This window comes from Tamandua tetradactyla, chromosome 14 (genome assembly GCF_023851605.1).
Source record: "Tamandua tetradactyla isolate mTamTet1 chromosome 14, mTamTet1.pri, whole genome shotgun sequence".
NCBI lineage: Eukaryota > Metazoa > Chordata > Mammalia > Pilosa > Myrmecophagidae > Tamandua > Tamandua tetradactyla.
Genome location: NC_135340.1, coordinates 40,280,958 through 40,353,046, shown reverse-complemented (window position 1 = coordinate 40,353,046; position 72,089 = coordinate 40,280,958). Strand labels below are relative to the sequence as shown.

Genomic DNA, 72,089 nt, shown 5'->3' with positions numbered 1-72,089 from the left:
GTTTGTTGAGATCATCTGTTTCTTCTCAATTCAATACTAGTTGCTCATGCCTTTCTGGGAAGCTGTCCATTTCATCTACATCATGTAGTTTATTCACATATACTTGCTCATAGCATCCTCTCATTCCTTCCTTTATTTCTGTGGGGTCAGTAGTTAGATCCACTTTTGCATTTCAGACTTTATTTATTTGAATCCTCTCTCTCTCTCTCTCTTTGTTTTTCTTTTTTTTTTGGTCAGCCTAGCTAAGAGTACATAAATTTCATTGATTTTGTGAAAAAAAAACAACTCTCTGGTTTCTGTTGATTTTGTGTATTGTTTTCATATTCTCAATTTCATTTATTTCTGCTCTGATTTTTGTAATTTCTTTCCTTTTGTTTGATTTGAGGCTAGTTTGCAGTTCTTTTTCTAATTCCTCCATATAAACTAATGCCTTGATTTTTGTAATTTCTTGTTTTTTTTAATATAGGCATTTAAACCCATAAATTTCCCTCTCATCACTGCCTTTCTCCATACCCTGAATTTTAATATGTTGTGTTTTCATTTTCATTTTCATTTTCCTTGAGATATTTACTGATTTCTCTTGAAATTTCTTCATTGACCCACTGATTGTTTATGAGTGTGTTGTTTAGCCTCCCTATATTTGTGGATGTTCTGGCCCTCTTTCTGTTACCAATTTCCAACTTCATTTCACTATGAACTGAGAAAGTGTTATTCATGTGGAATTCTTGGAATAAAAACAGCAGACAAATTGTGCTTCCTTAAGTTATTCTATATGGCATCCCAGCAATGACTCATGTAAGTTTTAATACTGGTGCCACTTCAGAGAGTTTTCTGTAAATAAACTATACTGATTCAATGTCCTATTACTCCAATTAAGTGAATGAGGTAGAACTAATCTCAGGGCGTTTGAATTCCTGTTTCAGTTCTGAAAAGAGGTATTTTATTTTCCATATGCCACTAAACTTCAAGCCTGCAAAAGTGCATTTCTCTCATGCAGCTTCAGTCACTTGATGTTTAAGTTTACATTTCCAGTTATGCAGCACTTGAATGACTGACATATTTGCTTGAACTATTTGCTTCTTTAGAAATGTATACATGCATGTTTTTTTTAGTTGTTGCACATTGACCTCCAAGTTCCAACATGGTATTTTAGAATGCTTAGCATATGGGTTCTATGAGGAAAGTATAGTTTTGTCACTTACTTGCCATATGGCTTGGGCCGATTATTTAACTTCACTGAGATACTATAATATAAGGTTAATCCTATACTTTAAGGTCACCAATGACATTCTAGATTACACACACACACACACACATTCGGAAGATCACTTCTAAGTAACTGAATGAAGCCAAAGTAGATTTCCAAGTGGGTGAATTAGTGAATATAAAAAATTATCCTATTAAGTTATTTTAGTTGTTTTAATGATCATTCAGATTATTCAAATAAAAATATTTGATGGGCAATTTACCAACAGTTAAGATCCACTATCTCATTTTTAGTTTATACTGATTTGGAGACATAATTTTTGGTTTCATACTTTGAGATTCTCCATGCCATTTTTCTATGGGCTTCACAAATGCCTAGCTCCCATTATTTTGTGGCTGATATGTCCATAATTTAGTGTCAGTTAGGGTCACAGATGGAAAAATCTCAACCTTCCTTCATCTTTATCAGGATAAATTTAAGAGTCCATCTTCAATTTTGTCATGGCTTTCAACTTACCTCTTGTGAAGTTTTTTTCCACTTCATGTTTCATTTATTAATTTTATTCCTTGTATCATTAATGTACCTCCATAGATTTTGGAACAGAATAATATATTTATTTGGTTTTCCATAATTCATATTAAGTTTATAGGGTTCAGAGTGTATGGAATAATTCAAAATTTAATATTCAGTGACAGAGATGTGGGTTAAAAAAATAAAAAAATTTTTGATTACTTTTACAAATTTTACCTTAAACTTTGTGTGTCTCCCTTAGTAATTATAGAGCTAGATGATCCAAAAATAGTTTTTATTAAAATATTCTCTTTTTTCACATTATTTATACAAATTCACCCAAATTAATAGACAATTTTGTCATATTTTTGATAAATTTAAGTGAATTCTTAAGTAAACAGTTCTAGATCTTGATTTTCAATATCTCCTTTCTGATTTTTAGTATGTTTCTATTTTATATTTAATGTTACACTTGTTTCTTAGATGCAAAACTGGAAAAATAAGCTAATGAATGTTAAAGAAGCAGATCATTGGAGAGTTTTATGTTAAAGTATGGAGGCCTTCACCAATTTCTCAGTAAATTAGTAGAAATATGAATAAATAATATAATCAGTCTGAAGATGCTCATTTTAGAAAATTAATGTAAGGGATAAAATGTTCCAATTTCAAGGGTTATGCAAGAGATGTTAGCCTAGTTATCAGATTCCTTCTCATGGTATTAGGCAAAATGAACAGCTAAAAGGATGGAATTTTGTGGTGTAGTTTCAGAAGACAGGGGTGTGCTGTGAAACCTCTTCATTAGTCTTTTTCAACCCTAAGGTGGTAGTTTCAATATATGTGAGATAATTTCTTCTGCTTTAGCATCAACTTTTGACTTCCAAAGAAATGCCATCTTTAAAAATCACCACCTCCCCAACATCCTCATTTTCCAATAGAGTTACATTTGGAGGTGAAATTTCTCAAATTATCACTCCTAAGAATTCACCAAATATATTTTTTCATAGATATCATTGCTTAAAACTTTAGTCTACTTAATTTATTAATTAACAAACCTTTCACTACATTCTTTTGAAAAACATGTAAACATATTGCTTGTACAGAAGACTTTTAATGTAGGACAACAAAAGCAGAAACCACTTGGGAAAATTATAGATCTAAATTCATTAAAACATTTTAAGCTATTTCATAGAAAATGTAAATAAAATTAAGAAAAAAACAGCAAAGTACAAAATGATAATACCTTATATGTACAGTATACTTACAGCAAATAAAAAATGGTAAAAAGCCTAATAAAAACTGGGCAAAGCTCATGGGAAGGCAATTGCAGAGGGGAAAAATACAAATGGCCATCTCATATATGAGTAAACAAATAGTCAACCCCATTAATCTTTATGGAACTCATTAAAAGATCAGTTACATGTATTTTCACATAGCAAAGAAGCAAAAGATAAAAAAATGTAACATATTGTCAAGCAAGGCTGAGGTGAAAAATGGGCAGACTAATGCCTCATTTCAGTGTGATGAGCTTCGGTGTAATGAACCAAACATTTCTGAAGTGCAAAATTATAATGCTGTATCTTAAATAAATAATTTTATATATGCATAATATTTTAGCTAAAAGTGAATTTGTCATTTAACTATTATTATTAGGGAAAATTTAAATCACCCTATAATAAAAAATAAAATATTTTTGAGATATTGTTGCATAAATTATAAACAGTTTGTGCTGCATGTGCTCTTTTAAGTAGAGTAAGTACAGACTTTGATATATTGTAAACCATGCTAATTTAAATATGCAAATATGCAATGTAGGAGGGAACAAAGGCATAATACTTAGCATTCTAACATAATCAGACACCAACTGAGGGCCAAGATTTCACATTTCATAATTCTTTAAATACTTACAAGAATCCTATTAGGTACATACTGTTATTTTCCCCAATTTAAAGATGCAAAAACTGAAGCACAGAAATTTAATTAACTTACCTAAGGTCATCCCTTCAGGATTTAAAACATAGAATTTGGAACTTGTCAGTCTGACTCTAGAATTAAATTGTTTTTCTTACTAAAACTTTTATGTTTTAGAGGTGAAATGTAAAATTATAATTTTAGAAAATAGCTGTAGTGCTTTGATTCAGATATGAAGGTCAAGGATACACAGTAACTACAAAAATTATTGCATGCAATGTGTTTTTGTGGGCTTAAAAATATGAAGGATATAAGTATATTGAGTGGAATTTGATGAGTCGCTAGCTGGCTTGGCTCATTTATTCACACAGTCTATGAGCTCATTTCCATTTCCATTTCGCTTTACAGGAAAATTTCTGAACCAGGAACAGAAATTGGAAATCATGGAACAAGGAAATAACTCAGGAGTGACTGAATTTGAGTTACATTGTCTTTCAGGTCTTTGAGACCTTCAACTTTTCTATTTTGCTTTTTTCACACTTTTCTATTTATCCATTGTGCTGGGGAACCTCCTCATTGTGCTCACAATCATCTCTGACTCTGTGCTACACACACCCATGTACTTCCTCCTCAGTAACCTCTCCCTCATTGACGTGTGTCTGTCAACCTTTGCCACCCCAAAATGATTGTTGATTTCCTCATGGAGCACAAGACCATCTCCTTTGAGGGCTGCATGACCCAAATATTCTTTCTGCATGTTTTTGGTGGTGGAGAAATGATGCTGCTGGTGGCCATGGCATATGACAGATATGTAGCCATATGTTGACCCAGGCACTATGTGACCACCATGAGTATTCACAAGTGCACAGGTCTCATGCTGGGCTCCTGGGTCATTGGGGTTCTGCACTCAGGAAGTCAGTTGGTCTTCACAGTAAACCTTCCATTCTGTGGCCCCAATAAAGTGGACAGGTTTTTCTGTGACCTTCCCCTAATTGTCAATCTTGCCTGCACTGATACATATGTCCTCCAGAATCTGATGCTTGCAGACAGTGGTCTAATGGCTGTGAGTTCCTTTGTAATCTTGCTGATCTCCTATTTGGTCATCCTGGTTACCCTGCGATGTCATTCCTCATCTGGCATGGCCAAGGCACGGGCCACCCTGAGTGCCCATGTCACAGTGGTGATTCTCTTCTTCGGGCCCTGCATTTTCATTTATGCCTGGCCATTCAGGAACTTCCCAGCAGATAAGGTGCTCTCAGTATTCTATACTGTTTTCACCTCTCTCTTAAACTCCTTGATCTATGCTTTAAGGAATAAGAAAGTAATATCAGCAATACTAAAACTGAGGAGTCAACAGATTAGTCCTTGACAGTCTCCCAGCTTTCCCTTGTGTTAAGTAATAGCTCATAATAAAAGCCAGGTTACTGCACCTTTCTGTGAGAATTACTGTTACACTTGAAATATCCTAACAGGAGAATGGGACTCTTTATCTTTTTCTTAAGAAATAATTCTTATTTGATTCAGACTAAAATTATTTGTAATGATCAAAGTCTTTCTTTTCTATGAAATCTATGGTTCTATCAAATTTATGCTACTTCTACCCATGTTGAAAAATGTTAAAATGTAACTAATACTAATATAAGATGTTAAATTATATTAAAAAAATAAGAATAGTGTTTAATTTTCAGATATATCTGCACCTCATCTCATTTAGTGCCAGAAATTAGAGGCAGATACAGTTTTTAATTTTATAGATGAGGATTCTGTTGCACCATTCTCAACTTTTTTAAGTTGGAAAATAAATCTGATTACAGAATCCAACCTTCTGCCATTGCTCCTTTATATTTAGAAGTATATGTATCTGAAATGCTTGTTATTCAAACTGTTTCTGTCTGAACTAAGGAACTATATACATTGAGTTTTTTGTGAGTGTGCATGTACAAATGTCATTTCTTGCAATCCAAACCCTCACTGCAAAGTATCCAAATATAGGGATCAAATACTGAACATATGTATTTGCTGAGTTCATATTCTCAACTCAAAAACAAAATGGATATTTAAACTTTCCATTGACAATGGACAAGCAGCCAACCTGGGGACCCAGGTAATGTTTCTTTGTCAATGTATTAAATCATAGTTAAATACTGTCAGCCAAAGTTAGTGGGTTGATGACTACACATAAAAACAGATATCTCTCATGTATAAATAGATGGTTTCATGAACACTGCTAAATATATGCTTTTGTGCCTATATATTCCTATGCTTAGCTAGGCCATTGTTTCTATTCTACCAAAATGAATAAAGCTTAATTTACAATACATGTTTTTCAATGCTCTCCAAAAGTGTAAGAATATTCTTTTGATTTCTCAAACAAAGTCTATATATTCACATCCAAATTTAAATGTTAATTAGGACATTAGCATTTAATACCAGTTATGTTTTTTCCTTCATAATGTCACCATTCTGCAATATCCTTTGATTTCTCTTTGAAATATAGAATTAAAAATAATCCAATAAATAGCTCTATAATATAATATGATGATAATAAAACCAAACATATTCAAATATCACTAAATAGTTTTAAAATTGTGCCTGCATATATTATTTTATCTGACTCCCATAAGATACCTGTGCATCAGAAAAGAAGATTATACTTCTCTTTATGAAACTATTGAAATACATGTAATCTGAAATTCTAACATAATTTATCTATAAATTCTGCATGCATTTAAAAGAGAAACCAATAGCTTTGTGGGATATTATGGGAGAAGTAAGGTGTTGGGAAGTGATTTCAGATAATTAAATGATGGACAATGCAGGGCCATTGGGAAAAGTTTGTCTGTGCAAGTGTGTGGATTAGAATTAGATCCTTTGTGCCTGAACCCATAAAGCCTATTTTTCAGTGAAGGTGTGGACGTGAAGAATGTCCTGATAAGTAAAAAGAAAAGGCTAAAAATGTTTCCTCACAGCCCTCATCTATAATTAGAAAAAAAATATTTCCTCATGGAAATTATAATGATGACTTTGCTCACATACAAGTTTGAATTTAAATTTTCATTACTTCTTAGTCAGAAAAGTTTTACCATGAAAAATCAACATGAAAAACGTTCCATCTCAGGAATTGATGAAACTTTAGGGCTTGTGGCAAAAGAAAATAGAAATTTCTCTGAGGGGTCCACATACTTAAAACTTTGCATAATGAAATCCTGCTAAATTTGAATTCACAATTAAATTCACAAAAACACAAAAGCAGCCTAACCACAGGGTACAAGAGCCATAGGACCAAAAAGGCAGGTAGAAAGAAAAAGGATGTTAAAAAACATCTATCACACAGGACCATGGTGGCTCAGTGGCAGAGTCTTCACTTTCCATTGTGGAGAACTGGTTCAATTCCAGGTGCCTGCCCATGTAAAAAAAAAGACATATCAAACAAACATCAATCCAAAAAGGCAAAAAGTACAAATTCAGCAGCATATGAAAAAATGTACTCCATGCTAATGGGGATTTCTGTCAGGAATGCAATATGGTTAAAAACAAAAAGCAATCAATGTAACTCACCACCTTAATTGATTGAAGGAAAAATTACTGATGCTCAAGTGATGCAGTAAAAGCATTTGATGAAATTGGACATTCATTCATAGTAAAATCACTTAACAAAATAGGAATAGAAGGGAATTCCTTCAAAGATAACACCCACAGCTAACATCATACCCAATGGTCAAAGACTGAAAATTTCTCTCTAAGATGAGGATCAAGACAATAATGTGTGCTTTTCCCCTTCTCTTCATATTGCTCTGGAAATTCTAAGCAGAGCAAGTAGGAAAGTAAAAGAAATCTCCTGTACTGGAAATGGAGAATTATCTCTATTCACAGGTGACAAGATCTTATATATAGAAAACTTGAAGGAAACATACCCACATAAACTATTAGAGTTAATACACAAATTCCTCCGAGGTGGAGATTATAAGATCAACATTTAAAAAGCTATTGTAGGAGTTCTGGAGAAGATGGTGGCTTAGTAAGGCACGCAGGTCTTAGTTCCTCCTCCAGAACAACTACTAAAGAAGTAGAGACAGTACAGAACAGCTCCTGGAGCCACCACAGAGACCAGAAACACAGCATACCCCATTCTGGAATGGCTGGGCTGGCTAAGAGACTCCACTGTGGCGAGGTCCCCAAGAGGCGTGCACTTCCCCGGGCTGCGGTGGCTGGCTGCTGGAGCTCCCTCCCTCCATCCTGGGCCGGCTGGGAGGTTTGGATCAGGTTTCCCAAGCCGTGGTGGTCGGCACCCCTCCCCACGTGTGGCTTCCCGGGCCAGCTGGGAGCCTCGGAGCGGCGGTCCCCCAACCCGCGGTGGCTGCCGACCGGAGCCCCTTCCACACACATGAGTTCCCGTGCCGGCTGGGAACCTTGGAGTGGCAGTTCCCCAAGCCATGGTGGCCCTCCCACACGTGGCTTCCTGGGCTGGCTGGGAGATTTGGAACGGTGGTTTCCCAAGCCACGGCAGCCAGCACCCCTTCCCCATGCATGGCTTCCTGGGCCGGCTGGGAGCCTCGGAACAGTAGTCCCCCAAGCCACGGCAGCTGGTGACCCTCTCCCACAGGCAACTTCCCTGAGGGAAAGGAAAGAGTCTTCAACAGTAGTAGAGACTGAGCCCAACCTAACACCAATAGTGGCATTAATGAACAACTTCTGACTACTAAAAGTAGTCCCTCAGCTCAGGTGAAACTGATCAAGGCAGAAATTGCTGATTGGCCTAACTGAAAAAAAAGAAAGGGGCAAAACAGAGCCTTCTGTGGCTGTTTCTATGGAGGCTTCGTTGCCTCTGGGCTCAGCGCTGGGTTTACATAGGTTACAACTGTCCCGAATGCAGAAACAGGCTGCTTTCAGGGCTCTCTACCACCTGAACCTTCCCCACGGGAGGGGTGAAACACAACTCAGGTGGAATCCCTCTCTCAAGGAACTCAGATCCCAGGACTTCACAATTTGAAGTCATTAAAATGAACCTGCAACCTTTCCTCTGTCTCCACCACATACACAGCAGTGAGAGTCTTCCAAAGTTAAAGGAGCCACAACATCTTTTGCTGGTGGGACCCACAGACAGACAAGCACCACATACTGGGCAGGATAAGAAAAACAGAGCCCAGGGACTTCACAGGAAAGTCTTTCAACCTGCTGGGTCCCACACTCAGGGAAATCTGATTAAATGCCCAGATGCCAGCAAAAAATAATGAATCACACAAGGAAAATTGAAGATATGGCCCAGTCAAAGGAGCAAACCTATAGCTCAAATGAGATACAGGAGCTGAGACAACTAATTCTGAATATACGAACAGAAATGGAAAACCTCTTCAAAAACCAAATCAATAAATTGAGGGAGGACATGAAGAAGGCATGGGATCAACAAAAAGAAGAAATGGAATGTCTGAAAAAACAAATCACAGAACTTATGGGATTGAAAGACAAAGTAGAAGAGATGAAAAAAACAATGGAAACCTTCAATGGTAGATTTAAAGAGACAGAGGATAGAATTAGTGAACTGGAGGATGGAACATCTGAAATCCAAAAAGAAACAGAAACTATAGGGAAAAGAATGGAAAAACTTGAGCAGGAGCCCAAGGAATTGAATGATAATATGAAGCACATAAATATACGTGTTATGGGTGTCCCAGAAGGAGAAGAGACGGGAAAAGGATGGGAGAAACTAATGAAAGAAATTATCACTGAAAATTTCCCAACTCCTATGAAAGACCTAAAATTACAGATCCAAGAAGGGCAGTGCACCCCAAAGAGAATAGACCCAAATAGGCATTCTCCAAGACACTTACTAGTTAGAATGTCAGAGGTCAAAGAGAAATAGAGGATCTTGAAAGCAGCAAGAGAAAAACAATCCATCACATACAAGGGAAACCCAATAAGACTATGTGTAGATTTCTCAGCAGAAACCATGGAAGCTATTACTAAAAGAGAAAAACTGCCAACCAAGACTTCTATATCCAGCAAAATTGTCCTTCAAAAATGAGGGAGAAATTAAAACATTTTCAGACAAAAAGTCACTGAAAGAATTTGTGACAAAGAGACCAGTTCTGCAAGAAATACTAAAGGGAGCACTAGAGTTAGATATGAATAGACAGAAGAGAGAGGTATGGAGAAGAGTGTAGAAAGAGGGAAAATCAAATATGATATATATAATACAAAAGGCAAAATGGTCGAGGAAAGTATTACCCAAACAGTAATAACACCAAATGTTAATGGACTGAATTCCCCAATCAAAAGATATCGACTGGAGGTTCCAAGATGGCGGCTTAGTAAGGTACGCGCATCTTAGTTCCTCCTCCTCCAAAGTAACTACTAGGTGAACTGAAACAGTGCAGAACAGCTCCCGGGGCTACGGCAGGGAATGGACACACAGCGTACCCCAGTCTGGACTGGCTAGTCTGACTGCAAGACTCGGCTGCGGTGAGATCCCCAAGTGGAGCGCGATTTCCTGAGCAGCGGCAGCTGCGGAGGTCGGAGCTCCTCCCTCCCTCCTTCCGGGGCCGACTGAGAGTCTCGGAGAGGCAAATTTCCCAAGCCAAGGCAGCCAGCGCCCCTCTTTTGCGGGCGGCTCCCTGGTCTGGCTACGAGTCTCGGAGCAGAGGGCTACCAAACCCGCGGTGGCCCTCCCCCACGGGCGGCTTCCTGGTCCGGTGGGGAATACCCCAGGCCGCGGCGGCTGGTGACCGATGCCCTTCCCCCGTGTGTGACTTCCTGGTCCGGTGGTGAATTCCCCGGGCCTGCTGCGGCGACCAGCCACAGGGTCCCCACAAGCCGCGGTGGCTGATGCCCCCACCGCATGCGGCCCCCTGAACCAACGGAGAGAATTGGATTGGAAATCCCCAGGCAGTGGTGATCGGAGACTGGGGGGATCCCTTCCAAACACGTGAGACAAACATGTGCCACGAGCGCCACCTACTGGGCAGGATAAGAAAAACAGAACCCAGAGATTTCACAGAAAAATCTTACAACCTTGTTGGGTCCGACACCCAGGGAAATCTGACTAAATGCCCAGATGCCAGCAGCAGAAGATAACGGTCCATGCTCAGAAGATTGAGAATATGGCCCAGTCAGAAGAACAAACCAATAGTTCAAATGAGATACAAGAGCTGAGACAACTAATGCTGAATATATGAACAGAAATGGAAAACCTCTTCAAAAATGAAATCGATAAATTGAGGGAGGACATGAAGAAGACATGGGCTGAACATAAAGAAGAAATAGAAAAACTGAAAAAACAAATCACAGAACTTATGGAAGTGAAGGATAAAGTAGAAAAGATGGAAAAAACAATGGATACATACAATGATAGATTTAAAGAGACAGAAGATAGAATTAGTGATTTGGAGGATGGAACATCTGAATTCCAAAAAGAAACAGAAACTATCGGGAAATAAAGGGAAAAATTTGAACAGGGTATCAGGGAACTCAAGGATAATATGAACCACACAAATATATGTGTTGTGGGTGTCCCATAAGGAGAAGAGAAGGGAAAAGGAGGAGAAAAACTAATGGAAGAAATTATCACTGAAAATTTCCCAACTCTTATGAAAGACCTAAAATTACAGATCCAAGAAGTGCAGCACACCCCAAAGAGATTAGACCCAAATAGGCATTCTCCAAGACACTTACTAGTTAGAATGTCAGAGGTCAATGAGAAAGAGAGGATCTTGAAAGCAGCAAGAGAAAACAATCCATCACATACAAGGGAAACCCGATAAGACTATGTGTAGATTTCTCAGCAGAAACCATGGAAGCTAGAAGACAGTGGGATGATATATTTAAATTACTAAAAGAGAAAAACTGCCAACCAAGACTCCTATATCCTGCAAAATTATCCTTCAAAAATAAGGGAGAAATTAAAACATTCTCAGACAAAAAGTCACTGAGAGAATTTGTGACCAAGAGACCAGCTCTGCAAGAAATACTAAAGGGAACACTAGAATCAGATACAAAAAGACAGAAGAGAGAGGTATGGAGAAGAGTGTAGAAAGAAGGAAAATCAGATATGATATATATAATACAAAAGGCAAAATGGTAGAGGAAAATATTATCCAAACAGTAATAACACTAAATGTCAATGGACTGAATTCCCCAATCAAAAGACATAGATTGGCAGAATGGATTAAAAAACAGGATCCTTCTATATGCTGTCTACAGGAAACACATCTTAGACCCAAGATAAACATAGGTTGAAAGTGAAAGGTTGGAAAAAATATTTCATGCAAATAACAACCAGAAAAGAGCAGGAGTGGCTATACTAATATCCAACAAATTAGACTTCAAATGTAAAACAGTTAAAAGAGACAAAGAAGGACACTATATACTAATAAAAGGAACAATTAAACAAGAAGACATAACAATCATAAATATTTATGCACCAAACCAGAATGCCCCAAAATACGTGAGGAATACACTGCAAACACTGAAAAGGGAAATAGACTCATATACCATAATAGTTGGAGACTTCAATTCACCACTCTCATCAATGGACAGAACATCTAGACAGAGGATCAATAAAGAAATAGAGAATCTGAATATTACTATAAATGAGCTAGACTTAACAGACATTTATAGGACATTACATCCCACAACAGCAGGATACACCTTTTTCTCAAGTGCTCATGGATCATTCTCAAAGATAGACCATATGCTGGGTCACAAAGCAATTCTTAACAAATTTAAAACAATTGAAATCATACACAACACTTTCTCGGATCATAAAGGAATGAAGTTGGAAATCAATAATAGGCAGAGTACCAGAAAATTCACAAATACGTGGAGGCTCAAAAACACACTTCTAAACAACGAGAGGGTCAAAGAAGAAATTGGTAGAGAAATTAGCAAATACCTCAAGGCAAATGAAAATGAAAACACAACATATCAAAACTTATGGGATGCAGCAAAGGCAGTGCTAAGAGGGAAATTTATTGCCCTAAATGCCTATATCAGAAAAGAAGAAAAGGCAAAAATGCAGGAATTGACTGTCCACTTGGAAGAACTGGAGAAAGAACAGCAAACTAATCCCAAAGCAAGCAAAAGGAAAGAAATAACAAAGATTAGAGCCAAAATAAATGAAATTGAAAACATGAAAACAATAGAGAAAATCAATAAGGCCAGAAGTTGGTTCTATGAGAAAATCAATAAGATTGATGGGCCCTTAGCAAGATTGACAAAAGGAAGAAGAGAGAGGATGCAAATAAATAAGACCAGAAATGGAAGAGGAGACATAACTACTGACCTCACAGAAATAAAGGAGGTAATAACCGGATACTATGAACAACTTTACGCTAATAAATACAACAATGTAGAGGAAATGGACGGGTTCCTGGAAAGACATGAACAACCAACTTTGACTCAAGAAGACATAGATGACCTCAACAAACAAATCACAAGTAAATAAATTGAATCAGTCATTCAAAAGCTTCCTAAAAAGAAAAGTCCAGGACCAGACGGCTTCACATGTGAATTCTATCAAACATTCCAGAAAGAATTAGTACAAACTCCCCTCAAACTCTTCAAAAAAATCGAAGTGGAGGGAAAACTACCTAATTCATTCTATGAAGCCAACATCACCCTCATACCAAAACCAGGCAAAGATATTACAAGAAAAGAAAACTACAGGCCGATCTCTCTAATGAATATAGATGAAAAATCCTCAGTAAAATTCTAGCAAATCGTATCCAACAACACATTAAAAGAATTATACATCATGACCAAGTAGGATTCATCCCAGGTATGCAAGGATGGTTCAACATAAGAAAATCAATTAATGTAATACACCATATCAACAAATCAAAGCAGAAAAATCACATGATCATCTCAATTGATGCAGAGAAGGCATTTGACAAGATTCAACATCCTTTCCTGTTGAAAACACTTCAAAGGATAGGAATACAAGGGAACTTCCTTATAATGATAGAGGGAATATATGAAAAACCCACAGCTCATATCATCCTCAATGGGGAAAAATTGAAAAGTTTCCCCCTAAGAGCAGGAACAAGACAAGGATTTCCACTATCACCATTATTATTCATCATTGTGTTCGAGGTTCTAGCCAGAGCAATTAGACAAGAAAAAGAAATACAAGGCATCAGAATTGGAAAGGAAGAAGTAAAACTATCACTGTTTGCAGACGATATGATACTATACATCGAAAACCTGGAAAAATCCACAACAAAACTACTAGAGCTAATAAATGAGTACAGCAAAGTAGCAGGTTACAAGATCAACATTCAAAAATCTGTAGCATTTCTATACAATAGCAATGAACAAGCGGAGGGGGAAATGAAGAAACGAATCCCATTTACAATTGCAACTAAAAGAATAAAATACCTAGGAATAAATTTAACTAAAGAGACAAAAAACCTGTATAAAGAAAACTACAAAAAACTGCTAAAGGAAATCACAGAAGACCTAAATAGATGGAAGGGCATACCGTGTTCATGGATTGGAAGACTAAATATAGTTAAGATGTCAATCCTACCTAAATTGATTTACAGATTCAATGCAATACCAATCCAAATCCCAACAACTTATTTTTCAGAAATGGAAAAACCAATAAGCAAATTTATCTGGAAGGGCAGGGTGCCCCGAATTCCTAAAAACATCTGGAGGAAAAAAAACGAAGCTGGAGGTCTTGCACTGACTGACTTTAAGGCATATTATGAAGCCACAGTGGTCAAAACAACATGGTATTGGCATAAAGATAGATATATCGACCAATGGAATCGAATAGAGTGCTCAGATATAGACCCTCTCATCTATGGACATTTGATCTTTGATAAGGCAGTCAAGCCAACTCACCTGGGACAGAACAGTCTCTTCAATAAATGGTGCCTAGAGAACTGGATATCCATATGCAAAAGAATGAAAGAGGACCCGTATCTCACACCCTACACAAAAGTTAACTCAAAATGGATCAAAGATCTAAACATTAGGTCTAAGACCATAAAACAGTTAGAGGAAATGTAGGGAGATATCTTATGAATCTTACAATTGGAGGCAGTTTTATGGACCTTAAACCTAAAGCAAGAGCACTGAAGAAGGAAATAAATAAATGGGAACTCCTCAAAATTAAACACTTTTGTGCATCAAAGAACTTCATCAAGAAAGTAGAAAGACAGCCTACACAATGGGAATCAATATTTGGAAATGACATATCAGATAAAGGTCTAGTATCCAGAAATTATAAAGAGATTGTTCAACTCAACAAAAAAAAAGACAGCCAACCCAATTACAAAATGGGAAAAAGACTTGAATAGACACCTCTCAGAGGAGGAAATACAAATGGCCAAAAGGCACATGAAGAGATGCTCAATGTCCCTGGCCATTAGAGAAATGCAAATCAAAACCACAATGAGATATCATCTCACACCCACCAGAATCACCATTATCAACAAAGCAGAAAATGACAAGTGCTGGAGAGGATGCGGTGAAAGAGGCACACTTATCCACTGTTGGTGGGAATGTCAAATGGTGCAATCACTGTGGAAGGCAGTTTGGCAGTTCCTCAAAAAGCTGAATATAGAATTGCCATACGACCCAGCAATACCATTGCTGGGAATCTACTCAAAGGAATTAAGGGCAAAAACTCAAACAGACATTTGCACACCAATGTTTATAGCAGCGTTATTTACAATTGCATGAGATGGAAACAGCCAAAATGTCCATCAACAGACGAGTGGCTAAACAAACTGTGGTATATACATACGATGGAATATTATGCAGCTTTAAGACAGGATAAACTTATGAAGCATGTAATAACATGGATGGACCTAGTGAACATTATGCTGAGTGAGTCTAGCCAAAAACTAAAAGACAAATACTGTATGGTCCCAATGATGTGAATCGACATTCGAGAATAAACTTGGAATATGTCATTGGTAACAGAGTTCAGCTTGAGTTAGAAACAGGGTAAGATAATGGGTAATTGCAGCTGATGGGATACAGACTGTGCAACAGAACTAGATACAAAAACTCAAAAATGGACAGCACAATAATACCTAATTGTAAAGTAATCATGTTAAAACACTGAATGAAGCTGCATCCGAGCTATAGGTTTTTGTTTTGTTTTGTTTTGTTTTGTTCTTACTATTATTACTGTTATTTTTTTCTCTATATTAACATTCTATATCTTTTTCAGTCGTGTTCCTAGTTCTTCTAAACTGATGCAATTGTACTAAGAAAAGATGATCATGCATCTATGTGATGATGCTAAGAATTACTGATTGCATATGTAGAATGGTATGATTTCTAAATGTTCGGTTAATTTTTTTTTTCTGTTAATTAATAAAGAAAAAAGAGGGAGGCATTATAGCCGAGAAATCAGGATTTAAAAGATGATTTTGGTTACTGAATCATTATATAGATGTTCTTTTTCACTTTGTGGGGTGTTGGAGTAGACAGGGTATACCTGAAAGCCCTAAACTATAATTAAGTTGTCCTGATATCTGAAATGATTGCGAAAGCCCTTATCTTGTGCCTTTGTGACTATTAAAGCTGTTACTTATCTGGTCATTTTCTTATAGGGCAAAGGCCCTAATGCTAATAAAGTCAGCCATAAACTAGCTTCAGTCCCATATGTTTGTAAATTGTAACAGATAGTTTGTGCTATTGAAAGATAATTGTCTTCCTTTCTTTTGGTTTACACCTTTAGTTCTGAAGTGATAGCTTTGTCTCCCCTCCTTTCAACTTCTGTTCTCCCATTGAAATGACAATAACACTTTCTCTTTTTGTGCTTTGCAGTTGGTATTCTAAATGACCTCATCTAACCTTGCTAAAATCCTTAAAAACTTTGAACCCCTTAAACTTGGAGAGACAGATTTTGGGCTCCTAGACCATGTGCTCTCTTACCACTCACATAGTAATAAACTTTTTCTCTCTGAAAAAAAAATCAGCAAACCCTAATATGCTGTACTGATTTTTCATCTATTAATCAATTTAAAATCATCATCAGTGTCATGAAGTGATTCTGCCAGGTATTTAACAGAATTAATTTTAATAAAAATCTTCTGGCACTTTGGAGAAAGTTTAGGAGGAAATATAATTCAATGGCCAGGGATCCCCTTCAGGTATGGGCTATCTAAACCAACTCTTTAATTCAAGTGTTTGGTACACAGAAAACACTAAATGTATTTGCAGAATTAATAAATATTATAGAATCATGAATAGATGATAGAACATTTCTCAATTCATTTTATTAGGCAAGATTACAACACAAAAACAAGACAAGTACATTACAAAAAAAGTAAACCACAGATCGCTAAACCTCATGAACACACAGTGCTACCATCAGAAAACCTGGTCCTAAATAGTTAGGTCCACCTGATTTTGCATCAATTAGAGAAAGAAGTTTCTTAATTTGGTGAGAAGGGGAGTTTATAGAAGATACAGCATTAAGGAACTAGGAGAAAAACTTTTGAAGACTGGTTTTGAGTGGGTAGTTTGGTTTGGGTTTTTATAACTCCAAACAGACAAAGAACTGGCCAGGATCCAGAAGAAAGCAAAAGAGAAAAAAAATAGAAAAGGAAAAACAGCTTGGTTAAATATGCTATTATCCTGTAGGTCCCTCTAGTTACTGGCTATTTGGGTTTTTGATCTTGTCTTTCAACAGGGAAAAAGGTGCTGATAGTAGTTCATATGATGGTTTATTCTTGGAAGCAGAGGTAGGGAAGTTTCTGGTTAGGGGAGTACGTTTTTGAAATAAGACCAACAGCAAACTGTTTCAACAAAGGCTTTTTATACTTAAAATGACTTCAAGGCTGCTTAAGTGAAGTGATCATTAAAAAAAAGGTTTTTTCTAGCTACTGAAGACTATTCTAAGCATTTTTAGCTAAAGGATTATATTGTGTATTTTCTATTTATCCCGCTATCAATATGCAAAAATCCATAACAAAATATTACTAAATATAGTCCAGCAACATATAAACATAATAAAACTTCATGATAAAGTTCCATTTATCTGAAGAAAGCAAGGCTGGTCCACAGCATGATTATCTCAATAGCTGCACAAAAAAGAAGTAAAACACTGGACAAAATTCAACATCTAATCATGATAAAGATTCTCAACAAACTAGGAATAAAAGGGAAATCCCTTAATCTTATAAAAAGGCATCTAAAAAAACCTACACTTCATAATGGTAAAGATTGAATTCTTCTTCTAAGATCAAAAAGAAAACAGCACTTTTATCCAACAGCATACAGAAAGCCCTACCCAATGCAATAAGGCAAAGTAAACAAAGAAAAAGGCATACAGGAAGAAACAAAGACACTGAGCTCTTTCTGTTTAGTGACAAGAAGATTATTTATGTCAGGGGTTGGCAAATTCAGCCCTTGGTGCAAATCTGGCCCTGCACATGGTTTTACAAATAAAATTCTATTGGAGCAAAACCACAACAACTTGTTATATACTGTCTATGGCAGTTTTTGTACAACAACAATAGAGGTAAATAGTACTCACAAACAGAGTATGGCTTTTTTTGTTTTGTTTTAAGATTTCTTAAAACATTTTTTCTTGTTAAATATGATATATATATATCAAAAAGCCATAAATTTCAAAGTACATTGCAAGACATAGTTATACAACACATTTCAAACTTTTGTATGGTTTACAGTTCCACAGTTTCATATGTTTTGCTACCTGCTCCCAGACATTAGAGACTAAAAATATAATGATTCATTTGTCATATTCATTTGTTAAATCTAAACTTCTCTATTATAATTCCTCCTTCCCATTGATCCTTCACCTAATCTTTAGGTATATTTGGGTTATGCCACTGTAACGTCTTTGTTTTTTCCTCAAATATATAACATATATATATATACACACACATACATTATACTGAAGCCATGTAATTCCTCTTCTCTAAGATAAAGTATTTTCTCAATGCGGAACTGTTAATGAGAACAGTGATAATTATCAATGCAAGAAGATAAAAGTGCTGGAAAGAATGGATGCTTTGAAATCAGAAAACTCTAAGTATTCTGGCTCTGCTACTGTTAGCTGGCTGCTTTTTTTAAATTTTGCTATTAATTTTTAATTTAAAAAAATATGACAAGAAAGAAACACATTCTTAACATATGATCCTTTCCATTATACATATATAATCAGTAATTCACAGTATCATCGCATAGTTGCATATTCATCAACATGATCATTTCTTAGAACATTTGCAGCAATTCAGAAAAAGAAATAAAAAGACAACAGAAAAAAATTCATACATACCATACCCCTTACCCCTCCCTTTCATTGGTCATTAGCATTTCAATATAAATTTAACATTTGTATCCCCTATTATTTATTTTTATTCCATATGTTTTACTCGTCTGTTGATAAGGTAGATAAAAGGAGCATCATACACAAGGTTTTCACAATGACCCAGTCACATTGTGAAAGTTATATCATTATACAATCATCTTCAAGAAACATGGCTACTGGAACACAGCTCTATATTTTCAGGCAGTTCCCTCCAGCCTCTCCACTACATCTTGACTAACAAGGTGGTATCTGTTTAATGTGTAAGAATAACCTCCAGGATAACCTCTCAACTCTGGAATCTCTCAGCCACTGACACTTTATTTTGTCTCATTTCACTCTTCCCCTTTTTTGGTCGAAGTTTTCCCAATCCCTTGATTTTGAGTCTCAGTTCATTCTAGGGCTTTTCTCAATTCCTTGATGCTGAGTCTCAGCTCATTCTAGTATTTCTGTCCCACGTTGCCAGGAAGGTCCACACCCCTGGGAGTCATGTCCCACACAGACAGCGGAAGGACAGTGAGTTTGCTTATTGTGTTGAGTATGGCTCTTAAAGCCTAAGAGCTATAGTTATTATCTGACCCCTTACAGAAAGAATTTGCCAATCCCTTGTGTACATGGAAAATTGTGACAGCTCTCAGAACAAACAAATGAGTTTAACAAGGTCATAGGGTGTAATGTCAACATAGAAAAACCAACAGTATTTCCAGAATTTTGAAACAATATCATTTAAATACCACCAAAAACAGGGAGAGAGAAAGAGAGAGAGAGAGAGAAATACTTGGGGATAAGTCTGACCAAAGAAGTAAAAGAATTGTACACCAGAAACTATAAAATATTGAGAAGAGAAATTAAAGGGAGTGTAACTGAAAGGGAAGATATATCTTATCCATGTGTTGAAACACGCATGATTATGAACAGATCAGTTAATTACAAATTGATCCATAACTTCAACACAATATGAATCTGTATCCAAGCAAGCGTTTTTATCTTAGAAGTTGAAAAGCTGATTCTAAAAATCATATGGAGGTACAAAGAACACATAGGGCCTGCAACTTTGATATAGAGAAGAAATTTAGAGGGCCGATACTATTCGATTTTATTACTTACTACAAATTACAGTAAAACAAAACAGTTTGATATTGGTGTAAAGATAGATAAATAATTTAATGTAACTTAATAAAGTCCAGGAACCATATAATTTTATCTGGACAATTTATTTTAATGATAGATGCAAAAAAGAGTCAGGAGAGAAAGAAAATTATTTCCTACAAATGGTGCTGGAACAATTTGATGTTCAACAGAAAAAAAATGAAAAGAGGAAAACACAAGAAATTATTTGATACCTAACATCATATACAAAAAAAATTCAAAGATGCATAATGAACTTAATAATAAACCTAAGTCTATAAACCTTCCAGAAGAAAATAAAGGAACAAAGCTTTGTGGCAATGAGCTAGACAAGGATTTCTTAAATACAACATGAAATTCACATAGAACAAATTGATATATTTAATTTCTTGGAAAGTAAATGTTCTGCTTCTCAAAAGACATTATTTGAATAAAAAGTCAAACCACAAATAGGGAGAAAATCTTTACAAAGAATATATGAGAAAGGACTTGTATCCAGAATATATAAAGAATTATGGGAACTCAATAATAATAAAGAAAGCAATCCAGTTCCGGAGAAGATGGCGGCTTAGTAAGACGCGTGGGTCTTAGTTCCTCCTCCAGAAAAGCAACTAAAGAAACAGAAACAATACAAAACAGCTCCCGGAGTCACGACAGAGACCAAAAAGACAGCGTACCCCATTCTGGAACAGCTGAACGGGCAGGGAGAATCTGCTGCGGTGAGATACCTGGGGAGCGCGCATTTTCCCGGCCGGGGCGGCTGGCGGCTGGGGTCCCCTCTGCGCGCGTGGCTCCCCGGTCTGGCTGGGAGCGTTGGATGGCGGGGCCCTCCCGTCGCGCTTGGCGTTTCGCGCTGGCTGGGCAGTTGGGGCCGGCGCTCTCCTGGGCCACGGCGGCCGGCGGCCCCCGCCTCCACCGCAGTTTCCCGGGCCGACTGCCGTGCAGACAGACGAGCGCCACGAGCGCCACCTACTGGGCAGGAAAAGAAAAACAGAGCCCAGAGATTTCACAGAAAAACCTTTCAACCAGCTGGGTCCCACACCCAGGGAAATCTGATCAAATGCCCAGACACCAGCAGAAAATAATGGATGACGCTCGGAAAATTGAAGATATGGCCCAGTCAAAGGAACAAACCAATAGTTCAAATGAGATACAGGAGCTGAGACAACTAATGCTGAATATACGAACAGAAATGGAAAAACTCTTCAAAAACCAAATCAATAAATTGAGGGAGGACATGAAGAAGACATGGGCTGAACAAAAAGAAGAAATAGAAAATCTGAAAAAACAAATCACAGAACTTATGGGAGTGAAGGACAAAGAAGAAAAAATGGAAAAAACAATGGATACCTACAATGGTAGATCTAAAGAGACAGAAGCTACAATTAGTGAACTGGAGGATGGAACATCTGAATTCCAAAAAGAAACAGAAACTATAGGGAAAAGAATGGAAAAACTTGAGCAGGGGATCAGGGAACTGAATGACAATATGAAGCGCACAAATATACGTGTTGTGGGTGTCCCAGAAGGAGAAGAGAAGGGAAAAGGAGGAGAAAAACTAATGGAAGAAATTATCACTGAAAATTTCCCAACTCTTATGAAAGACCTAAATTTGCAGATCCAAGAAGTGCAGTGCACCCCAAAGAGAATAGACCCAAATAGGCGTTCTCCAAGACACTTACTAGTTAGAATGTCAGAGGTCAAAGAGAAAGAGAGGATCTTGAAAGCAGCAAGAGAAAAACAATCTGTCACATACAAGGGAAACCCAATAAGACTATGTGTAGATTTCTCAGCAGAAACCATGGAAGCTAGAAGACAGTGGGATGATATATTTAAATTACTAAAAGAGAAAAACTGCCAACCAAGACTCCTATATCCAGCAAAATTGTCCTTCAAAAATGAAGGAGAAATTAAAAAATTTATAGACAAAAAGTCACTGAGAGAATTTGTGACCAAGAGACCAGCTCTGCAAGAAATACTAAAGGGAGCACTAGAGTCAGATACAAAAAGACAGAAGAGAGAGGTATGGACCAAAGTGTAGAAAGAAGGAAAATCAGATATGATATATATAATACAAAAGCCAAAATGGTAGAGGAAAATATTATCCAAACAGTAATAATACTAAAAGTTAATGGACTGAATTTCCCAATCAAAAGACATAGAATGGCAGAATGGATTACGCCCCAGCAATACCACTGCTAGGTATCTACTCAAAGGATTTAAGGGCAAAGACACAAACGGACATTTGCACACCAGTGTTTATAGCAGCATTATCTACAATTGCAAAGAGATGGAAACAGCCAAAATGTCCATCAACAGACGAGTGGCTAAACAAACTGTGGCGTATACCTACGATGGAATATTATGCAGCTTTAAGACAGACTAAACTTATGAAGCATGTAATAACATGGATGGACCTAGAGAACATTATGCCGAGTGAGTCTAGCCCAAAACTAAAGGACAAATACTGTAAGGTCCCACTGATGTGAACCGACATTCGAGAATCAGCTTGGAATATATCATTGGTAACAGAGACCAGCAGGAGTTAGAAACAGGGTAAGATAATGGGTAATTGGAGCTGAAGGGATACAGACTGTGCAACAGGACTAGATACAAAAACTCAAAAATGGACAGCACAATAATACCTAAGTGTAATGTAACTAGGTTGGAACACTGAATGAAGCTGCACCTGAAATATGGTTTTTTGTTTGTTTGTTTGTGTGTTTGTATCTTTTTTTTTGTTTTTTTTCTTTTTCCTTTTTATATATATATTATTAGTATTATTATTTTAATTCTCTTCTCTATATTAATATTCTATATCTTTTTCTGCTGTTTTGCTAGTTCTTTTCCTAAATCGATGCAAATGTACTAAGAAATGATGATCATACATCTATGTGATGATACTAAGAATTACGAGTGCATTTGTAGAATGGTATGATTTCTAAATGTTGTGTTAATTTCTTTTCTTTTTTTGATTAATAAAAAAAATTAAAAAAAAAAGAAAGCTATCCAATAAAAGAGATGAGCAAAAGATATCAAGAGATATTTGGCCAAAGATATATAAAGATTTCAATAAAAAAAATCTCGTGAAAAGATGTTCAACAAAATTAGTGATTAGGGGAATACTAATTAAAGCTACAATGAGACACAACCTCACACCAAACAGAAAGGCTAAAATTAAATAAAGCTACAATGAGACACAACCTCACACCAAACAGAAAGGCTAAAATTAAATAAAGCTACAATGAGACACAACCTCACACCAAACAGAAAGGCTAAAATTAAAGACTAATTACAATCAAGTTTTGGTGAAGATGTGGAAGAACTGGAACTCTCATGGGAATGATGGAAGGTAAAATGATAAAACCACTTTGGAAAACAGTTTGCCAGTTTCCTAAAAAGTTAAACAAACACCTATAATGTGATCTAGTCCTTCCATTCTTCTGGCCTAAAAAGATAGGAAGGCAACAAAGACTTGTACACAAATATTCACAGTAGCTGTATTTATAATACCAGAAATATGTTCACAATTCAAATGTCTATAAGTAGAGGAATGGACAAATAAGCTGTGGTATACCAATACAAAGGAACAGTATTAATCGAAACGAGGAAAGAAGTGCTGAATCAGGCAATAACATGGATAAATTTTAAGTACAGTTGATTCCATTTTTGTGATAGTTTGGAAAAGGCAGAATTGCAGAAGGGAAAACAGATGAGTGGTTGCCAGAGATTGTGGGAAAGGGGGAGAACTTGTCTGTATAGGAATAGTGTCAAGAAAGTTTCTGGGGGGTAGAACTGCTCCGTTTGGAACTCTGTCATGGTAAACATATGACTAAGTATTTTCAAAACCCAAATAAATGCACACAACAAGAAGTGAATTTTAGTCTCTGGTTAAAAAAAAATTCACAAATTATGTCACCCAGAAGGACCTCGGTGAAGCAGTGGTGAAAAGAATTTCGTTGGTCTTGCAGGTGGATTTCAGAGACCAGCGTTATTAAGCAAGGACAAGGATCAGCAGGCACTGCATCCTTTCAGATGGGCTCAGCCAGAGCAGGCTGGCCCCTTCCTCCAGAATTAAACCTTTTCTACTGGTGCAATTGGGTACAGGACAAATGCTTGTGCAGAGCTCGCCTTGTGTCTCTATACTGTGCATGCTTGTGCTGAGATGGCCTTGTGTCCCTATACTGAGCATGCTTGTGCTGAGCCGGCCTTGCGACTCTATACTGCACATGTTTATGCACAGCTGGCCTTATGTCTCTGTTACCTAGACTTTGTTTTCCCTTATGCATTTTGCCTACAGTATTTTTCCTATGCGTGTACTGCACATACTTCCCCTTGTTCCCCCTGTGGTAATTAACCTATTCACCTTGTCCCTTGGCCAAACTGTGCAGCTCAGTGGTTTGGCTTACTCTCTGTACCCTCTTTGCTTCTCAGAACATTCTATTTCCAGTCTCAGCCCAAACCCCATTACCTCCTATTTTCTACATAACAATTCCAGAAAAGTTTTACTCTCTTAATCCAGCAAAAGTCGAACAAGCTGCTAAAACAAAACTAAGCATTTATTGGGCATGGGATGTTAGGGCAATCGACAAAAGAAAAAAAATCATAAGAAATAAAGGACAATCAAAATATAACCATGAGAAATATTTATTTAATCATTAAATGAGCAGATTAAAGTTGTCTGCTCAGTAATGTAAAAATCTTCATGGTATGTAGTGAGGAAAGCACTCTGAAAAGTAATTTAGCAAAATATATCAAGAAATTTCACAATACCCATATTTTGTCTTCCTAATTTAACTGAGAGCTTAACAGAAGAAAACGATCATGAACTCGCAGAAAATACTTAAATAGTAAACACATGTAAATGATAAATCATTTTATTGATTTACTTTGTATTCTGACTTTTTTCAACGGAGTAAAATTCACGCATTTCTATCGCTTGTGAGAAATGCATAGAGACGTTTGTCTGTCAGCCTTGCAGACAGACCAGCTCCAACACCTCAGAAGTTTCCTGATGCTATCCCAATGTGGATAAGCTCTCTCCCTTTCCCCCAAAAACCCTGGCAATGACTTATCTATTCTCTTTCCAACAGGAAATAAATTATGATTTAATAATAGTAAACTTCATATTTATTAATAGTCATGATATTCAGGAACATGTTTAAGGCCTAGCTTATGAAATAGATAAGTATATTTAAAGTATGAAGTCCGTGTGACCACCCTACTCCATGTGGCACCTTGCACTCCAGGGATCACAGGAGGTGGGTGTCCTCCTCCACCACCTTAGGGCTGAGTGGTCTGGGTGGAGACTCCCCTAGATTCTGCCCACCACCTCCGCTCCTGCTGACCGCACCAGGGCTGCAGCCACCGTCACTGGCCTTTAGTTCACTGCTTGCAGGCACCCCATGATGAAGAAAGAGAAAACATTCATCCAGACCCAGGCAGAGTGGACCTCTTCACCTATAACTGACCAGCAGAGAGAACCTGGAGCTCACTGCCAAGAGCCGGGGTCCCTCAAGGGCCATTTTCTCAGACTCACCAGCTCCTATTCTGGGTCATGCCTCAGTAAATGTTCTACCTGGAAGATGAGCCCCAGCGTCTATCTTGATGTCTGACTTTTAGGGAGAAAGATATCAATTAAAGTCAAGGGTCAACCCATGAATTGGCGCTGGAAGCAGAGTTTCTGATGAGCCATCACCCAGCTGGAGACAGTCGCTCTACCCCCTTGACTGGAAGTGGAAGGAGGGAAGGATGTTCGACCTTGCTTGTCTTTCTACTCTTCTGATGGTTCCTAACTGCACTCTTCACTTTCACACACGGGCTGTGCTTCAGAATCTGAAGGAGGTTCCAAAACATGGGTATCACATCCCTAGTCCAGTACTTAAGATTTTACCAATACCAGTAACTATGTAAAACTTACTATTGGAATACACATTCAGTGTGTCTGATTCGGTTCCCATAATGGGTAACTTTCTAACCTTAATCATTTTCCAAACCGTGGCAGATGAACAGAAGGCCCTGTCTGTCTTAAAGGAGTACTCTTTGACCAGTTAATAATGTAAGTCAGCTGCAGCTACCTTCATTAAAGTACGGCAGTGCTATGGACCATCCTGATTTTGATGATTTTAAAGGAAATCCTTGTATTCTTGACAAAATGAACAGAATAATTCGATGTTTTAAAGGAAGAATGAAGGCAGCTCTGATAAATTATCCCCACAAGAGAATTATTGACAACATATTTCCATGTTATAAAGAAAAGACTGCAGTTGGGACATCTATATCTAGTTTTTGCTGTCCAAGTAATCTTCAGTCATAATACTGATTCCAGGAAAGAAGCTACAGTGGAGTGCAGTGGACCACCCAATGTGAAACACCAGGACTACAGTGAGACGTTCCTGGGGCTAATTATATTGAAAATCACAGTGATCTTTCAGTATGAGTAGGGTGTCTGTACAGAATAAATGTTGCATTTTTTCTTCTTTCATAACAGTTGGATTTGCCATTCTAGAATTAGACCACTTTGGAGAAAATTGGAGTGCTAAATTACGTCAAGGTAACATTATACCATTCTTTCAGATAATAAAGTTCAATGATTTCTGAACAACTGTTTGTTTCCTCTGCAACCCTTCCAACCAGCATAGATACCATGTCAGAGACTCAAAAATAACTGTAACTGCTTCAGAACCCTTATATTGGGAGTCTTGTCCTTTTTTTATGGGTTTAATTGACAAGTGTCTAAATCTTAATGAGCTTTGTGATGTAAATATTTTATGGATATAAGACTGGTTAACTATCATATTCTGATGTAGGGCTAAGAAAATAAAGGAATAAATGATGCTTAATTTTCAAGTGATTTTATAAAGTTACAAAAATAATGTGATGTGGACACCACTGGGTTTCTTACGTGAGAAAGAAAAAGTAAAATAAAGGCATTTAAAAGTGTTACCTTGAATGTTTGAAAAATTATTTTTTACATGGTGAATTAGTCTATAATCTTTTTGATTGAAAGTACAATGTTTTATGTAAAGCATGATAAAAAGGATATCACTGGGATTATTTTTAATGCTGGAACTAAATCTCACATATTACTGGAGTATTTTACACCATACACAAAACATTACACCTTTAGTTTGGCTAGAATGAATTTTTATCTATTTATTATGAAATTAAATGCATAAAGTCTAAGTTATACAATAGTTTTTAAAGCATGCTGTTACTGCTTTTGTGTACTAAGCTATGGATGGCTAATGCAAATATAACTGGTGAAGTATTTTCCATTTTTTATAAAATTAAATACATAAAGTCTAAATTATACAACAGTTTGTAAAACATGCTTTTGCTGTTTTTGTGTAACAGACTATGAACTCTAATCAAATATAAATTATGAAATATCAAATACATATATGTATAGAGTATGCACAAATATTTAATGAAGGCAATATAGAACATTTGTATTTTAATCAAACTAAATAACTTTTGAAAGCAATGTTGATCACAAGACAAAAGGCAAAGTCCCATTTCTCAAGTCTCCTATCTACTCAGTAACCTAGTCCTGTGAGAGACAGCTGGATAGACGGTGGGGAGTTACATATCGGGTCTTCAGTTTATGCATTGCTGATTTCACATCTTTGTTTCTCAATGTATAGATGATGGGGTTCAGTATAGGTGTGAAAACTGTAGAAAACACAGAAAGGACTTTATCCACTGGGAAGTTGCTGAAAGGCCAGGCATAGATAAAGATACAAGGCCCAAAGAAGAGGGTCACCACGGTGATGTGGGCAACCAGGGTGTTGTGGGCCTTGGCCAGGCCTGCTGAGGAATGACGTCTCACAGCGACCAGGATGACCATGTAGGAGACCAGCAAGAACAAGAATGAAATCACCCCCATGAGACCACTGTCCAAAAGCATCAAAAATTCAGGGACATAAGTATCCATGCAGGCAAGTTTGATGACCAAAGTGAGGTCACAATAGTAGCTGTCCACTATATTTGGACCACAGAAGGGAAAATTTAGGGTGAAAGCCAACTGGCTCAGGGAGTGCATGACACCAATGACCCAAGAGCCAATAATCAAACCTGTGCACTTGCACAAGTTCATGATGGTTGCGTAATGGAGAGGTTTGCATATGGCTACATACCTGTCATAAGCCATGACTACAAGGAGTACCATCTCACCACCTGCAAAATACATGGAGCAAGAATATCTGGGCCATGCAACCTTCAAAGAATATGGTCTTGGGTTCATGAAGGAAATCATGGATCATCTTGTGGGTGGCATAAGTGGCCAGAAATACATCAAGGATAGAAAGGTTACTGAGCTTGATGTACATGGGTGTGTGCAAGGCAGGTTCAGAAATCACTGTTAGGACAATGAGCAGATTCCCTAACACAATGGCTATGTACAAGATGTTAAAAAAAACAAAAAGGAAATACTACAACTCCCAGGAGTTGGAGAGCCCCAGTAACACAAACTCAGCCACCCTAGAATAATTTCCCTGGTCCATGGTCTCATACAATAAGAAAATTACCTGCAAAGAGATATATTAACTGATTATTGTTAAGAGTAAGATGAATAGACCACAATTCTGAAGGGTCCTTATCAATATCAATTTGAAATATTCTAAGATTTTTCCCATTTTGAATTTTTTTTACCTGTAATTTTTTCTTTCTTTTTTTCACATGGGCAGGCACTGGGAAATGAACCCGGGTGTCCAGCAAGGCAGTTGAGAACTCTGCCTGCTCAGCCACCATGGCCTGCCCTTACATGTAATTTTGACTAATATATTCTCTGAATTATCCTTACTAATGAAGGGTAGATATGAGATGCAAATGTAGAAAATCAGCAACTTCATTTTATACAGAGGTGGCTTAAATCTGACCTTCTTGAAGGTAACAAAGTAAAACAAATAATAAGTCAACATTGCAAAGACTACAGTCATGAGGAGGTGCTAAGGTATCCAGATTCTTGTACTGCATTCTTTGCCTTGAAGTTTTCGTTAACCACTCATTTACAAGCAGCTTCAGTTCTTAGAGACTGTCCCAGGAGGCTGTACTTAAAAGGGTAATACCTAATTTTCCCTTGAGTTTTTTTACTATGTTCTCTCTCCTCTTGCCTCTGTCTTTGTCTATTACTTAACCCCCACAACTACAACCAGTAAAGCAGTCTAATTAATCCATATTGTATCTGAAGTAGTGAAGGCTGCTTTGGCATTAAACTATATGAGAATTAGAAAAATGAGATGGCCAACATGTCATTACAGATATCTATTGGTGAGGTGATAATAGTCATGAGACAAAAATTCAATTTAAATGTTGCTTAAAAGTAGATTATTCGAGGACTCACTGTTACATTTCATTGATGAGTGCAGAAACTTACAAAACAATTATATCCGGGATATAGAATCTATAGGCTTTGACTAGGATTTCTCTAGCAGAATAAAATATGGTACAGTTTTCAGAATATCCAGCAACATGATGCTTTCTCCTTAAGCAAAAATTGTTACAATAAGCAATTTGTTAATAGGTTGCAAAATAATTCATCATACCTGTGTTTTCTCTGTGGCTTCTTTGGAGCAGTACAGAAAAACCTTCCAGAGAAACAGATTTTGATTTCAGTATTCATCGGAGATGTGTTCAAAAGTACAAGAATCTCTTATCTGAAAAGAAGGCAGTTTGTTTGGTAGTTTTTGGTTTCTTTTTTTAAGAAAGAAGATTCACACTCTTTATTTTCTATGGTATAATTAACAGTGATAGGTGTCACTTTGTAAAAGTTGGTGGAAAAATGGTCGGGCCACAATGGCTCAGCAAGCAAGAATGCTTACCTGCAATGCCAGAGGATCTGGGTTCGATTCCTGGTGCCTGCCCATGTAAATAAAAGAAAAAAAAGTTGGTGAAAAAAAAGATTGTATTGGTCAGCAAAACTGTTTACCTTTAAGGTGCATTTACAGACAATATTTGGACGTTAAATTTTTTAGAACAATCTTCTGAGGAATAATTATTTTCTCCATTTGGCATATAATGAAATTGAGATGCAGAAGGTTTAACTAATATGTTCAAGATTATGCCATCAGCAAGTAACAGATTCAGAATGTCATCCCAAGTCTTCAGGACTCTTTTCATTGCCCTGAAGTGGAGTCTCTAAAGGAATCTTTTAGGTATGGCTTAATAGAGCATAACACTAAACAAATCACCCAGATTGGGAAATAAGAACTTTATTTAGGGAGTTAATGTAAAGCCCTATTAAATATTACTAAATGTAGTATAAATGAACTATGTAATAATCACCATCTCTATTTTAAAAGGTATTAGGTGATGTATATTTGGTTTTCAAAAACGATTAAATAATCCTGCTTGAAATTAAAAAAATTAGTTTATGACATCTTAGGCTGGAAAACTTTATTCTTTGATAATGTCTGCTAAATGGGTTTTTGCTACATTATGCTTTACAAAGACCATTCTAAATACTGACCATAAAAAAAATCAGGGAGGGGTGGTGCAATGGTGGCTCAGTGGCAGAATTCTCATCTGCCATATGAGAGAACAAGGTCGATTCCCAGTGCCTGCCTATGCAAAAAAAAAAATCAATGAGTGAACATTTCATTATAATAGAAGCCCTAACAACCAAAGTACTAAATGAAATAGAAAACAAAATAAAAGTTTAATCATAGTTTATATTCTACTTAAGAAGAATTTATGGCATTACATAAATTAAAACCAAGTCACTGAATGACTTATCTGTAGTAACTGTATAACTATTCTTAAGAATGGCTCTGTTAAAATAAAGAACTTTTAGTGAATGTGGTCATTTATAGGGAGTGAAGACATGGTGGGGAGGGACAAAAATCACCTCCAATTTTGTGCATCACGTTAACAAACTAATAACTTATTAGAAACATTTTACTTCTTGTTGAGGTGTTCTAGCAGCATCTATTCATAGATTTAGTTTCCTATATGCAATTTTTTCAATAAACAGAAGGACAGCTTCAATGAACAGAAAGACAGGAGAGAAAGCTAGCAGATTACACCATGTTTGCCATAAGCCTTTCCAGATAAGAGAGAAACCCTGACTGTGTTAGCCATGTGCCTTGTCATTTGAGAGAGAAACCCTGAACTTCATCAGCCTTCTTGAACTAAAGTATCTTTGTCTGGATGCCTTAGATTGGACATTTCTATAGATTTGCTTTAATTGGGACATTTTCTTGGCCTATAGAACTATAAATTAGAAACTTAAATTCCCCTTTTTAAAAGATGTTCTGCTTCTGGTATGTTGTATTCTGGCAGCCAGCAAACTAGAATGGCCTCATGTATAAATTATGTGACATGTAAGTAGCATGGTCTTCTAAGCAACATTATAGTGAGGTGTCAAATGAACAGTGGTAGAACTTCTGTAAATTTCCAGAACTGGATATCTATGTACATAAAAAGGTTCTTTGATTGAAAACTAGCAGAAAAACATTGTAAATTCAGCTTTCTCACACTTACTCAGTGGAAGAAGACTGACTTACTATCAAAGTTGACTATGAACTAAGTTTAGGGAGAGGCATTTAACTTCCTTTAATCTCATTTTTTTAGCTTTATATATAAGTTGTTCCTATAAATGTTTTCCTATGAATACTTACAATTTTATGATTTAGAATTTTGCCCTTATTTCCTAAAGGATATATCCCATCAATTTTATTGGAGAGAGGCACTAAGTTCAAAGACCAATCTCTTATTTCCACCCCTGTTTGAATTCTCCCTTCATATACACCAACATAAGCAGTAATATGGATCACACCTCCATGGAATAGAAGTTGAAGGTGAGTGGGAAGGACATTTAAATTCATCTCTGTGAAAATCATTGGAAAAGGTCTTCTCTTACCCAGTCTATAGCAGAATCAGGACTTGAGAGGATTAAAAGTGTGGAATATGTTTCTGCCAGAGCATATAAGCAATCATTTTAAATATAAATATGTGACTAGCTGCATCATTAGCTGTTTAGTAGCTTTGGATAAAATAAATGTACGGACTTGGGAACAGACCAAGAAATAATCTTGCAATTTGATTTGTTAAACATCAAAGATGGTGTTATTGAATTCTCTAAGAGAGAGTCTGATGGGAATTTAAAAGGATTACTTTCACCCAGACTTGAGAGATTGAGGGCATGGAAGTTGAGAATGTAATCATTTCAATAAGCAGCTGGAAATACCTCAACAAATTTTAATAAGCCTTCTTGACTATGGAACTCTGTACAAGAGACAGTGGAAAATAAAATCAATAAACATGCTCTGTTGTTGCACTTCAAGAAATATATTGTTTCTTTGGAGATATTAGATATCCATTAATAAAATAATTGAGAACTATTAGTGCTCAGCCAATTTTCAGAGATCATGAGTGAATGGATTTAGAGAAAGGAAGACCTATAATGTACTGAGGTTAATCAAGGATGCTTTCCCACAGGAGATAAAGTCATGAACCTCAGCTAGAAAGAAAACTAAAATTTTGATTGGTAAGAAAAGAATAAATATATGGGAGTGGGGTGGTAGAGTAGCATAGCAGTGAAAGCATAGGGAGTGAGGCTTAAGAAATATTGTTGAATTAATGTTAAATGTTGCTTTGCAGATTAACAAAAGCAACTTATTTGAAATGGATATATTCAGCTATCAGTTTGGAAGAGCAGGAATGTTATTCTGAAATATTTAATTCGATGTAAAAGACAACAAGGAACCATCGTAAGATCCTAGGTAAGATTATGACAATTTGGCACAGTATTTTTAAGGGGTATGTGCAGATGGTTTGAAGGAGGAAATTATAGTAAGGTATTATTAAACGAAGTAGGTATAAAAAGACAATCTTGAATAAAATTGTAGCAATTTGAATGTGGTTGTGAACAATAAAGTGGGAATTCTAAGTAACTATAATTACAAATCCTTGTATTTATTGAACAATAGCATTATTATTATTATCCAGTAGGAGTCTGAGTGTTACGCTGCATTTTTTTGGTCAAAATTTGCTGCCTTTTTCTACCTGACCCAACCTTCAGGGATCCTCTCCTGCTGTGGGAGGTGTATAACTCCTCATTTATCTACCATAACAACAAATATGTGACTTGCTTTGTTCAATGTAATGGGATTCCACCATTGAACTTCCCCATCTGCCTGGGTCCCTGGATGAATAAAGTAAAGAGAAAGAGAGAGAGAAAGAGAGACCATGCTAGGAAGACACAATGTTGTTGGATGTCATTTATCTCTTAACTGTCTACACATTGAATATCATGGTAATCGACATACCATTAGGCATTTTTTAAGAAATAATTTAATTATAAAATCTGTATGGACTTGCAAATGACCTAAAATTGTTAAAACAATTTGATAAAAGAAGAACAAATTTATAAGTCTCATACTATTTGCTTTGAACACTTAATATCAAACTCTAGTAATCAATAGAGTGTTTGTGTTGGCCTAAGGGTAGACAAATGAATTATCATAACGAATGGAAAGTCCACATAAATATGGTAACTGCTTTTCAACAAAGCTGCTAAAATGGTCCAATGGGAAAGAATAGACTTTTAAATAAATGGTGCTGGAACAATTGAATACACATATGCCATCCCTCCACAGAAATAAATAAATTACCTACATACATACATACATACTAATACATACACACATACTAATACATACATATTTACATACATAGATGGATAAAAATAACCTTAACATTTGTCTCACATGTTATACAAAAATTAATTTCAAATTTATATAAACCTAAATACATAGCTAAAACTATCGAAGTCATAGCCTAAAACATAGGAGAAAGTCTTTAAAACCTAGAGTTAAGCAATATTTTCTAAGAAAAACAAGCAAGAAAAAGCAAAAAAATTGATAACTTGAAACAAATAAAAAATTGAAATTTCTGCCATTTGAAAGGATACTGACAGTTTTCATTTACCAAAACTAATTAAATGAAAAGGTGTGCCACTGACTAGAAGAAAATATTTGTATCCAGAATACAACAGATTTCAACAAGAAATCTTGTACTTGGCTGGTGGGAATGCATTTTGGATAGCAGCTTGGCAATTTCATATAGAGTGAAATATATGATTTAGCCCAGTAATAATACTCTTAGGTATTTATCTAAAATAAATAAAAGCATAGGTCCATACAATGCACTATGCATAAACTTTCCTAGCCACCTTATTCATGATAGTTCAAAAGCAAAGAAAATAAAAACAAAAAGGAATGTCTGTACATTGGTAAATCAATAAATTGTTGCATAACCACATAATGAAATACTAATCAGCTATTACACGGAATGGCATACTGATACTGAAAAAAGATGAATCTCAAAGCTTTATGCTAAGTAAGGTTTCTCATTCTCAGCACTATTGCTATTTTGCACCAGATACATCTTTGTTGTAGGGTTTTCTTGCACATTGTAAATGTCGTGCAGCATCCTAGACCTCTACCCACTACATGCCAACCCTCACTGCCTGAGTCATGAAAATAAAAAATGTCTCTAAGCATTGCCAAGTGTTCCATGGGTGCAAAATAACCCGAAATTGAGAACTTTCAGAGTAAATGAAAGTGACCAGACACAAAAGATTATGTACTATATGAATCAAGTTGTCTGTATTCCTGAAAAGGAGAAAAGTCTACTGACAGAAAGCAGATGATAGTTCCCAGGGTTCAGAGTTGGAGCTGAGGGGATGTATGGAACAGGAGTAAAAGGAAATGTTTTGGGATGATGGAAATATTGTAGATCATGATTGTGGTGGCAGTTACACCACTGACTTTATCAAAACTAATTCAATTATACACTTAAAATTGGTGAATTATAGTGTTCATAATTTTGTCCACAGTAGAGTGTGTTTAAAAAAAGTATCCAATATACATGCAATAAAAATATGCAACTCTCACAAAAATCATTAGTTTAATCTGACAATACTAATGTAAAATTCATCCATAATGTATCATCTAATGAAAAGCAAACTGAAAAACAATGTATACTATAAGTTCTTAATTATGTAAAATCATATGATAACAATGCATTCTATACACAGCATGAGAGATTACAGATGGATTTGATTTTACCATGGGTGTGTGAATGGAGGAGGGTGAGGTGATTAGTTTTCTTCTTCATATGTATTTGGACATTTTTTCATTTACTTTCTTATTGTAGTCAAATGCATACAACATAAAATTTACCATCGGTGTCATTTAGTAAATTCCAAATGTTGTGCCACCATCACTTCTACTTCATGAATTGCTCTTCCCAGAACTGCCCTACATTGAAAGAACCACCTTTGCCCCTTACAGTGAACCTTTAGAGTCCAAAACCAAACCCTTAACACAACACCACTTAATTTGTTGTCACTACCTTTAATTTTAGTCATTCTGAGACAAGTGCAGTCAAAATGTATTTGGGTTTAATTTGCATTTCTATAGTTTGTAATGCTGTCAAACAACTTATCTTACATCTGAATATTGTGAATTCATAGTAACCTTATTCGTGATAGTTCAAAAGTAAAGAAAGTAAAAACAAAAACAATTGTCCATCAATAATTTGTTGCATATCCACATAATAAATATTAATCAGCTATTACAAAGAACAACATACTGATAGATGACACATCAAAGGTGAATCCCAAAGCTTTATGCTAATTAAGGCTTCTCATTCTCCACACTATTGATATCTTGCACTAGATAAATCTTTGTTGTAGGGGTTTCTTGCACATTGTAAAATGTTATGCAGCATATTTGGCCCTTGCCCACTGCATGCTAACAGCACCTCACTGCCTGAGTCATGAAAATAAAAAGTATCCCCAAACATTGCCAAGTGTTCCATGGATGTAAAATAATCCTAAATTGAGAACTACTAGGTAAATGAATGTAGCCAGACACAAAAGACTGTGTACTATATGGATCAAGTTATCTGTAGTCTTCAAATGGAAAAAAATGTACTGATGGAAAGGAGATAACAGTTTCCAGAATCTAGAGTTGGAGCTGAGGGGATTTATGGAAAAGGAGTACAAGGAAATGTTTTGGGATGATGGAAATATTGTAGATCACGATTGCGGTGGCAGTCACACTACTGTATGTATTTATTAAAACTAATTCAATTATACACTTAAAATTGGTGAATTATATTGTTTGTAATTTTTCCACAGCAGAGCTGATTTAAAAAGGTATCAATAGCTGGGTGGACCACAGTGGCTCAGCAGGCAGAGTTCTCATCTGCCACACTGGAGACCCGGGTTTGACTCCTGGTGCCTGCCCATGCCAATAAAAAAAAAAGGATCCGATATCCATGCCATAAAATATATGCAACTGTCACAAAAAACATTAGTTTTATCTGACTATACTAATCTGAAATTTGTCCATAATGTATCATCAAATGATAAGCAAATTGAGAAGTAATGTATAGTATAAGTTCTTAATTATGTAAAATCATGTAACAGCAAAGCAGTCTATATAAGAGCATGAGAGATAACAGACAAGACTGTAAAGCATTAAGCTTTACTGTGGACATGTGACTGGAAGAGGGTGATGTGATTAATTTTCTTCTTTATATGTATTTGGACATTTTTTCATTTACTTTTTTATTGTAGTCAAATACATACAACATTGGTGTCAGTTAGTATATTCACAATGTTGTGTAACCATCACCTCTACCTCCAGAACATTTTTAACACCCCAAAATAACATCCTTTACCGGTTCATCAGTTGCTCTCTGTAACTCTTTGCCCAGCTCCTGGAAATAACCAATCTGCTTTCCGTTTCTATGGGTTTACTTTTTCTGGACATTTCCCATGTACGGTATTACACAGTATGTGGGCGTTTCTCAAAAACCTGTACATGAACGTACATAGCTGCACTATATACAATAGCAAAAAGGAGGAAATTAAACAAATTCCCATAAATTAAAGAATGGATAAACGAAATTTTGTGCATCCACATAAATGGAATATTTTTCAGCCTCAAAATAGAATGGAGTATTGATACATGCTACAATATGGATGAATCTTGAATGCGTTAAGCTCAGTGAAAGAAGTCAGACATTTCTTATATTAGAAACTAAAAACATATATAAATTAAGACTTTTTTAAATAAAGGCGAGAAAGAGGAAAAAATCAAATTGGGATACAAGAAAATCTGAACTTCTTTGATAGTTTTCTGTTGATTGATATTAGATTTTTGATTAGCATTTATTGACTATTGTATTTGCAAATAATTGCAATTAAAGGCACACAACTACTTTCATTTACTGTGAAATTATGACACCTTTTTGAATGAATTTTAGCTTTATAAACATTTTTAACTTTGTAAGATATATTTTAGGAAGTAGTATTATTCTGAATTGCTCTTCCTAGTCCTGCCCTACCTTGAAAGAATCACCTTTGCCCCTTGCAGTGAACCTTTAAAATCCAAAATTAAACTCTCAGTATGATACCACTTAATTTTTTATCATTATTTTTTATTTTAGTCATTCTGAGACATGTGAACTCAAAACATATTTGGGTTTAATTTGCATTTCTCTAGTGGCTATTGCTGTTAAAGAACTTATTTTCTATCTGAATATTGTATGGTCTTTGGTGACATTTCTTTGCCCATTTTATAATTGGATTGTATTTATTTTTTACTTTTTCATTTTGAGAGTTCTTTATACATTACAGATATTAGTGCTTTGCTGAATATGCAGTTAAAAACATTTTTTCCATCACCTGCCATGCTGGAGACCCAGGTTCAATTCCTGGAACCTGCCCATGTGGGAAAAAAAATATCCAACTTTTCAGCTTATATTTTCATCCTGTTAATGGGGTCTATTGCAGAGTAAATATTTTCTTATTTCAATGAAGTCCAATTTATTAATATTTCTTTTTGTGGATTGTATTTTTGGTAGTAGGTATAAGAACTCTTTGGCTACTCCTAGATCTCAAATGTATCCTATGTTTTTTTCTAAAATTGTCATACTTTTGTTTTATAATTAAATTTTCAATCTTCTTTGAGTTAAATTTTAAAATAATGTGTGAGGTAATCAAAATTATGTCTCCTTTTCTTTGCCTTTATGACTGTCCAATTGTTCTACACAGCCTATTGGAAAGGCTATCTTCCTTTGAATTGTTTCTGTTCTTATGCCAAAAAGAAGTTGAGTATTTTGATGTTGGTTTAGTTCTGGATACTCTAGTCTCCATGAAAATTCATCATAATAAGATGAAGATTCATCATAATACACAGTATTGTTAATTGGAGTTCTATAATAAGGGTGGAAATAAACCACTTTATCCTTCTTTTTCAAAGTTGTTTTAGCTATTCCAATTCATTTGTGTTTCCATATAAATTTTGAATTATCTTTGCTATAAATACAAAAATCTTGCTGCTATTTTGATAAGGATACATTAACATATTTATCATTTTACAATAATTGACCATTACTTCTTGATACTTGACAAAATTACTATGTTGAAACTTCTAATCCATGAACTTGGAATGCCTCTCCATTTATTTTCTTTTAGTACCTAAGTCATGTAGATGAATTAGATTTATACCCAAGTATTTCATTTTTGAGCAATTAGCAATAAGTTGTGTTTTAATATCAATAGTCACATTCTCCTTGCAAGAAAATAGAAACACAATTGATATTTTTATGCTTATTTTGTATTCTGTGACCTTGGTTAACTGTAGTTTTAGAAGGGATTTTTGTAGATATGGGCAGTTTCTTACATGGACAATTATATAATTGCAAATAGAGACAATTTTTTTGCATTTTCCATTCATGAATTTATGCCCATTATTTACTTTGCTTGTCTTATTGCACTGAATAAAACTTCCACAAGTATTTTGAAAAATACTAAGGAATCATTCAACCATGCTTTGTTTCTAATCTTAGGGATAAAGCATTCAGGTTTTATAGTCCATAACAGTTATGGATTGTTTCAGACACCCTAAAAGTTTGAGAACATTCCCTTATATTTCTAATTTTCTGAGTATTGTTATCAAGAGTGGGCATTAAATTTTGTCAAATGCTTGGCCATTCCAATTGTTTTGATCTTTTGACTACTATGGATAAGGCTGATGTGAACAGTATGTGTAAAAGCATTTCTTTGAGTGCCTGTGTTAAAATATTCTGAATATACACCTAGGAGTGGAATTGCTTTATCAGGTGGTATTCTATGTTTAACTGTTTGAGGAAACATATATCTGTTTACCACAATGGCTGCATCATTTTACATTCTTGTCAGTAATGGTCAAGGGTGTCAGTTTCTCTATATCCTTGCCTACATTTGTTATTTTCTGTATTTTTTCATTGTAACAATAATAGTAGGTAAGTTGTATTTCATTAGGACTTACATTTTCATACTGACTAATGATATGGAGCATATTTTCATGTGTTTATTGGCCATTTATTGATCTTCTTTGGGGGAATATTTATTCAAGTCCTTTTAGATTTTCCATTTTAGCAAAAATCAATCCAACTTGCATGTAATCCCTAGACTGCTTGGGTAATATTGATATCTTACATTGAATTGTTTGGTTTCTGTGTTGAGTTTTCACAGTTCTTAATAGATTCAGGATACTATACCTTTGTCAGATATATGATTTGCAACAATTTTCTCCCATTCTGTGTGTTGTCTTTACACTTTGTTGATTTTTTTTCTATTCTATTGCTTGTGTTTTGTTGTCATATCTAAGAAATCATTGCCAAATCTAAGGTCATGAAGTTTACCTTGATGACCCTGATGATTTCTTCTAAGACTTTTATGGCTTTAGTTCTTATGCTTGGGTGCTTGATCTATTTTGTGTTTATTTTAGATATGCTGTGGCATAGGGATCCAACTCCATTATTTTATAGATAGATATCCAGTTTTCCCAGCACTGTTTGTTGAGCCTACAATGAACCCATGTTGTTTTGATTACTGTAGTTTTAGTAAGTTTTGAAGTCAAAAGAAGTTAGTCTTCCACTTCTGTTGTTCTTTTTTATACTAATTGACTCTTTGAGGATTGGCTTTTCCATTTTAGCAAAAACTGATCCGATTTGCATGTAATCCATAGATTATATGGAAATTGTCATCTTAACAATATTATTTTACAATTCATGAACATGGGATCTCTTTCCATTTATTTAGGTCTTCTTTATTTCTTTGACAATGTGTTGTAGTTTTCATTGTATGTCTTTCATACACTTGGTTAAATTTACTCCTAGATATTTTGTTCTTGTGGATGCTAGAGCAAATGGAAATGTCTCTAATTTCCTTTTGGGTTGCTATTGCTATTGGACAAAAATTCAATTGTTTTTGTGCATTGTTCTTGTGCCCTATAACTTTAACTTTAATTGTGTGCGTGCATCATTAGGACTTTTAATATGTAAGGTTATGTCATCTATGAGTAGGGACAGTTTTACATCTTCCTGTCCAGTTTGGAAGCTTCTAATTTCTTTTTCTTGCTGATTTACCCTGAGTATAAGTCCCAGTGCAATATGAATTAAAGTGTCAATAGCACATCTCATTGTCTTGGTCCCGATCTTAGAGGGAAGATCAGTCTTTCACAGTCGAGAACAATGTCAGCTCTAGTGTTTCCATGTTGAGGGAGTTCCTTCGTATTCTTTGTTTGTTAAGGGATTTTATTCTGAAGGGATGTCAGATTTTGACAAATGCTTCTTCTGTTATCAATTGTCCATATCAGTTATTTTGCTTGTATTATGTTAATGTGGTAAATTACATTGATTTATTTTTATATTTTGAACCACTGCATTCCTGAGATAAATCTGGGTTGAACACAGAGTATAATCCTTTTCATGTGCTGCTGAATTTGTATTTTTACTTTCTTTGATTGATATTTGCCTACTGTGCCTTTTAATATTCTTTTTCCTCTACTTGCCTGTTTGGTTATATGACTCTTGTACACTGTGGATCAGCTCATTTTGCGTTCTGTGATTAGATAGTGAACTCAATTTCATAAGGAGTCATAGGTGGCTAGTGTTAACCAGGAGACCCTTCTAGAGAAGTTTTCGGCTTTCCTTTACCAAGGGTCCATGACCTTCTTTGATCCTCATATGGATTATATTTCATATTTAAGTATGAAATATATAAAATATATTTTATATTTCATATTTCATATTAACTTTTCAGGTTAAAATCCTTCTGACTATACAGAGAATATGAATTTAAACCCAAACTTTTACATGAGCAATCTCATCATTATAATATCCATGAGGAAGGGTGGGCAATGGTGGCTCAGTGGCAGGTAAGAATTCTCCTTGCAACTCCTGGAGCCTGTCCATGCGAAAAAAAAGTATAATATCCATGAGGAAATAAATTATTGAGCCATAGTCCAGGCCTGTGGGTAAATATTTTTTTTCTTTCCTTTGTGCTCCTAAGGACGTTCTTCTGCACCTTCGCTGAGGAAATGGGCTTTGTGGGTTCCAGGTATAAAGTAGCTATTTCTATCCCACACTCTTGCACACACAAAATTTCCCCCAGTGACCTTGCATTACCCGTCATTTTCATTACTTAAAATCACTTCCCAACACCTTTCTCCTCCCAGAGAACCCTATGAAGTCATTTGTTGATTTTAAAGAATGCACCAGAATGTGTAGATATGTGAATGGAAGAGTTTCAGATGACCTTAATCTCAATATTTTCAGAAATAGAGGCATTATCTTTTCCTAATCCACAGGTATTATGTACAGATCAAATGAAATATTATATGAAGACACTATCTTTAAACCCTATAGTGATCACTGAATACAAGTTTGTTTTTATATTATAAGTAACATATGACACTGCTATATATTAGATTATTTTTAATTTCATATTTCAGAGAAGAATCAATAGACATTGCAGAATAGTGACAGTATGAAGAGGAAAATGTAATTAGCATTAAAATACTATTCCATGCTACCATTTCTTCCACACACTCTATTTCAAATGGATAACTGGGATTTACGTAAGGCATTCTCTCTCAAACACTAGAATTCAGGAGATGAACATACTTGCCTCATATTTTTGACTTGCTGACAGTCAATGTGGCCAACCCACTTAATTAGCATCCTGATTGATAAAACAGGAAGTAGACTAAGAGTATTTATTAACTATTAACTTAAGATGCAAAAATATAGACTTCTTTGAAAATCCAAAGGAATATTCTTATACTTTTCCAGAACATTGAAAAATGTGTATTCTCAACTATGTTTTAAAGATTGTTGTAGATTAGAAGCCATGGTCTGGAGATAGGCATGGCACAGGCATAGGCATAGCAAAGGCATATAGCTAGCAGTTTTGGTGAAAATTTCTATTCTAATTGGAGAGATAGCTGTTATTGCAATCATTGAAACCTTAACGTTGAATGGTAACAAGGAACTTCTATTTAATAACACTCAGACAAAAGAACATTTATTGTGGACACAGGGTCTGTTATATATAGCATAGGTAATAGAAAATACAACTCCATTTTGTTTCTGAGCTCAAATAACAGGTTGGGAAATAAATGTATTCACTATTTCATCCCTAAACATATATAGTTTGTAGTGAAGATTTGGATGCAAGAAATACTATTCCTATATAGGGAAAAATTATCTAATGTATTTAGTTCCTTTGTTCATATAGAAATAATTTAAATAGTAAAGGTTATAAGTAGGAATGTTTGTACATTAACAAAGGAGGAAGAAGGGGAAGTTTGGATCTAGAATCAGATTTATTCTTCAACTGAAATATAGTGAGAATGGTTAAAAAATATGATTGTCAGTAAAATTTAAAATAATGCCTACCTTTAATTTGTGATATCAAATGAGATGACTATCTCATATATATATATCTTTAAATTAAATACTGTTCCAATAATTTCAAATATCATTTGTTCCTTACATTAGAACTTTGTAAATCTTTATATTTTTTCATGGTGAGCAGAAGAATGAATTTGATAGAAACACATTTTTATAGGAAAAGGAAATATTTAATATTAAATTAATTTTACTGTTAATTAAATAATAGCAATTTCAAAAGCAAAATATAAGGAGTCCCACTCTCCTATTATTTCAGTTAGTTTGTTTCTGTTACAGAGACAAAGAAAATGTACCCTATGGTATTTCAAACATAACAGTAATTTATTAAAGAGGTTTCATAAACTGACTTTTATTATGAGCTATTATTTAACACAAGGGAAAGCTGAGAGACTGTCAAGAGCTGACCAGTCGACTCTTCAGTTTTTGCATTGCTGATATTACTTCCTTATTTCTTAATGCATAAATCAAGGGGTTTAAGAGAGGGGTGAAAACAGTATAGAATATTGAGAGCACCTTATCTACTGGGAAATTGTCAGAAGGCCAGGAGTAAATGAAAATGGAGGGTCCAAAGAAGAGGATCACCACTGTGACATGGGCAGTCAGGGTGCCCCGTGCCTTGGCCATGCCAGCTGAGGAACGACGTCGCACAGTGACCAGGATAACTGAGTAGGAGATCATCAAGAGCACAAAGGAACACACGGCCATTACAATACTGTAGGAAAGCAACAAAATCTGGAGGACATATATGTCAGTGCAGGCAAGTTTGACAACTAGGGGAAGGTCACAGAAAAAGCTGTCCACTTTGTTGGGGCCACAGAATGGGAGGTTCACTATGAAAAACAGCTGACTTCCTGAGTGCAAAACCCCAATGACCCAGGAGCCCACCACGAGGCCTGTGCACTTCTGTACACTCATGATGGCCACATAGTGCAGGGGTCGACATATGGCTACATATCTATCATATGCCATGGCCACCAGCAGCATCATTTCTCCACCACCGAAGACATGCTGAAAGAATAGCTGGGTCATGCAGCCCTCAAAAGAGATACTCTTGTGCTCCATGAGGAAGTCAACAATCATTTTGGGGGTGGAAAAAGTGGACAGACACACATCAATGAGGGAGAGGTTACTGAGGAGAAAGTACATGGGTGTGTGCAGCACAGGGTCAGAGATGATTGTGACCACAATGAGGAGGTTCCCCAGAACAATGGATAAATAGAAAAGTGTGAAAAAAGCAAAATAGAAAAGCTGAAGCTCTTGAGGACCTGGAAGACTATGCAATTCAAATTTAGTCACTCCTGAGTTATTTCCTTCTTCCATGATTTCCAATTTCTGATCCTGGTTCAGATATTTTCCTGTAAAGTAAAATGGAAATGGAAATAAGGTCAAGGGCTGCTGAGAATAAATAACCCAAGCCAAGCCACTCATCCATTTCCACTCAATATACTTATGTCCTTTAGATCCTCTTTAGGACATAAAAACATTGCATGCAATTATTTGTAGTTACAGTACATCCTTGGATTTCATGTCTGTATTGCAGTACAACCACTATATTCTAAAAATACAATTTTGCCCCTCATCTCCACCATTTTAAAATTCCTACAAAATAGGATAAATTGGGTAATGAAGCTCCAGAGTAAGACTGGCAGATTTTGAATTCTGTCTCTTATAATTCCTAGTGCTATGATCTTAGGCAAATTAAATTTCCTGTGTGTCAGTTTTTGAATCTCTAAATTGGGGAAATAATGGTATATGCCACATAAGATTGTTGTAAAGCTAGAAGAAATACAAAAGGTGAACAGCTTCAAGACTTGCTTAGCCTATGTTTGGTTTTCAATATATATTAGGTCCTTTATTCCCCTTACCATGAAAATATCTACCTGTACAAATTAACATGATTTGTGATATCAAACTGTGTACTTATCCTACCTGAGAGTGAGTACACAGTTCTCAATTTTCCTTATTATTAACAGTTCTATGATAAATTGAATTCTACTCCAAGACACATATTAATCAGTCTGTCAAATGTTGAAGAGAAGCAGAAAATCCTGAAAAAGGCAAGAGAAAAGGGATCTACTACATATAAAGGAAATCACATAAGACTGAATTCTTACTACTAATCAGGCACCATGGAGACAAGAAGGCAGTGTATGATATATCTAAGATCTGAAAGAGAAAGACTCCCAGCCAAGAATTCTGTATCCAGCCAAATTGTCCCTCAAAAGTCAGGGTGAGATTAAAATGTTCACAATAGCTGAGAAAATTTGTCAACAAGAGACCAACCCTATTAGAAATACTAAAGGAAATTCTGTCAGCTGAAAAAAAAAAGACAGGAGAGGGAGGTTTGGAGGAGGGCACAGAACTGAAGAGTGCCCATAAAGATAAGTTAAAGGTTAAAAAGAGAAAGAGGGAAAATAATATATAGATATGATAAATAAAATCTCAAGGATAAGATGATAGATTCAAGAAATGCCTTTACAGTAATAACTTTGAATGTTAAAGGACTGAATTCACCAATTAAAGGATACAGATTGTCAGAATGAATTAAGAAATATGATCCATCTATATGTTGCTTGCAAGAGATAAATTTAATTTTAGTTAAAATTTTATGATATAAATAATTATTTATTTAATATATACCATTGTAAATATGAGTTTCAGACATTTTTAGTTCATTACATAAATATGTCTCTGATATGATTCATGAGAATGCACATTCTAAATCTCAACCTTGCTTGACAAGATAGCATGTTATATTTTTCTTTGCTTATTTGTTGTATGAAATTATATCTTATTGATGTTCCATGTATTTTATAATTTTTTGTGGGGTTGGCCATTTATTCATGCATGAATTGGTCATTTGTAGTGTTTCCCTCTTCAATTGCCTATCCATGACCCTTGCCCAGTTTTCTACTGGACTGCTTATTTTTTTTATTATTCACAGTAAGAACACTTTATATATTAAAATATTATCTTTTTTTAAATATTATACAAATACTTTGGCTTGCTCTTTTTCCTTTAATTTTATGTATATTTTCTATAAAATTGTTTAAAATATTTCAGAAATTCAGATCTATAATTTTCCTAAATGTTTTCTGCTTTTGTTGTCCTACTTTGTGTAACTCATATGTTTTATTATGTCAATAAGGGTAGTGAAAAGCTTATTAATTAATAAATTCAGTTCTTAGACAAAGTTTTTAAGCAATGGTGTCTATGTAAATGTATATTAAGTCAGTTCATAGGAGGGAAAGTTTGAGCAGCTTCATCTCCACATGTGACATGTGTTGGACAAAGAGGGGAGGGGTGCCAGTGTTGTGGAGGTGGTGATTGTGAAGACAGAATTTCATCAATAGTAAATCTCTATGCTAAAGAAGATGAAATTCTTTCACAGAAATTAAAATCACACCTAAGTGCTGAAGGAGAATAAGGAGGAGGATTTTCAGCATACCTCCAACCCCTAAACTCATGCCTTACATTTCTATTCCTTCTAGCTGCTCCTTTAGCCTATCGCCATGATAAGGAATCTTATAAATAGGCTAACATCTCTTGCATGTTCCTTGAAATTAGACATACATTATCCCTTATTTTAATTTTCTAAATGTATCCTCTTCAGACTGATGATATTACTTCTGCAAACTTTTGCTTAGTAAAGTCCTTCCAAGCTCTAACATTAAACTCTTATTGATTAATTTGTCTTACCATTCATCAACATATTCTTCTGTTTTGTACATGAGAAATGATGTAAATAAATTTAAGTGCAAAAGTACATATTAAAAATCAGAAGACTGATGAAAATCAGATCCTTAAATTGTTTTAAATGGGTATTTCTGAAAAACAGAAAACTACTGCATATCAATAATTAGGGTGAACTTTTCGTAATAATGTGGAAAAAGACAATATATTAATATATAAAATTAAAGGATCATTCAGACCTCTACTTAGTAAGGGAGATAAACAACTTAGGGGAAAAAATTAGGCATCGAAAATCAAATTCTAATCACATTTCTGCTATTGACCATACAATTTTGAGCAATTCCATAAATTCTGCATGCACCCTAAGCTTAATAGAAATCATGAAAAATCAAATGGGTGTTTTCTCCTGTTCCAAAGTTCTAACAGAGGCAAATAAAAATGAAAGGATCAAAAATAAACAATTAAAAGAGGAAGGGGAAAAACTTCACAGTAGGAAAGCTGAAAGAAATGTGCAAAAGAGGAGATGGACTCTCAAACTTATCCTCATGCAGGTGAAAGAGTAGGTTAAGAGCTTTCATGTTTGTTACTCTTTATGAGCTCTAAATTATGGGCCTGTCACTCATCAACTAGCTGAAACTATGTATTTGTGAAGCCCATACATAAATAACTTGGAGTATCTGAAAGTATGGAACTTAATATCTGTAATTCACTATAACTGAGAATGAAACAGTGGACCATAAATATTAGTGTCCATCATAAAATCTTATTAGAATAACCAAAGTGGTCATTAAAACAACTAAAATAGCTTAATAGAGTAATTTTTTCATTCGCCAATTTGCTCACTTGGAAAACCTCCTTTGGTTTCACCCAATTACTTTGAAATGATGTATGAGTGTAAGTGTCTCTGTGTTTGTGTGTATGTATGCATGATTGAGAATGCTCATGGTAAACCTTACAGTTTTATCCTTATAGTACAGTATCACAGTGAAGTTATATAATTGGCCCAAGCCATATGGCCAAGAAATAATAAAGCTTTAATTTTAGAAACTGTATACTGAGGATTCTATAATACTATGTTAGCATAATATGTGATGGAGATCAATGCAACAACTAAAAATATATGTAGCTACATGTCTAAAGAAGCAATTTAGTTCAAGCAGGTGTATTAGATATTCACTGTAGTGCCACATTTATGCTATATAACTGGAATTATAATCTGAGAGATCAGACTGGCTGAATCTGCAGAAGAGAAATGCACTTTGCAAGCAGTAACCGAAATTCAAGAAAGTTCAGTAAATTCCTAAAGATTTCAAAAGTCGTGGAGCAGTTTTGAGTAGAATCTAGATCTCCTGAGTGAAAAACCCAACACTTTCCACCATAGAAGAATGAATATTCAACCAGGAGCAGAATAAAAAAAACGGTGGCCCCTACCACCAGAAACACTTGAAAAGCTACACATGTACTCATTTACCACTGCTTGGATATCACTGTATGGGGAGGATGTTTGAGTGGAAACTCTCTATGGGTTTGTAAATTAATGATTGAGGAATAAACAGTGGATATGGAATGAGAGGCTTTTACTTCCAATATGTTTTTATAGTTGTGGCTTTGTTTCTTTATGTAACTTGTGCCCTGCTGGCAATGGTGCCAGCTGCTCCCTGATCCAGGTGTGTTTGTCTTGAAACTAAAATCATTTAAGACAAAGAAGGCCAGTAGGCACAACTAGGAAAGTTTATGAAAAGAAAAGTTCATTAAAAGAGAGAATATGGTAGAGAGGTTTATGTAGACAGGCCCAAGGGAGGGGCACACACTGAGTGGAGTGGGCCAGCTCATTTTGTAGGAAAGTTTTGCTGGTAGCAGGTTTCCATAGTGACCTTTGCATACTAGAGGTCTTCTTTGTTTTAGGAGGAGATCCTTGCAGAATTAGTGGTTTGTTTTTGCATATCTAAAATTTGTCTTCAGGAAAGTGGTTAACAATCTTTCTGACCCTATGCTTCCTATTATTAAAAGAGATTGCTTTGGGCCCAGAATTCTATAAGCTTTTATGGTTTAGGTAGGTGCAATTGTTTGGTGAGGTTTGGGGGCTGAAGTTTGCAGCTCTATATTAGCTCCTTTGGAACTTGATAAGAAACAAGGTACAATCAGTTTTCTGTTAACTCTTTCAGAGTTGAATAGGAAACCAGGGATTTGCAGTTACACTATTTTATCCTGCCTCACTTACATACTAGTAAAAAATTATTTATTCAATATTCATTCACCAACATGTCTATCAAGTACTAGTCAATTTTCTCAGCTGAGTTCATAAAGTAAATGAAGCAAGCAAACCATTGCCATCAGAGACCATTTGTTGGAAAACTGGAAGTGGCAGACAATAAAAAGTAAGTAAATAAGTGTGATATATAGCATGTTGTGTGGTAATAGATGCTACAGAACAAAACATAATGAAGAGAGAATACGGATTGTTGAAAATGCAGTTTTAAATAGAGAAGCCTTCACTAATATAACTTTAAGAAAATATCTGACTGAGGTTAAAAGGTAAGCCATGCAGATATTAAAGGGAAGAGAAGTCCAAGAAGAGAGAACATCAAATACAGAGTCAGTTTCTCTTCCTTTTATGAATGCCTAGCTCACCTTTTTGAATGTGTACTTTTGCTAGGCATTAAACTTTTTGGCTGTACTCACTGACTAGTCCTTGGATTCTTTCCTACTACTGAGTCAAGAACCCTCATTGTGCCAGCACCTGGTTAAGGGTTCACCCTCTCTGAGAACTCCAAGGACTCTCTGGCATCAAGCTTGGTAACCATGAAGAGACAGCACCCCTTACAGATAAGAATTTTGTCCTCTGTCTTGGTCCTCTCTTTTCCAGCCACAGAACATAATCACAGCTGACTCCTTTCACCACAGGCCCCCTTTCCCCAGAAGGGTGGTAGAAGATGAGCTCCTCACACTCCGTGGACCCAAGGGTTAAGGGAGTAATATTTGACTCATCCTTGGGGCTTGACTGCAAGAGCCCTCCAAGTCTTTCAGGGGCTCCCTAGCCAGTCAATGTGCTGTACCTGAGCCTCTCTTCACTATCTCCCACATTCTGCAATAAATTAGTAGTGTTGGAGTCCTAGATAAAAAGGAGAAGAAGGAGAAGAAGGAGGAGAAGAAGAAGAAAAGCCCTAGGTATCAGTGTTAAAAGACTTACTTTTTGTAATAATGTAAACAAACCTGGACATTAGAAAGAAACCACACCTGGAATTTCCCAAAGCAACAGAGGGCTGCCAGAAAGCTGCCTCAGGAAAAGGAAAAGGCCTTTTCCAATTGTTGGAATCACAGCTTTACACAAAATAGATATAATAATTGTGAATAATTAAAAGAAGGGCAGAGGAACTCTCCAATCCCACAACCCTCTTTTAAAACTTTAAATCCAAGTTAGCAGGCCAGGCCTCATTCTCACCTATCCTTGCCCTCAGGGCCTCTTAAATCTTGTCTCAATATGAATGAACAAGCTAAAGCAGCTTTAGAGATAGGCACGGAAAGGTGGGGGAGGTGCGGGCTTGATTTAGAATTCTTTCTACTAAGCCTGGAGATTACATGCTTTTGAGGTTGTTCACAATTTTAGGCACCTCCTACTTTGCGATTAGGATCCCAGTTTAGTTAGGAACCTAATTTATGATTTACATTCATATAGCTTCAGACTTCTGCACCTCACAAGACACAGACCCTCCATAGCCTTCTAGAGAACTACCAAAATGCCCTCAAAGACTCACCTGAGGGGCAAGTTCTCCTCCCTTTGTCAAAGACTTTCCTATCTCATGCACACCTACTTATAAGCCCCAGGGATGCCCAGGCAAGGGTGGATCTCAGGGGATGCACAGAGATCACATCACCAGGGCAGTCAAACTGACCCAGAATGCTGGGTCTAGAATGGGGCCCAAGGCTTGAATTTCTTGTAGAAGCTCAATTGGGGGCCTACTGTGAAGACACCTACTTCTCCTTAATACCCTCCACCAATTTCTATTCTTTCCCTTTTTTCTTCCTCTCATAGGCAGAAACACAAACAACAGAACAGAAAAACATGGATAATTCCCTTTCATCTCTATCAACTCTCCCCTTGCATGCCTCGTGAAACACTTGGACACTTTTCAACTAGATGGCTACTAAGCCTGAGTCCTTAAGAAATCCAGCAAGACAGGAGTCAAAGCTTAATAGATTTATTGAAGGGAGATAGCAGATGGGAGCCTGAAAATAGCTCCTACCCAGGGAAACAGAGAAAAGGAAAGCAAATGGCTCTGGCTCTCTTTCTGAGAGCTGTGTTTTTTAAAAGAAAACCACACTAGGAGGGAAGGGTCCCTGTTAGGTGATGTTTTGTCTTTTGATTGGATGGGGCTTGTTGACTTATGATATGATTAATTGCTGGCGTTCTGACACACTGTTCTCCTTTGATGTTCAGCTGCATATACCACTGAGGGTTATCAAACAGGTTGCTTTCTGGTGGGTGCAGCACTGGCATGTCTGGTGTTTCCAAATATCTTTCAACTGCAAACCTTGTGACTCTCTATCTTCTTCTGCAAAAGAAGCTGAGGGTCCCCTGGATTAAAAGTCTCTTTTACCTAGAAAGTTCTCTTTCTCAGACCTGGCATTCCTGCCTTTTTCTTTGAATAAAATTGAATGAAGCTGGGGTTAGGTTTGAGTTAGTGACTTACCTTAGCTCAAAGTAATTTTTAGAAGGAGCAGGGACATTGTGTCTTTCTTTGACTACTTCCAACTGAGTAAGGGCATAGTTGGGAGGTATTGCTTCCAGCTGAGCAAGGGCAGTACTAACTGGATTTTTTGGACATCTTCTGTTGGAATGGGCCGGTGGCAATGTTTTTGTTGCAACAAGAGTGTATTTTTAAATTTCTGTCATAGCAGGAGTATGTTTTCAAAGTTTTGCTGGTTGGTCATGGCTGCTATTGACCTGTGAACAAACTTAGTCAGACATCATAAGAGGCAGGGGGTTAGGAGTAAAATTAACAAGAAGATAACTAAGGACCCAATGAGGGGAGGCAGAATAGCTCATAAAGGGGTGGAGAAGAATGAAAGAAAATTTGAGAGAAAGTTTTCTAACTAAGATGAATTTTGCATTTTCTAGGTTATTACGATTATTATTTATTATGGCCATATCTTATTTTAGCATTTTAAATTTTGTTCTACTGTTGTGTAAAAACAGCAGGCTTCATTTAATATTGCACAGGTCCTTCCCACTGTTGTGGTTAGGATGTCCAGGGCTCTTCTAATTGCTTCAAGGCTGAAGAAGAGGCATTGTCATTAAGGCGCAAAGGGATGAACAATGAAACTAGTTGTTATTCTTGGAGAGTCCGGCATCCTTGAGTTCTAGAGCTTCTTTGGTATTGGAACAATCTGGAGATTGTTCTTTTCAAGTCTCTAAAAAAAAACTTAGTAAATAAAATTTTATAGGGTACGGGATATTTTTTAGGGTTTCTAGGAAAACTGTTGGTTGGGGTTTGCTGTTTTGTGACAGTTTTCAGTACCTGGCTGAATTTTGCCTAAGTGTAATCTCCAGATTGACCTCTCAACTCAATTTGAAAAATCTCTTAGCTATTGAAACTCTTTCTTTTCCCTTCCTTTTGGTCAGTTCATCTATGTCAGGGTCAGGCTTATCTTGGCTCACAGTGTCAGTGCCAGGGTCAGTTATGTTTCATGCTGCCAGGGCCAGACTTACACCCCTTGAAATTATGTTGCATGTTGGGGGAAAGGTTCGAGTTTGGCTTAGAGAGAAACCACACTTGAGCAACAGCTGAGATTTTCTGGAGATGACATTTAGGCACTAACTCTAAGTAGGCTTAGTTTATTATTACAGAAATAAGTTTCATAAGGTCAAGCCTCAAAATTGAGACATTGGTTTATTAAATTGGGAGCCCCTCATCTTAAGAAAAATGTTAAACTTGCCCAGTTGGGGAATTCCTAATAGTTCTATTTTTTCCAGTCCCTCAAAGGACTTTGCACTTTTTCATGTTCTGCCCCAAGTAATTGTAAATGCAGTGTATAAAACATTAACTTGTATAAAATATTAAGATTTTGTTCCTTATTCCAGGTTCCATATTAAGTAAAGCTGAATTGAGTTGTTCAATCCACTAGACAGATTAATTTAGATAGTTTTGGACAAAGTAAAAATTTTCTTTTATCTCACATAAAAGCTAAAAATTTAAAATACAGACAATATATTTTTTATCTCATCTATTGATTTACCTTGGTTTTAACCAGATCAGTTTCATCACATCTTTAATTGGAGTTTGATCTCTTATAGTTTTTTACCATTGGTATGTGGACCCATGCTAACTTTCAGAGCTGGAGAATCCAATCTGAGTTGTAGGTGTCAACAGACAAAGTTCTGGGGAACTACTGGGCTATACAAAGATCAAAAACACCTCAGAATTTAATGATAACAGTTAATTCATATAATGTGAGCTTTAATCTTTATAAGTTTTTTAAATGAAGCTTCTTTTTAAGAAACAAAAATCCTAGACAGCCATTTTATGTTAAGGGACCATAGCAGAAGTGGTTTTTGTTTGTTTCATTTTTATACATTTACCGCACTTATGTTATTTAACAGATAAAATATAACATATGTTTATATTTGTTTAACCTTTTCTTTAAAGTTGAGCACAGCTTAGCCTAGATTTAACTAATCTGAATCTTAACATATCTTCCTTGACAAGGCATATATGTGTGTGGCTGATTGAGGAGAGGACTTTCTTAGTTCCAGCAGCCACATACCATGCACTTATGAACACCCAGCTTTTTAGGTCCATTATTTAATGCATCCTTGTAACATCTTTGTATTATTTTAATAAATATCCTTTTTCATTAAAAAATAAAGTTGAGCATTTATATTTTTAGTAGCAGAACAATGCAGTGTAACTGACAATGTGGCAGTTTTATGATTTATAGCCTTTTTAGAATAATTAAAACCATGACTACCAACAACATACCATTGCTTAACATCATATAGATTAGTATCAGAATATAACATGAACAGTGAGAATAATATTAAAGTTTTAGGAATTTATACAATCTCTAAATATATGAAAAAATATTTTACCTATACAAATTTAACTAGAAACAGGATATTAACCACTTTAATACTTTCCAAAGACCTCCTATGCAATAGGTCAAGTTATTTTAGCATCTTATTTATATAAGAAGAAAGAACAAATTATTTGTAACAGTTTTTCCCTTAACAGTGAGAAGATTTGTTTTCTGAAATACAAGACAATGGCAACATAAACACTAACAAGGATATTATTTTGATGTCCACATTGTTTTAACAGGGAGAAATCTAAACTTTAGTTTTGTGTACATTTTCAGCTTTAATCCAAAGCTTCCTAATTTTAAATATGTGGCACACAAAGCTTTTGAACCTGCATACTTCCTTCTAATAGCAGTATGTATGAAAGGGAAAGAGATAGAGATACTATAAAATAATGGAAGAAGGGAGAAATTTATGCTTGGGTTTGGAACACAGCCAAGAATCTATATACTTTATACTCAGAACACACAAATGATTATTCTGTAATATATCTAAATCTCCTAGTCCAATTCAGCATTATTTTCAGAGGTTAGAAAAGCCCCAAGTTTGAAATGTAGTTAGCTTTTTATATTTAAGGGATTATATTTGACAAAAAAACACATTTTTACCATTATTTCCAATTGCTGAGCAATGCCAGGTATGTGTTAGTTTATAAAATTAAGTTATGGTTTTAAAAAATTAATTCAGAGTCTTCCAGCATTTATCTTCCTTTGTTACCATTGTTTTATATTATGCCTTAATAAGTATATGTTCTAACTAGAATATAAACCCTTAAAAGCTAAGGTTTATGTCTTTTTATTCATAACAGACTGTCACTAACAAAATCACTACAAATTTATATTTTTACACATACCGAGGTAAGAAATGGCCAAGTAACAAAAGCCAGATTCTTTAAAATCCAGGTAATCAAGGTTATAAAAAAATCTATATTTCTTATTAAACTTAACTTATTTCTTAAATAGGATATATTTGAAGTATTATCATATCCTTGTTTTTATTATATTTAAGTGCCAACATTACCAGGTGCACTGCTCAGTTTATGCAACCTGTTAGGTTATTTTAAGAGGAATTTTGAGACTGTACCTTAAGATTACCTTATTTATTATTAAGCTTATTTAAAATTAAGGAGAGCATACCTAAGCAGAATAAAATTGCATTTGTTTAATTAAAAAATTCATCACTCAATTCCTTCAATTGTTCTTATGAAGAAGTTTAAAAGTATACTGACTTTTAAAGTTTTGGGAAATATATTGAACTCATTCAATTTCTTCCAAGTCTAAATCTATGAAAACTTCTTGATTGGTTGCACAGGCAGAAAGATATTAGGACTTTATGGTTTGAAAGTTTCAGGGAAGGGCTATGGAATTTTAAGAGTTCCTATGCTCTTCTTTTAACTATTTCTAATTATTAGATCAATTTTACTAAAGTTTGTGATCTGGACCATTGAAAAGTTTTTGCTTTTTCCATAGACAGGTTTTTGGTACTTTTCTGCTGCCTTAGGGAAATTCCAGAGGCAGTTTCTTTCTAATGTCCCCCTTTGTTTACAATAATTTACAAAACTGAAGTTTTTAAATCTTGCCATTCAGAGTTTTTTTTTTAATTTCAAAAGTACCAATTTATATATTTTATCAAAGACCTAATTATTTTTAAATAGTTTTAAATAGAGCTTGTTAAGAATTTTCTTATTAATTTGCTTTTATTAACCAGAAGTATGAGACTATACATTGAAAATGCATATAGACTGTGATAGTGAGATTCAGTTGTCAACTTGTCCAGGTGAATATACCTAGTTCTGTCGCTGTGGACATGAGCCAATGGTATGTGGACCTCATCTGTTGCTCATTACATCTGTAGTTGGCTAAGAGGCGTGCCTGCTGTAATGAATGATGTTTGATTTAATTGGCTGGTGATTAAATGAGAAAGCTCAATGTAGCACAGCCCAAACAGCTCAGCATTCCTCATCTCAGCACTCGCAGCTCAGTCCACACCTTTGGAGATGCAGGAAGAAATCACCCTGGGGGAAGTTGTCGGAACCCAGAGGCCTGGAGAGAAGGCCAACAGAGATTACCCTGTGTCTTCTCACCTAAAGAAGAACCTCATTTGAAAGTTAGCTGCCATTCCTGTGAAGAACTAATGAAATAAATCCCCTTTTATTAAAAGCCAATCCATCTCTGGTGTGCTGCATTCCAGCAGCTAGCAAACTAGAACAGATTTGGTGCCAGAGAGTGGGGTACTGCTGCAGTTTGCAAATACCAGATATTTTGGAATGGTTTTTTGGATGGTTAAGGGGAATATTTTGGAGGAACTGTGAAGAGAATGATGGAGTAGTCCTGGAGTGCTTGAAGAGACTGTTGGTGTAAAGAGAACCATTGCCAATCTGGACAGAGGGGGATATAAAAGGGACAAATGGGAGCTTGCAGAGTGAGAACCATAGAAGCTCGGGGCTGAAGCCAAGAAACCTTGGCCAAGAGAGTGGACCCACCCATATACATGGAGAGGGTAAGCCTCCCACCTTGTTGCAGTGGAAGAGTCATGCAGCCTCAGGCCTTGGAGAAGGTACAACATGCTCCTTGGGAGACTGGGGAAAGCCTGGCTGCCACCATATGGAGGGGTTGAGCATGTGCCCCCAAAATGGCAGAGAGCCCAGGTGTGACCCCGATGCCTGGAGAGAGTGCAGCTGAGAAAACGGTGTCTCCCCAATGTCCCCTGAGCTTGATTCAGAAAGAGGCAGGCCACTACATAGGCTCTATGAAAGGGTGGGACTTCCAATCTCTAAAGCTGAAGGATAAATGACTTTCAGACTTTGAAATCCAATGGTCTTTGTCCTGCAGGTTTTCAGAACTGTTTGGGTTTTATGGCCCCTGTGTTCCTTCCAATTTCTCCCTATGAAAATGAAAACCTGTATCCTGTGAATGTCCTCCTTTTCATATTGGCTCCAGATAACTTGCTTTGAGATTCATAAGTCCACAGTCAAAAGAGAATTTTTGCACTTTAGTATTGTTTAAGGTGATGTGTGTAGTTGCCAAGTTGACAAGGAGTGGACATGTGGTGGTTAGATTCAGTTGTCAATTTGGCCAGGTGAAGGTACCTAGTGTTGTTGCTGTGGACATGAGCCAATGGTATGTGAACCTAATCTGTTTCTCGTTACATCTGCAGCTGGCTAAGAGGCATTTCCACTGTGATGAATGATGTTTGATTTAATTGGCTGGTGCTTAAGTGAGAGACTTAATATAGCACAGCCAAGCAGATCAGTATACCTCATCTCAGCACTCACAGCTGAGCCCAGGCCTTTGGAGATGAAGAAAGAAATCCCCCCAGGGAAAGCTGTTGGAACCCAGAGGCCTGGAAACAAGGCCAGCAGAGATCACTCTGTGCCTTCCCATGTAAGAAAGAACCTCAGTTTAGAGTTAGCTGCTTTTCCTCTGAAGAACTAATGAAATAAATCCCCTTTTATTAAAAGCCAATCCATCTCTGATGTGTTGCATTCCTGCAGCTAGCAAACTACAACACATCTCATATCAAATTAACCTAACCAAAAGGACCCACCCACAACAGGTCTGCACCCACAAGAAAGAATTAAAAGAACATGGCCTGTTCTGCATTACATGGCTTCAAACCAGCACATTCCTGATCCCCATTCAGGAAGGTATTCTTGTCAACTTCAAGCAAAGGCTTCCAACAATTCCCACCACCTTTCTAATGAAAATGTACTATTTTGTCACATGGAGAGAAGGCATCTAGAAGCCCGTAGGGTCACTTCAAGGTATGGCAGCAGGAGGGACTCTGGGAAATAGCTTCAATGTGCAAAGAAATGAAGAGAGAAGAAAATAAGAGGGAAAATGGAATTTGCTTCTAAAAATTACTAACTATTCATATAATCGAATTCAACTATTCATATAATCGAAAGTTTAGTATATTGGTCAAGTGAACAAACTTATCAACAAGGGATTAGAAGAAGACAGGAAGAACCAAGAGAATGTTTATTCTGTAGTTACCATGTAGTTTTAAAATATAGACTTCATGTTCAGCATCCTTTAACTCATCATAGAGAGAGAAGACAATATGTCCCTCCATCAAATCACCTGAGATGACTGCAAATATTCCTCACGGCAGAAACTGGATGCAAGTTGACCCGTTGCTCTGAGTGCCCACAATTACTCAATGGCCCACAACTTCTACAATATAGCTACTTTATAATAGCATTCCAAGCTCTGACCACTTCCAATCAGCAAGCTTCTCCTCCCAGTACTACTGACTTAAGATGTAGTGCTCCAGAAATAATAACCCACATGTTGTGTGTGAAATTACTAGCCTTTTTTATCTTTCCCTTCTTTTTTCCAGGCTGTTCCTATCCTCCCTTTTTTCCCAGACCTGCAATCAAGCCTCAGATTCAGCATTACCTCTGAAAAGCTTCCTTTGACTCTGCCATGCACATTTGGACACTCCTTTTCCTGGGTCCTAAGTTCTCATATTATCATAGGCAAAACTCCTTCTTAGTAATTATGACACTGCATTGCAATCAACTTTCTTTTCATTAGAGCATGACTTCTTTAAGGGTTGGAATAACATCTTATTATTTCTGTTTCATTAAGCAAAGCCAAGAACCTGATACAAAAAAGGGGTCATAAAACATTTCCTGGATTATCTTTACTGAGAAAGAAGACCAATATGTCACCTGTTGTCAAAGGCAAAAAAATCCTCTTTATGGTAATGTCACCTCCTCCCTACTGACTAATGCTGAACTACTCCAACAATAGGCAAATCCTTTCTTCCTATAATCAGAGGCACCATTGGAAAAGTATAGCCTTTCAATGTATAGTGAAAGACAAATGTAAAGATTCCTGATGGAATGCAGTCGAGGGAGGGAGACTCAGGACAGAGGGTGAGAGGAGCATAAAAGAAGATAGAAATAACAGATATATTATACTCCAACTTGGCTGAAAGCCCCATACAGGAATTATTTATGGGAACATCAATATTCCCTCATGATTTCAGCAATGCTGACAGGGAGCCATCAAAAGTTGGGGACTAGAGTGGATTATGACAGTGTGAGGGTTGGAGCTGGAGGGCAAGTTATAGGTACGGTGACAGAAATACATTTTAAATCCTTTATCAAGAATCACAACCCGTGGTTATATACATGAAAAGAGTGGTTTGGTGTAAGACAAAACAAAGATATGAGGTCTGTGGTGTTAGCCATTGTAGAAACTTATTTAAGAAGCAGCTATGTATCAACTGAATAGATAACACTTAAGTCACCTTTAAAAACATGGTTAATACACTTTTAAATAAATCTGGTATTATAAGAATTTAAAGCTTTTCCATTTCTATTTTTTGAATAGGTAAAAGATAGAGAAAAATACTTTGTCATTTTTAAATATATATTTTATTTTAAAATGTTACTGTGTTAGATAAAAGGCAATAAAATATGAATATCATACAGTTATTATTTTTTCTCTTTCACACAGTCTTGGAATATCTTTCAACTTAAAATAAATAATAATTTCCCCAAATATAATATTCCTTGTAAATAAATACAGGCTTACAAAGGACAACAGTAACTACACAAATTCACCAAAGTTAAATAAAAATTGGCACAGATCCAATATTCCAATATTACTTAGTTAAATTGACACATCACATTACAGTATTAAAACTATGTCCATTAAGTTCAAGGAAGCACTTCTGTTTCCATTCCAGGACCTTCCAATTTTACACATATTTAATACAATAATAATAACAACAATATTATTACCTATAAACCCTTTATGAGAGCTAAGCACTAACAAACATGCTAAATGTGGTTTTGTTTCATTTTTAAATCATCTGTATTGGTTAAATACTAATACCACATTTTATAGATGAGTAAACTAAGACTTAGGAATGTTAAAAATCATGTTCAATGTGGCACAAAACAGTGGTAAAATTAGAATTCAGACCTAGAAGAACTTGAGCCTTATACTTCAATGTGGAAGCCTGCTGAGACCTTAAAAGTCCAAGATAAATGTAAGCCACTATTAATGGCATTTCTCTGTTTACAAGAATGGGACTTGTGTTGTTCTCATGGTTTTCACAAACTGAATCCATGATGACAAATTGCATACAGAACTCTTTTCATATACTTCAGTCAATTGAAGGAGAAGCAGTCCATCAGTACATTGTTTTCAATAGCAATTTCAAAGTGTCAGGCAATCTATCTAATTTTGTCACCCACCATGTTAACAATGGAAAATCAGAGAGTATTTTCTTTATTTTACCCCCAAGTCTCTTAACAAGCCACTTAGAGACAATAGAAAATTAGAATATCTAATTTTGCATACTGATAGTCAGCCCTGAATGCAGATATTCTTCAAAGACATATTACTTAAAAATAAGATGAATTTTAGGTCAAAGTTCACCTAGTGGGAAAGGAAATAGAAGTGACATTTTTAGAATGCATTATGTCAACTTTACACAAAATAAGCACACAAAATATTGATTATATTTTATCATCCTCATATTACAGGTAAAAAGACATAGAGAAATAAAATGAATCTCTTAGGCTAACACAATTTGGAAGTGACAATCAAGATTTGATTCCCAGGTTATGCATATGTAGAGCAATGTTCTTTCCCCCTTCTCAGCCTTGAACTAACTCTATGAATTCTCTGGAAATTACATTCTTCTGCTCTTAAGAAATTAGATTGGCCAGCTAATTTCCAAAGCCTATCTTGTTCTAATATCTCATGGCTTAAAACATATTCTTCAGAGCTTTTATGTTTTTTGCTACTGAAGAGGCCTTAAGAAGGTTGCACATGAGAAAATAGCTATGAAATTTTTGGAAAGTAGAAATAACTAGGCTCTGTATTTCAGGTACTATACATGTACATTTCAAATTTACAAGGCTTGCAAACACTAAGGTTTAGGCAAGATGTTTCATATCTCTCTAACCTGTTTTTTTATTTTTGTGAGTTTAGACTAAATGATCTGAAAGGCAACTTCTATATTTAACTTTCTATTATGCCGTGAGCAAAACTGGTGATAGTACATCTCAGTTAGGAAACCTCTGTTCATTGCACTGGATATTGTGGAGCAGTTTTCCCAAGATTGAAGTATTGGTAATGTATTTTCTTTTTCATGGCTATCTTTACTTCCTGGTTTCTTAAATTATAGATAAGTGGATTCAGGGGGGGGGTAAAATGGTATAGAAAACAGAAAGAACTTTGTCCACCAGGAAGTTTGTGGAAGGCCACACACAGATGAAGATGCAGGGCCCAAAGAACATTGACACAACTATAAAGTGTGCAGTGCAGGTAGAAAGAGCCTTGGACGAACCTGCAGAGGAGTGCTTCTTGATAGTGGTAAGAACAATGATGTAAGAGGTGAGAAAAAGCAGAAAACTTATAAGAGAAATCACACCACTGGTTGAAATCATGAAGATGCCAAGGATATATGTATCTATACAAGCCAGCTGGATGACCAAAGGAAGGTCACAGAAAAAACTGTCCACAACTTTGGGACCACAGAAGGGCAAGTAGAGGGTAAAAGCTAACTGACTGATTGTATGCAGGAAGCCCACTGTCCAAGAAGTAACCACAAGTCCAACACACACTCTTTGATTCATAATTATTGAATAATGGAGTGGTTTGCATATGATAATATACCTGTCAAAAGACATAGAGATCATGTGTGAGTATATGTGTTTGTGTACTTATATGTAGCATAGAAACATAAAACATTTAAACAGCAATGTGAAAAGCAAAAAAACAAAAACAAAACATTGAAATTATGTAACTGTAATTAAGATTATTTTTAAAGTTAGTAAAATAGTAATAGTAACAAAGTAATTTCCATTTTCCTAGATTCTAGAGTACTTATAAGTACTTGTAGAAAAGTTAAGAAAATACTTGAGTTGCATAGAACCATTTAGTTTTAGTTTCTTTATGGCTCAAGGCGAAAATTAGTTCCTTCATAGAATGTTAAGTAAGGTAAGACAGATTTAAATTTCATTCTAACTTAGTTTTTTGTTTGGGTGGGCTACTTTTTTTTTTTTAACATGGGCAGGCACTGGGAATTGAACCCAGGTCTCCAGTATGGCAGGTGAGAACTCTGCCTGCTGAGCCACCGTGGCCCGCCCTGGGTGGGCTACTTCTGCACACAAAATTAGTTCACACACAGAAATTGTACTTGTAATTGATTGCAACAAGAGAGGCTAATTGCAGACCCAATTAACTGACTCAAGTCCTTAAAATAAAGTGCCTTAGTATGAGAGCTTTTGCCTTTGCAGCTAATTGGGGATCTGGACTGATATTATGTGGGAAATTTTGTTGTGCTTTGTATCCATTATATTCAAAACAAGAAACAGAAATATAGTCCTCATATTGCAATCTCTGACTCTTCAAAACCCCTTATACAATCATCCCTGCAGAGAAGCCCAATAGAAAGGAGCCTCCAAAAACTAAAATTTTTGGAAGTGATGGCCTGCAATTTAAAAGGGTAATAAAAAGTAATTTTAAATGAAAATGTCTTATTAATGAAATATAATAACAAAATAAAATCTAACATGATTCATGGCAGGAATAGAATTCTAGGTCTATTTTTAAATCTATGAGACAAATAAGAAAGAACTGCAATAAAGAATCCTAATTCCTTAGAAAAATCAGAGGTCTTAAAAAAAAACACTAAAAACTAATTCTGCTTCCAGTTTCTTTAGCCAAGTTATCCTCCACTTTTAATTTAACCCCTGTGCTCCTTTATTATAGTGCGTCATTTGGTGCTGCACTTAAACTCAGTGGCATTTTTAAATATGTTGACATTAAGTATAAGGCTCTGATGCTGCAAGCAGGTATATGAACAGCTGCCAGCCAATTAAACCCCCAGTGATTAGTTTCCCCTCTCAATTTTCTTCTTCTTGTAAAATAAAAATAGGTGATATTGTTTTGAGGTGGGATGTTTTTTCTTTTCTCCATGTTATCCTTTGTTTTACTCCCAATTGATTTAATGGCTAAAAGAAACATATATATGTATACTTAAGCTTCATTTTTTCCCCTTCTGCATCATTTCAGTTAATTAGCCTTAGTGATAAAACAATTCGTGGTCTCCAATATATTCCATTCCATAAAATGTAGGATCCTATTATTGTGAGGTTCATGAAAAACATTTTCAGCTGGTCTGTACTGTCACAAAAGTCTAAAAGCAAAGATAGAAAAATTTACTTTTATACACAGCTGACCATACAGAAAGCCCCAAAAGCACACGAAGCAATTGTTTCCTAACCACACTCCCTTTTCCAGAAGATAGGAATTTGCACTCACCTCCATTTGTGAATGGAGGGCAGGGTGGAGGATGGCAGCAAAGAGTGTTATATGTGAAATCACATTTTTACTGCAGTGCAAAGCACATTGGCACCTTTTTACTCTCTCATCTTTGAGATGACAATTCAAAGACAAGATAGATTGTTTCTTCTACTTCTGGCTGGGGAATCAGGACTTTCAATCGAATCTCTGCAGTGTTCATCTATTTTGGCAATTAGTATTATGGAATTATGGTGTCACACTAGATCTTTTGGATGGGTATACTGCCATGATCTCCCAGATAGCATTTCCCAGAAATATCTAGATCTTTGGGGAACAGAAACAATATTAGGGCATATTAGGGCTGTAAAGCCCAAACTAAAATTAAATGTACTATATTCATCCAAGTAATCCAAATCAATGCACAGTCACTGGGTAGATCAGAGTTGGTAACTGTGACCCAGTAATATTAAATGATCCAGTTGGTCTTAAGCTATCTGATGCTGTACAATGCAAAACAGAAACAGCATTGAACTGGATGTCAAGTGACACAAGATTATTGCCTTTTTGTGAAATGGATTAATATTATGATATGCTGTAAAAAGATCCTAAAGATCTTACATTAACTGAGATAAAATTATAATATTTGTCATTTCCTTCCTTCTCATCAAAAAATATTAAAAGGTTTGTTCAGCAGTTCTCAAAGATTTTTGGTCTCAGGACTCCTTTTCACTCTTAAAAAATTATTGAGGACCCTAAAGAGCTTTGGTTTAAGTGATTTGTATCTATTGATATTTACCACCCTAGAAATTAACACCGAGATATCTTTTTTTTTTTTTTTAACATGGGCAGGCACCGGAAATCGAACCTGGGTCCTCGGGCATGGCAGGCAAGCATTCTTACCTGCTGAGCCACCGTGGCCCGCCCTAACACTGAAATATTTTAAAATATATTCCTAAATTTTAAAAAAATGATAAAACAATCAATATTAATCTAAATAGCTTATTTTTATACAAATAACTATTTTCCAAAACAAAAAAAAATTGATAAGAAGAGTGACATTGCTTTATAGGTTTGCAAATCTCTTGATATCTGGCTTAATAGAACACAATTGGATTCTCGTATCTGCTTCTGCATTCAATCTTGTTGTGATATGTTGTTTTGGTTAAAGCATACAAAGAAATTCCAACCCTACACAGATAGGTAATTGGAAAAGGGAAACATATTTTATAGCCTTTATAGATTACTGTGCATATTCTTCTTTGATACTACAACAAAACTCGAAACTGGTAATTCTGAAGTATTAGTTGCCACATGGAATCTTAAATCAGATTTATTTCAATAAATGTTTTGTATTTTGTAAAAAAAATAAATAAAAAGACATAGAGATAAGCAGCACAATTTCAGTCCCAGTGAAGAGGTGCAAAAAAGAAGATCTGAGAAACTCAGTCCTCAAAGGAGATGCTGATGTGCTGAGGAAGGAAGCCCATAATCATCTTTGGAGTGGCAAAGGAAGATAGGCACATGTCAATGACAGACAGATTGATGAGCAGGAGATACATGGGGGAGTGAAGATGTGGGGTTGATATGACTGTGAGCAAAATCAGGCAGTTGCCCAACATGGTTATTAAATACAGAATGGAGAACACCACAAAGAAGAAAATCTGGAGCTCAGTGGAATCAGTGAGTCCAAGTAACATGAATTCAGAAACTCTGCAATTGTTGAATCCCTCCATCTGCTGTCTAATCTTAAAAGGAACAAAATGACAGAACTGGGAAAACATGATACTGATGCAACGTCATATAAAAGAATTTTCTTACTCAATTCGCTAGGGCATTGACAACTTAGAACATAGATTACCAACTAATAATCCTCTCAGTAAAGATTTTTCTTTCACAACCACTTTTTCTTTTCTAAAGAAAGGGTGTATAAAAGCAATTGTTATAGGGTACCTCTTCAAAAGACAACTTCTTGGTTCTGACCAGTATCAATGAATTTTGGCCATATTCATCACATATACACACAAAAATATTGCTGTTCTGAATATTAGCTGAGAAACTGCATAATCCATATTTTATACATAAAGATTACATTAGGTTTGTGTTCTCTACTTAATAAGGCATAAAAATAAAAATAAAAATGATGGCTGAATTTTTTTATTACATGAATAAAATGCAATTATATTGAATCAACTATTGGTGAACACTGAGTTTAATTAACACATTAATGTAATGATTTCCAAAACCCACTTAATATCAATGAGAGATGATAAATAATTATCTTTCAACAAAACTTTTGTTTTCTTCATTCCATGTAACTATTGATGACCAAAAGGCATACCTGTAACATAGGAGAATTATTCTGAATTTTTCTTATTTTGTAGTCTTTTAAAAACATAAACAGGAGAGAATATCCCTTCTTTGATTCTCTTCCTAATATCCAAGCAAAGCTATATTTTTAAGACTGGCAAAAAGAAGGATAGTTTAAGGACTCAGGCTAATTTTTTAAAGTAGGGTTTTCAGTTAATGACACAAGCCAAGAACTGTGAACTTTATCTCCTGTGAGTTGGCAATGCCTTTACCAAGTAGTTAAAGGAATGGCACAGAGAAGCAAATGTAAACTAGTATCATTAAGTGAGGGCTAATCTTGTGACCAGAGGGTTTCACTCTTCCAGCCACTTAGTGAAAGTTGAGTCTCTAATTACAAAATGTTCAGCTCAGTTATTAGGAAAATGCTCCCATGTTATTGGAAAATTTGATCTGAGTAAATTAGCTAAACTTTTTAAATTATAATTTCAATTCAGTGCTTTATAAAAGACTATTTACTACCAAAATCATTTCATCTCAGTTAAATTGCTTTTGTTTTCATATGCAAATTTCTGAGTAATTTGTTACATAAAATCCTTTGAGAATTCTCATCTTAGTCATTTTAATAAAAATTTATTAATAGATACCATCATACCTAACCCAGGGTTACAACTTATTTTTCTTTGAAAATGTCATTATTTTTTCCTTATACTAGTTAAACGTTTCCTAAGTTTCCTGAGAAATTTAAAAATTTTAATGTCAGTGAAACATTGTAGGCAAATTAAATATTAAATGTCAATTTATAATATTTACATTATGTTAATGTTAACATAAATATAGGAGTGAAGTCATATTGCCATAAATTAAGACACCAAGCAAATGGAAAGAAAAGCAAATGAACTATTTGGTTTTCATTTCCTCCATTTTCTTTTCACTCGTTTATTACCAACAATCCCTTTAAACGTTTAAAAAAGAAATAGCAATAAAAATGGAAACTTCACAATATGAAACCATTGATCATTGAAAATGTTCTTAGATTGTAGATCAACAGCCCTACAGTTTTCACTGTTCCTGCAGTTATCAATGAACAATTTAATCATAAGATGAAGTTTATGGTAATGTGTTCTCTTTTCACTTAATTAACTAACTTGTTGATTAAACTTCCACAATAGCTTGCTATTTTGAATTGAAAGTGGTGGCAAGTTTTCTAGACTGGAGAATAAGGCTTGACTGATTTATAATAAAAACTAAATCAGAAATATTTCAAAAAAAATTTACTTCTTTTTTTATAAGAAACAAATTTTCCATTGAGTCTACATTCTGGCTTTAGACTCGAAGGACATAATAATTGCTCTGTTGTAGCAAATTTTACACTCCAGTTAGAAGGGGCAAACTAATGAAAAGGGGAAAAAACTTTTAAAATTGTTGCTATGCAGAGGAAAATATACCAGAAATAAATAGTACTTTCCAAATTGCAGTTTACCTTGTTATTCCATCTTTAACTCACACTGTGAATAAAAACTTGGTATCTAACTTTTAAGTGTTATCTTCAATATTTTTCACTAAAGGGACCTCCTTTCCCAATCGGGAGAAAAACCTGGCTCTCATCCTCAATTCACTTGCATATATTTACATTTTGTCAGTATTGATAAATTACGTCAGAGTTTTTTCAGAAGACGATATTCCAGAAATCTTAAAACTGAACCAAATGTTAAAAAAGGTGAAGTCAAACTTCAGGCCGAGTTGTCCCTGACCTTCTGTGTGACACTAGTCAAACCTCAGCACCTCTCTCAGATTTGGACCCTTCATGTGTGGGAGATTAAATTAGATGGTCCATACAAAGTGATAAGCATATCTCCTGGGTAATGTTGAAGTACTTCTCTAGGTCTTAAATTTTTATATAGGAATGTTGTTCAGAAATAACTAATATATTTTATTTATATATAATTATATATATATATATATAGAGAGAGAGAGAGAGAGAGAGGGAGAATCGTTTCATCTTTTTAAAGTTGCTTCTTTTTCTGAAGTTCCTTGTTATATTAAATCTATTGGGAATGTCCAGCTTCACATATTTGAATACTTTTTCTATATTCCTGAATTAATAACCTAATTGTTAATGGAAACTATTACTATAAATGGGGATCCTATATAAATAGAAATATTGTAAGAAAACCCAAAATCTCCAAAAGGATAGCTCACATCCATATCTAACCAGCTCCTTTTATATCTTCAAGTTACATAGAATTTTCTTTACTACCCCTGCTTTATTTCACTTTAAATAGGTATTAAATCAATGTTGGTCTCCTTTATCTCTTTTTTTATTACCTGAAAAACACAAACTGCAGCTGCCTCTGAAGATCTTCAAACCATTCCCAGATCTTAACCTACCAGCTATGCAGCAGGAACCAAAAACAACCTCTGAGATTCACAAGTCTAAAAAGCACCATGGTATTTAGTGAGTATCAGCAGCCTGGAGCATGCATATATATTTTCTCCTGTCTTTGTATAAAATCCACTACAAGGTGATGACATTAGGAGATTAGGGATTAGACACTAAAATCTACTTGCAGTGAGAGTTATTAAAATTTTGAACTGGCTTTTCCCAGAGTTGCAATAAGAACTAAGGAAATTGTCTTTTGCTGTTTAAAGAGAAGATGCATGCCAGTGATGAAAAATTGTTTACTAGAGAAAAGGGCACAACAGGGACTGAACTATGAAAGAAGACATATGAGTAGTCATTTAAGGAACATATAAGAGCAATAAATTGCTTCTTTGGATGTGGGAATATCCCCACCAATATACCTCAGTGTTCAAAATCCCGAAGTTGGAAATTCATTCTTTTAGATTAAGGCAATGTGTCTCTGGTGCACCCTTTTTTACTGCAAGGATCACACATTAAAGGAAGGATCATTTGCTAAAGTTTCTGGCCAGACATTTAAAAATTAGCACAAACTAATAGACATAATGGTAGGTGCTGCCACTTGTTGGCAAGTTGAAGTGACTTGGAGAAGAAACAAGGACAGGAATTATGCAAATCCTTCAAAGGAAAGGTGTAAGATATAAACCATGAAATAAATGTGAGGCATTCAGAATAATGCCTGGCACAGTGAAAGTGCTTAATAAAATGTAGTAGGCAGCAGATAAAATATAGTAGGGGGTGTGCGATGTGGCTCAGTGGCAGAATTCTTGCCTGTCTTGCTAGAGACCCGGGTTCGATTCTGGGTGCCTGCCCATTCAAAAAAAAAAGAAAGAAAGAAAAAATACATATATATAGTAGTAGGAGTAGCAGAAGAAATGATGATTATTAAAGTTGTTTTTTAAGTGTCCATCACACCTATTCCAGGGAGGTGCTAAATGTGGAATGTCAACCCCAAACCATAATCGAGTGTCTTGCTGTATTTACTCGCAGGCCAATCATTCCTCTCCAGCTCGTTCTCCTCTCACACCTGTCTTCCCATGCGCTTCAGTGATGGGAGCTTCTCACAGCTGCCATCCCCCATAGGACGGCTGATAGGGTCCGGGAAAATCTTCACCATTTGCCCGATTCCTTGCCGTCTTTGAAACAGGAGAACTGGCAGCTTTGATTTCAAGAGTTTTCTTCTTTTTAATTATTGTTTATTTCTATTCTGCAAAGAGAAAGAAAGATAGCTAAAAACAAGAACAGATATTCTAACAGCAAGAGTTACAGATTAGACAAATCTAAACTGTTTGCCCCATTTTGAAACATAAAGTAACTATATATCTATTATTATTGATATTTATTATCTCAGTAAGATATTTTTGACTTGACAAAATAATTTTAAAAATGTGTCCAGAGGCAAATCAGGTAAAAGTGGTTGGAAATTTTAAATACTATTTCTAATATGCAGAAGTATTATAAACAATACTATTTAGAAATTATGGAACAGACTGACTAATGGAATGGTTTTGAAGTCCCCCCAAAATATATAGAGTCAAAAATATATAAAAATATATAAAATTTTACAGTGTTTTCCTGTGAAATATTCCTACTTGCCAAAAGTGGCTTTGCAAATGGAATTAAAGCTAACCTTTTATTAGCAAGTTATCTGAATTAACCAGGTGGATCCAATTTAAACACAAAGGCCCTTTAAAGTGAAGAAGGATATTGTAGATATCAACAAACTGACTCTAAAGATTTTGTGGGAAGTAAAAGAGTAACCAACACAATATTGAAGAAGAATGAAGTTGGAGAACACATTACCCCATTTCAAGATATATTACATAAAGCTAAAATAATCAACATGGCACAGTACTGGTGAAAGAACAGAAACATAAATCAATGGAACAGAATAGAGCACTCTAAAATAGACCCATGCAAATAGAGACAATTGATCTTTGACAGGGAATAGAGGCAATTCACCAGAAAAAGGACAGTATATTCAACAAATGGGTCATACACCCATTTAAATTCAGAACTACAAAACTTAGAAAACAGGAGAAAATCTAGGTGACTTTGGGTTTAGCAGTGTTTTTAATTTTTTTTTAGAGATGTTGTAGGTTTAAAGAAAATCCATGCATAAAATACAGTTCCCATACCTCCCTCTCACATATTATTAACACTGCATTATGGTGGTATTGTTATAAATGATAAAAGAAATCATGCCTATACTATTAAACTTAGTCCATGGTTTACATAAGGGTTTGCTGTTTGTATTGCACAGTCTTATGTTTATATTTAATTTTATTCTAATAATATACATGCAACCAAAAATTTCCTCTTTAATTATACTCAAATGTGTAATTCAGTAGTGTAAATTATATCTACAGTGCTCTGCTGCCATCAGCACCACCATCCATTACCAAAATTTTCCATCATCCTAAACAGAAGTTCCATACCAGATAAGCATTAACTCCCCATTCCTTACCTCCACATCAACCCCTGGGAAACTATTTCCCAGTTTCTGACTCTATGAATTTGCTTATTCTGATTATTTCAAATCAGTGAGATCATACAATATTTGTCATTTGTGACTAGCTGATGTCATTCAATGAGATGTCTTCAGGGTTCAACAATATTGTAGCACATGTCACATTTTCATTCTTCTTTATGGTTGAATAATATTCTATTGTGAATGTATACAGCCTTTTGTTTATCTGTTCATCTGTTTATGAACACTTGAGTTACTTTCATGCTTTAGTAACTCTGAATAATGTCACTATAAACACCAGTGTGCAAATACCTGTGTGAGTCTCTACTTTCAACTTTTTAGAAATATAACTAGAGATGGGATTGCTGGATCACATGGCAATTCTATACTTAACTTTCTGAGGAAATTTCAAACTGTTTTTCTTAGTGGCTGCTCCATTTTACCTTCTCACCAACAATCAAAAAGTGTTCCCATTTCTCTACATCATCTCTAACATGTGCTATTTTCTATTTTTAATAATAGCCATTCTTGTGGGTGTGAAATGACATCTCATGGCAGTTTTGATTTGCATTACCCTAATGGATAAGATGTGTATTTTCATGTGCTTTCTGGTCATTTGTATATCTTCTCTGGAGAAATGTCTACTGAAGTCTTTTGTCCATTTTTAATTGGATTGTTTGTCTTTTTGGCAACATGTTTTTACATATACACACAAGAAAAACCCATGAAAGACAAAAATTGATACATTGAATTTTATTAAGATTAAAAGGCTTCTCTTCTGTGAAAGAAGTTGCTAGAAAAATAAAAGAAGAAGCCAAAGGTTAGAAGATAATATTTCCATATTTGATAACTACTTTGTATTTATATATACAAAAACTTAAAACTCAACAATAGGAAACAAGCAATCCTATTAAAGAATGTGTAAAAGATTTAAATAAGCATTTCAACAAAGAAGTGCCATACAAATGGCAAATAATATGAAATAATGTGCAACATCTTTAGTAATTTTGGAATTGAAAATTAAAGTAACAATGAGATACCACGATGATGGGAGAAGTCACAGGCAAGCTCAGTGGCCATCTCTCAGTCACCACATGCATGCCTTCTTTTCCCTCTTGCTTACTGCTGCAGCTGTTTTGATATGTTTTCATTTTATGGCCTGAGGGAGATGTTAGTTCTCAATTGTGAAACAAACAAACAAACAAAAAACAACCTACACAGAAATGAATAGCCACCTGCATACCTTGAACTCTGTGGTAGTTAGATTTGGTTGTCAACTTGGCCAGGTGAAGGTGCCTAGTTATATTGCTGCGGACATGAGCCAATGGCATGTGAACCCCATCTGTTCCTGATTACATCTGCAGTCAGTTAGGAGGTGTGCCTGCTGCAATGAATGATGTTTGAGTTAATTGGCTGGTACTTAAATGAGAGAGCGCAATGCAGCACAGCCTAAGTAGCTCAGCATACCTCATCTCAGTACTGGCACCTCAGCCAAGGCTTTTGGAGATGCAGAACGGAATCACTCAAGGGAAAGTTGTTGGAACCCAGAGGCCTGGAGAGAAGGCCTGCAGAGACCATCCTGTGCTTTCCCATGTAAGAAAGAACTTCAGTTGAAAGTTAGCTGCCTTTCCTCTGAAGAACTATACTCTACTAGAGAACTAACTCTACTGTAGTGGGAAAGTTAGGCAATACAATATGGTATGTTAATGGAAATAAGTTCTAGGACAAAAATAAATCCCCTTTTATTGAAAGCCAATCTGTCCCTGGTGTGTTGAATTCTGGCAGATAGCAAACTACATCAAACCCCTAACCAGAAACAAGCAGCCCAGCTGTTGTCCAGGGTGTGGGTCTCTGCACAAATTTCTTTGATACATGCTTTTTGCTCAGCGATAATGCCCACTCCTCCTAAGTTTATAAAATCCCAGCACTGAGGCAGCACAGGGTCTCTCTTCTCTGATGTGTTGTTTCCTCCTCCTTAATTGGGGCCAGGAGGGAAATAAGAATTGTAAAACCTAATGTCTGGTGTCTTCAAATTCACTGTTTC

General features: G+C 35.6%; 2 protein-coding genes and 2 pseudogenes across 2 annotated transcripts; 1 reads left to right on the top strand and 3 right to left on the bottom strand.

Moving 5' to 3' along the window:
* Positions 1-4,068: 4,068 nt before the first annotated feature.
* On the top strand, positions 4,069-4,994 carry LOC143655349 (olfactory receptor 4K15-like; annotated as a pseudogene).
* A 22,597-nt stretch (positions 4,995-27,591) lies between these two features.
* On the bottom strand, positions 27,592-28,549 carry LOC143655348 (olfactory receptor 4K15-like; annotated as a pseudogene).
* A 14,647-nt stretch (positions 28,550-43,196) lies between these two features.
* LOC143654983 (olfactory receptor 4K3-like) lies at positions 43,197-44,123 on the bottom strand. Its single transcript, XM_077126570.1, has one exon. It carries the CDS (start codon positions 44,121-44,123, stop codon positions 43,197-43,199), a length of 927 nt encoding a protein of 308 aa, XP_076982685.1.
* Positions 44,124-60,736: 16,613 nt separating this feature from the next.
* LOC143655347 (olfactory receptor 4K3-like) lies at positions 60,737-64,468 on the bottom strand. Its single transcript, XM_077126704.1, is given in 3 exon segments — positions 60,737-61,239; positions 64,239-64,275; positions 64,277-64,468. Coding segments are annotated over 3 exon segments (732 nt in total).
* Between the last annotated feature and the right edge of the window lie 7,621 nt (positions 64,469-72,089).

Coding starts and splice junctions, on each gene's coding strand:
- LOC143654983 (XM_077126570.1), bottom strand. CDS start 44,123: ATGGAAGAAGGAAATAACTCAGGAGTGACTAAATTTGAATTGCATAGT.